This window comes from Daphnia pulex, chromosome 1, assembly GCF_021134715.1.
Source record: "Daphnia pulex isolate KAP4 chromosome 1, ASM2113471v1".
NCBI classification, from domain to species: Eukaryota; Metazoa; Arthropoda; class Branchiopoda; order Diplostraca; family Daphniidae; genus Daphnia; species Daphnia pulex.
In genome coordinates, this window is record NC_060017.1 from 1 (window position 1) to 64,131 (window position 64,131).

Genomic DNA, 64,131 nt, shown 5'->3' on the forward strand with positions numbered 1-64,131 from the left:
TTAAACTATTCATTGCTCACGCAACCCTCTTCTTGGGGGAAAGAATTTTTTCTTGCGAACTTTTCATTGCTTACGCAATTTAAGCAATATTCCTGATTGATTATCTCTCATTCATTCTCACGTTGCTCACGCACTTATACTCTTTGAGAACATGGCTTTATTAGACTCTCCTCATTTCTTACGCAATTGATTTACATCTAAAAAACAAAACCCTTAAATTTATAATTTATTTTTTAAAGAACGTTATTACTTGACTACCAATGTCTAGCTAAGATAACCCACATAATCAATTTTTTTTTTCTTTTTTAGGACTACGATGATGATGGAGAGGTCACAAATAAGACGGAGATAAGACAATGGAAAAGAAAGGACGTGTTAGCTCGCAGTTGCATTATGGCAACGATCACAAGGGAGATTAAACAAAACCTTTACACTCCTCCCTACTAACACGGCCCATCCACTTTATGTAAGATGTAGGTAAATATGGGATGAATAGATCCAGGTTGCAATTGGGGGGCGGTAGTATAGCGTAGGTATAAATTTATTCGGATCTAGGATGGGATCAAATAAAGAATATTCATCGTAGATCCACCAGCGTATATTCATTAATATACTGATTGTACGTCAAAGTAATATACCCGGGGTATGATTTTGTTGATATACCATTTGGTACATACACAGAATGTGCATCACAGTATAACAATATTAGGTACACAGTGGACGAAAAAGCTAAAAAATACCTCAATTTCCATTACTCCCAAACATTTGTTGTAGTAGTTTTAATCTGGGTTGAGACTTTTAGCTTTTATTTTCTAACAGAAATCATATCCAAAGATGGATGTTACTTAGGTATACTGTGTATACACAAACCGGTATATTCAAGGGACATACAAATGGTACGTAAGCATTCCATGGATATGCTGTTTGTATCTCCCTTATCCTTGGGAGTACGCTGCAGTCATATCCATGGTACATCGCTGTGTTAGTAGGGCTGGCTTGAATGCAGCCCAAATGTGGACGAAACTGAACTTACATTACCAACTACAAACAGAGGAGCACCTTCACCTCTTATGGCAAAATTACTACGACTTTGCATACACCAAAGGTACTTACACACATGTCTGTGCAGACACCATACAAGCACTAAAGCCAATTTTTTGTTCTTTAGGTGATGACATGCGTACCCACATACAAAAGCTATCTAACATCGCCGACAAACTGAGAGAACGAGATCAGCCCCTCAATGACATCCAGTTAGTGTCAAAAGCCTTGACCACATTGCCAGAAGCCTTCCGAATAGTACGATCAGTATGGGCTGCCGTGCCAGCAGCAGATCGAACACTCGATCACCTACTTCAACGTCTCCTATGCGAGGAAAGCGTCGTAAAATCCTACCAAAAGGCAAAGGCTCCAACTGAAGAAGCCTTTGCTGCAGGAGGTAGTGGAAGATCTGGATTCAGAGGTCGCGGTAGAGGAAGAGGAAACTTTCACGGAACACGTGGAGGTTACGTCGACAAGAAATCAAAGGGCCAATACGGAAGTAACACTGACTTACGTCCACGATGTGAAAGCTGCAGACTTCCTGGACATGAGATGAAAAACTGCTATAAGCTGCATGAATACCCTGACAAGAAAGGAAACAATCCACCGAATCAAGCACTCATCTCATCATCTACTTTTGATCCCCGAAGCGTATTAGAATTCTTTGCAGATTCTGGTGCTACAAAGCACATGTGCGATCAAAGAAGTTTCTTTACCAATTTCTTACCTATTGAACCAGGAAGTTGGACGGTCTCAGGTACAAACACTAGCCATACTTACTCTTTTATCTCCATGTTAATCTATGGTATTAATTGTCATTCAGGCATCGGAGACAAAAAGCTTGATGTACTAGGATCCGGCAGAGTCACAATCTCAGTTGATGTAAACCAAAAGGTGACTTTAAAAACACTACAGGAAGTACTCTACGTACCTGGCCTTGGAGTAAATCTCTTCTCCATTGGAGCCGCAACCGCCAGCGGATTAACAGCAGAATGTAAGGACGACAAAGTATTTTTCATTTCACAATTCATTAATAAAAACATCTACTGATCTCAATCTTATTGAACATTATCAAGGTTCTATTCACCAGAGATGGGGAATTAGTTCTCACTGGTGAACGAAAAGAGAACACCCTATACCAACTTAATTTCAAGCCCGAGATCCAGAAGACTCAAATTGAACTTGCTCGCATATCCATTGACATAGCATTCAATGCCGATCTTCGATCCTCCATCAACATCTGGCATCAACGCCTAGGCCACATTGGATATCACACACTGAAGAAAATGATCCAACAAGATTTGGTGATTGGCCTAAATGTCTCCGGGAATCTTGACATTCCTTCGACACTTTGCTCAGGATGCGAATTCGGAAAATCACCAGATCTCCATTAAGGACGACTTTAGTGGATACTTGACTGTATACTTTATGAAAAAGAAGTCTGAGGGCACTGCCTTTCTTCGCCTCTTTGCAGCGATGGTACTAAATGAAACCGGCAACTACATCCTCACTCTTCGATCCGACAATGGTAGAGCTGAATACATCAACAATGAAAACAAAGGTTAGTCAAACCAAATTAAATCATAGATTAAACAAAAAGTTTAACCTTTTTTTCTTTCTCAGCCTGGTTCGAGAAATGTGGAATCCGTCATGAGACAAGCGCTCCCTACACTCCCGAACAAAACGGTGTAGCCGAACGGACCAATCGAACAATACTAGATTCCGTTCGCTGTATGATCATCTCAAGTGGTCTTCCAGCAACTCTGTGGGCTGAGGCTGTCTCCTACACCACTTATGTTCGCAACAGAGTTCTCTCTCGGACATCCAATATTACTCCCTTCGAGCACTGGAACGGAAGGAAGCCGGACGTTTATCAGATTTACGTATTTTTGGAGCATGGGCCTTCGTACGAGTCCCTCGACCCCCCCCCCCCCCCCGACACAGCAAAACTGGATGCTAGAAGCAAAGAAGGCATATTCGTAGGGCGGTGCAACACTCAAAACGCATCAAGAGTATTCATCCCTGACAACAGAAAGATTGAAGTCAGCAAAGACGTTAAGGTTGATGAGGAAGCCCTCTACCGTGACATGAAGAATCTACCATCCTCAACGGTAACCCCAAGCATTAAACTTTTTTTTTCTTGCGTCATTACTTATATCTTTATCGATTACCATAGCATGAACTGAGAATCACTGACACGGCAGATGAAGAAATGAATGTAGACGAAGCTGAACCACTCGCTCATCCAAATGGTCCTCAATCAGACGAAGCTTCAACTCCGTTTACTGACGCGAATCTCATCGAAGACGTGCCTATCCATGACAATCCAATCGTCAACGAGGAGGAAACTCTTCCTGAAATCATGATTCACGAGGACAAGACTCCTTCCACTACTAAAACTTATCAAAGAGATTAAGACTCTCGTCCTCAACAGCGAGTGCGCCAGTCAACTCGTAAACCGAAGTACAGCGAGAGATTCCTCGAATGGCAACAATCCTTGGCCAAACAAGCAACTTTATCCAGCGTATCAGCCGAAACCCAAGTAGTCAACACTCCTTCTCTTTCACTGGAACTCGAGTTATCTGGAGGCCATCTCCTGTGCTGATTCCGAATACTGGATACCCGCCATCTTTGAAGAATATTGTCACCGGTGAGGAGGCTAACACGTTCGGTTTTGAGAGCGACCTGAAGCTGTTTGGTAAAAGAGAAACAAACAGACTGGAAGTCGCGACTCCACCACCGACACACACACCAACACAGAGAAAAGTCCAACACCGGAGAAACATGCTCACCCTTTTTGTATGTTTCTCGTCCTTGATAACTATTGTTGTCAAGCGTCAGGGAATCGTTAAGTTCTTAGGACTGGGATCGTATGGGAAACGTCGGTCCTGGGACTGCCAAATGTCTGTTCTGGGAACCAATCAATTGCTACGTTATTGAAACGTGACAATATGACTTGCTCCTACAAAACAGCACCTGGACACTCTGTCGACTTCCACCAAACCGGAAGGCGATTGAAGGCAAATGGTCGATGAAATTCAAGCCTGGATTCAAGTCAACATCCACAAGATATAAAGCCCGTTTTGTCATTAAAGGGTACTCGCAAGTATTCGGACTGGATTACACCGAAACCTACGCACTCGTAGCCAAAAATTACTCTTTCCGTCTTATCCTGGCCATAGCTGCTGCAAAAAATATCGAGATGATCCAGCTCGACGTGAAGACAGCCTTCTTATATGGAACGCTGGACGAAGAGATATTCATGAAACAGCCGAATGAACGTCATCCCTGGAAAGGAAGAAGAAGTCTGCCACCTTGTCAAAAGCATCTACGGCCTAAAACAAGCCTCCAGAGTATGGAACATCAAGTTCAATGAACTTATCATTAAGTTTGGCCTAACTAGAAGTCAAGCGGACCCATGCATCTACTACCGACACCTCCGTCTGGGGGAGGCTGTTGAAGAGCTAACCATCTTTATCCTATACGTCGATGACGGACTCATCCTGAGTAACATCAAGTCAATTCTCACAGACATGGTGGAATTCCTCGGTAAAGAATTTAAAGTTCGATCTCTTCCCGCAGATCGCTTCATAGGTTTCGACATTAATCGCAACCGACATCTAGGAACCATTCATCTCTCACAACCGGAATACGTCCAAAAAATTCTAGAGCGATTCAACATGAGCAACTGCAATCCTCTCGCGGTCCCAGCCGATCCATGTGTCAAGCTATCGCCACAAATGAGCCCACAAAACGAAGAAGACAGGAAAGAGATGACCAATTTTCCCTTCATGGAATGCATCGGGTCAGTAATGCACCTCACACATCTAACGCGGCCCGACATTGCATATGCAGTTGGACAAGTATCCAGATATTCGCAGAACCCCGGCAAGGAGCATTGGAAGGCTTTGAAACGTATTCTAGCCTATCTCAAAAAAACAATCAACTTTGGTCTTCTCTTTGGTGGTGGAAGGAGCGAAATATGTGGTTATTGTGATTCGGACTACGCCGGAGATCTGGAGAGCAGAAGATCCACGTCAGGAGCCGTCTTCACTCTGCACAATGGTGCCGTGTCATGGTTCAGTCGGTGTCAGACATTGGTAGCCCTCTCCACAACAGAGGCCGAGTTCATTTCAGCAGCGGAAGGTACAAAAGAAGGGATTTGGCTCAAACGCCTCCATCTCGAACTGGGAGCTACTGAATCGGCAACACCTCTTCGATGTGATAATCAAGGCGCTATTGCACTGATCCATGACCCTGTATTTCATCAGCGCACGAAGCACATGGATGTGCGCTTCTTCTTCATACGGGACGCTCAACAAGAGGGACGAATCAACGTCTCATACATTGAAACTGAATCTCAACTGGTGGACATCTTTACAAGCCCTCGCCGTCCCAAGATTCGAGAAACTACGCAAAGAACTCAACATTTGCGAACTTTCAGAGTAGAACTGTTTGAGGGACGATTATTGCATTTCAGCACTTGGACACTTGACTTGAGGGACGTGTTGTATTCTTTATTTTTCAACTCAAGCGTTCCCCCAACTATGTTGCTGAACCCAACTGTTGCAAAAACCTTTCTCTTCTACTTCTTCTTGTCAAAGTTCCCTTCGTCTGCTATACGACGTCTTTCACACTTCTTCTTCTACTTCAACCACGTTTCGACATATAAGTATTCTGTCTGAAATTGTCATCTGTAAAGTGTGTGTTCTCGTATAGTATACTTTGGTATTAAACTCTCTTTATTTCTATCAAGAGCATGCGTTCATCATTCTTAATTCTAACATATAAACTCTACAGATACGTACCGAAGGATTGGAAATGCGCAATTGTGGCACCTGCCCAAAAGCTAAACAAACGAGCAGAAAGCGCCGACTCATACAGACCAATTTCCCTCACTTCATGTCTCTGTAAAGCTATGGAGAAAATTATTAACAACAGACTGAAGTGGCATCTAGACCGTCTAAACTTACTCCCCAAGGTCCAGACTGGGTTCCGAAGAGGATGCACCACCACAGACAACCTGATCCGGATAGAGTCAGCAATCAAACGAGGCTTCAAAAACAGCCACTCCACCACAGCAATCTTCTTAGACATATCCGAAGCGTATGACAATGCCTGGATAACTGGACTCCTGTTTAAATTAACAAAAGCAGAATTTAAAGGACGCACCCTGTTATGGCTTAAGAACTTTCTCACCGGCAGAAGCATCAGAACCCGGGTAGATGACGACCTCTCTGATGAAAGAGAGATATTCAAAGGAGTACCCCAAGGAAGTGTCCTCAGCCCCCTACTTTTCAACATCATGCTCGCGAACTTTCCAATGCCGGACAACGGATGCGAAATATCCCTTTTCGCCGATTACATCGCGATCTACTACACCGCTAAGACGAAGAAAGATGCAGAGGGACCGCTCCAGGACCTACTAGATAAGATAGAAGAATGGGCCATCAGTTGGAACTTCCAATTCTCCGTGGATAAATGTGCTTCACTAACATTCACAAAGAAAAGGACAAATGAACCAGAACACCGATTTAAACTCAGTGGAGCCGACATAAGTGACGAAGTTCTCCAATACAAATTCCTAGGAATCACATTGGATCAAAAACTCTCATTGGAACCCCACACGATGACAATCATCAACAAGATACAGAAGAGAGCTAACTTAATCCGTACGTTGACATACGGAAAGAATACCTTGAAACTGCCACTCCTTATCCGTATCTTCAAAGCCATGATCCGGAGCGCCTACGACTACGGCTCGTTCGTCCTTGGATCCATGCGTAAAACAAGAAAAAAAAAGTTTAATCAAGCCCGAAATCAGATTCTCCGCATCATACTAGGCTGCTTTAAATCTACCCCAAGAGCTTTACTAAACATGGAAACCGGCATCCACCCAGTTGAGAGTATATGGGAACAACTAGCCTACAGATACCTCATCAGACTTAACGAAAAACCATGGAACCCAGCGTATGACACAGTCCAACAACTAATCAAAGCAACGGCGAAATGGAAACACAACAGCACCCCAGCAGCCATTATCCATCTGAGGAAACTAGACCAGACAACTAAAACCCTCTTCAAATTTCCCGTCTCCCGCCATGGAAACACATTCCCACCAAATACTTCCCTCTTAAGAAAAAAGAAGCACTCAACTCAACTCGAACAGCCCGAATCTTCCTGTCCCTTACTTCATTACAAGACCCCAACCACTTAGCAATCTACACTGATGGATCAGTGTGCGAGTCTTCCAAAACATCCACATGTGCATTCTACGTTCCCCTACATGGAGAAAAAAAGGCCTGGTTCCTTCAAAAACCCACCGACAGCTTTGTCGAAGAACTATATGCCATTAGGCAAGCCCTCTACTACCTGAACGAGCATGATATTCCGTCAGTCACCATCTACACTGACTCCAAATCAGCTGTTCAAGCAAGTTCAAATTTCAAATGGGAAGCAAGTACAGCTGTACCTGAAATAATAAATCAAATTATAAATCTTAATTCATCGGGGACCCAAGTCACATTAATGTGGATACCTTCACATGCTGGGATACCAAGAAACGAAATTGCTGACCCACTGGCCACCGAAATCCGAAAAAAACGAAAAAAGGACCTGGGAAAATACAATCCAAAATAAAATAGACATTAACCAAACTATTAACAAAGTCAAAACTAAATAAAACAACATCACCTTCAAGAAACTGAAAACACAATCAAACAACATGGCGGTGACGCAAAAAAACGAGACTGGAGTCTTACCTTGGCGCATTAACAAGAAACAAAATATCCAAACAGCAATGCTTCGGTTACGCAGCGGGCACAATAAACTAAATCACTTCATGGGCAGATTGGACTCCGAAATACCTGATGAATGTCCTCAGCCCAGAACAAGAAGACGCGTCACATGTGCTCCTCTACTGCAAAGAATATTCTGAAGCGAGGGACAACCTCGAAAGGAAACTCCTCCCCCTCAACATCCCGATCGACGTACCGACCCTACTAGGACTGAATGGCTCCATCCCTAAACACACGCAAACGAAAATAGTGGTTTCCGTCATAGCCTTCCTTCTCGAATCACATCTTATTGAAAGAATTTAATTTAACCGTCCAAATTCTTTGTTATTCCCCCTCTCTTTCTCGTGTCTATTTTTTTGCCTTCGTGCTATGTAACTACAACAAAAATTCAATAAATCGAAGCGAAGGTATCTAAGGGACGCCATGGCTTTGATTTGATTTGATTTTGATTTGATTTATTTATAACGCGCATTATCCAAATAAAGTTCTAATGACGCGGAAAGTACAGTCAGGGTAAGAGTCACAGAAAAAGCATAAGACACATCAATCGAAAAGGTGCTTGAATAAAAGAGAACGAAACTTGGGGAGTGTGGTGGCATTACGAACAGCAAGAGGGAGTCGGTTCCAGATGGCAGGAGCGACCTTTGCAAAAGATCGATCACCAAGATTAACATGGCGAGTGCGAGGAAAGCGAAGTAGAGCAGATGAAGATGAGCGTAGGCTGCGTGAGTTTTCAAGAGGAATGATTAGACGAGTCAGGTAAGGTGGTGCGGAGCCATTTAAACAGCGATAGGTCAGGGTGGCAATACGAAAAGTGATGGCGACCCGTAAACTGTCACCAGTGGCAACCAGCCATGGCCAGTAGCACCTACCGTATCAAATCAAAAATATCTTCCACTTTTGATCTCTTTGAGGTATGATGCAGACCGTAGGGAGATGTGACCACAGAATTAATTGTACGGGTATCTTCACTGTGTTATAAATTCGGGACAGCCTTAAGGCGATTTTTTAACTAATTTTAATAATTTGTTGGATTTCCACCAACGACTAAAAGTTTCTTAGCGCATGTATCTGATAGGGTCACTTAATCCACTGAGCCACCTGAAATATCCTTCAACAGATTTCATAACAAACTAAGTTGGAATTATCAATGAGGGAATGCAAGACCCTTTTACAAAATCATCAATTTAGACGTAATGAAAAAACTTTCAGCATGATCAACATTCCACCTCAAAATAAGTGTCGTCAAACTGCACGTAACTAAAAAAGAAGTTAGTAAATCCCAGATATTGACACTTCAACTAGGGCATCTTGTGTACATTATACTGTCCCGATTTTGTGTTATGGGTTTTATCACCAGCAAGCTTCACGATCGATTTTATGCAAATTTATTATTTATTCTTGCATTTCTATGAATGGAATCTAGAGATTCTGTCGAGCTCTTTATTTTAAGACTAAATTCAGCTCAAAATAACCCCTAAATAGTAAATACCTTAATATGGATGGATTTCAAACGTCCCAAATCTAGTTTTTTTCTAAGTCCTTTTTCATAATATATTTTTTGTCATATCTTTAAAATTTGTACAGCTACATTGACATGGTTGTATAAAACGTAGATCCGTTCATTTTCTTTAATTTCAGCAACTTTCCCTTTCAAAAATCGGGTTAGTTTTTCGTTTTTCTATTATACTGAAAAATGTTATTTCGTCCCAAATAAGAAATTTTCGGGCCTGTCCCGAATAAGATGGCCTTCTTTACCCTTTACGTTAGATTTTTTTTTCGCACACTAAATTTATTCATAATTGCACCAAATTGTTACAATTAGATAGCTAATGAAAGATTTACTACAATTTTATATTTTTTTAAATCTTTTATTTCCACCAGAACGTGTGTTTACACGGGTAAACAAATAAAAAACAACAAAATTCAAATAACTTTTTAACATGTTCTGCACGATATTATTCACGGGGATTTCGAACAGAACTATATTGTAATGGCATGAACAGTGCTCACCAACGAAATAACTATTAAAAATTTGTTTGGGGTGAAATGTCTTATTTGACTCTAAGGGTCGCGTCACCATACCATGATGACCATCATACCACGATGTATAATGAGAGGTGGGCAAACTCAGTAGGGCGCCCCCTCTTAAAACTGTGCCATCTTTCTGAAATTGTTTACACTTCTACCGCTAGGTTCTCAAGTGTTAGTGGCCCTGAGATTTGGCGCGAATTATCAGAAGTAAAGCGTCTGCCATTGTTCATTGTTGATAGTAGATTCCATTTCGTTGTTTCAATTCATAATTTCTTTCTTTAACTTGAAAAATGCAAAGAATGTATGGACACGTTAATCACAAAAGAAGATATCCCAAGTGATTCTGAATATCCAGACAACCTTGTAATTCTCAGAGATAAGGGTGGGCTAAAAAAAAGTTACTCAGAATTTTTTTTTTTATTTCTTGTGTTGAGAATTTGCTAATTAAACATTTCGATGGAAATGACAGCTATATCAGGGATTGTTTTGAGTCGGTTATTGAAAAGGTGTCAAAATTCACCCTCTAGGCCTACTCTGTTTGCTGTGAAACACATCAACGTGTGACAATTCCATTTCTAGTTTATGAATACATTGTCCTTCGTTTTCGCTTTCAAGCTAAGTGAAAAAAAAATGAGATGGACGTGGCCAAAAAGTCAAGTAAGCAACACAAGTCAAGAAAATTGTCCAAATTGTGAAAAATCGTAATTTTTATTGCATTTTGTTTGTTGTTACATTTCAAAAGCGAAAAAAACAATCAAGAATTAACAATTATAATGAAAAAAAATTACAAACTAGCATGGTCTTAATTTTATTGTTTCTAAACTAAAACACCCTTTAACCAAGATGCTTTATCCACAATGGTTAAACTTGGCGCCAGATTTCAGGGCCACTAACACTAGAGAACCTAGCGGCAGAAGTGAGAACAATTACCGAAAGTTGGCACAGTTCTTTCCTCTCGCGTTTGCCCACCTCTCATTATACATCGTGATCATACTCTCTATCACTCTCTGGCAGAGTGATAGAGGGAGATGGTGGCGTCGCCCTGTCGAAATTCTCCATAAGGCTAAGTCCGAGGTTTTTCAAGATTTTTTCAATTGTTTGGCGAGAGGCGGTTCAATTGTTTGGCGGATTACACCCTTAGCTTAAACGCAGCGCCGCCACGCGTAGCCTTCAGTCAACATAAGCAAAAATATCATTCTTCATTCCTTTCCACGATTTCCATTGGCTGGTATTATTCAAGGGAATGTCTCTTTCAAATCCGTTGAAATTAAAATCTTCAAGAAAAAGAAAAGGTATGATTTATATTTCAGAAGACAATTTTTGTTTGTTGACCCTATCATTTGTTAATTGCAGCTGTCAGATCAGAAGCCCCTTAAAAGTTGGAGCACTAGACAATCAAACCAGATTACATAGAAAAGTGTCTATAACGGCATCAATGACAAATATGTATGTGTATTGAATAGGAAACACATTTGCATGTGGAATGAAGAAGAATCATACCTCGAAGATGTCAAGAAGCATACAGTAAGTTTTCTATATACTTGTAGTTAACGGGCAAGCAATAATTCTTTTGCATTTAAAGTTTACAACAAATATTCACACTATCCACTCTTCCCCTGGGAAATCATCCAGTGAAAGTTTGGAAGTTGGCTTAACCAAACGGAAGGATGTCAAGCCCAACTTACTAGAACAGGGTGAAACTGTTTCCAAATCCTACCTTGAAAGAGTTAAAGATCAAACAGTTCTGATACTGTTTACATCTAAAAACAAGGTATATCTTTATCAATTTCTAAGAAGCTTAATGCTATTTATATTCTGCATATAATCTAGGTCTATTATGTCCGTCTGACCGGTGATGGCTCACCAGATGGGAATCTTAATTTCTCTTTGATCAAAGGTGCCAACTGCAAAAATGTAGGAATGGCTGTGGTTAATGAAAATGCCAACATTGTCACCATTCTTGTACTATGTATGTTTCTTGTACATGGTGTATATGGTAAAAGAACATGTGATTAAATTATTAAATTTCATTGTTTTACAACAGGGTCTGATGGAGAATTGGTCCAATATTCTGAACAGGGAGCCATCATGGTGGCTTATAACCTAAGTGGGATTTGTCTTACAAGTCCTGTAGCAATGGTCATGTTGGATACGGTGCGGATGTGAGTGAAGAAGGAGCCGTGTTATTGCTGTTTGATTTGAAGTTTGGCATGAGTGTGTCCAATAGAAAATTAAAATTTTTCTGTGATCCACCTCACCTGTATTGCCTACCATTTATTGCTATGAGGAAGTCATGTCAGAGTTATGTAAACTAAATGTTTTGAATGTTTGCTGTGATAAACACGAAGATTCCTTGCCCTATTTAATAATGCAATATGTACATATTCGTTTTCACACAGAGTCTAAGCGATTTCGAAACATACATCTGTCTAGTGATCGAACGCAAATGAAAACTAACAAAAAATTGTCAAGAATACCAAAAAGTGCTGAAATTCAATGTGAAAAAGTCAAAGAAAAAGTAACAGCAAATACAACGAATAAAACTTAAAGTTTGATATTTATTTCATTTCATGAAAAAAGGAAAAATATTTATAAATCATCAACTATTTGCATTATGGTATAATTTGTAGTATAATTTAAGTGTAACTTTACATTTGAGTTTTGTTGCTTTACAGACAGCATGTTGTAATCTTATTTCACGGACTCGCGGGGAAATTTCAGTTTAGTTCTTGGAAAAATCCGCAAGGTGTCACCCTTTTTAAAGGCGGCGGCTCGGACATAGCCTTATGGAGAATTTCCACAGCGCGACGTCACCATCTACCTCTATCACTCTGTCTCTGGTGACGCCAGTTGCCAACTCGCCTTCACGGCTTCACCCCTCCACCCCTCCATCACTTTGCTAGAACTCTGGCCGGGGCAACAGCCCAATTTCCCGGCCATGTGTTTACAGCAGCCCTCACCATTACATTACAGGACACACAGCGTGCACACAGTACCATCGTACCTATCGAAGAATAAAGTGTCATGGCTGCCTAAATTAAAAAAAACCTTAATAATTCTTTCTTCTGCAACGTGTTGTTTCTAGGTAAATTACAAAATCAAAGTTTAAAATAATTTCTAAGAGTGATTAAACTGGATTTGCTATTCACGAATTCGAAGAATTTTGAAACTACAGTGTCGTTAATAAAATTAATGAACGTGCGTCTCAGCCAATCCCCCCCCACACACACACACACTCTCTAAAATGACGTGTCGAGCTGTCGGCTAGAATGATTCAATATCCTTAAACTTATTTCTAGGATATTCCGCTGTTATGATGATCCCTGACCAAGGAGCTGATTCAAGGCAAAGTCCTAATCTATTAATGCAGTTCTTTAAGAGGCTGGGACAAGTAATAAATTGTTTTACATTCTTATACTTTTTATTTTGGGTTGGTATTTAAATTACAAATAACTTTCAATTATTGCATTGAAGGCACTGTCTAGTTAACACAAGATGTAGATAAAAGGTTATGTAATATGAAAAATTGTAATTTTTAGTCCTATCAGTCTCTTTTGGATAAGTCGACTCCTCATCCAATGTCAAGATGGATCTTCACTTTTCTATTGATAACACTATTTTTGGCAAGAGTTTTTTTCAGCAAGGTAAGTGAGAAAACCCTTCTTTGAACCCTTCTTTAAATCCATAACTGATGAATTTTCTCTTTTGTGTATAGGGATGGTATATAGTCACCTATGCATTGGGCATTTACCATTTGAATCTATTCATTGCATTTCTCTCTCCTAAAATTGATCCTGCTATGTCTGATTTTGAAGGTAATTTGTTTTCCTAAAAGAAAAATATCATTTTTATTGAACTTGTTTGTTTAGAGTCAGAAGATGGTCCTGAATTGCCAACAAAAGTTAATGAAGAATTTCGGCCATTTATCAGACGACTACCAGAATTTAAGTTTTGGTATTCAGTCTCAAAATCAACTGTTATTGCTGTGTTTTGCACTTTCTTTGAAGTGTTTAATGTCCCTGTATTTTGGCCTATACTTGTGATGTACTTCATCACACTTTTCTGCCTCACTATGAAACGCCAGATAAAGGTGATTTCTCATACATAATTATAGAATATGTCAACTAATATCATCTCTTTTTCAGCATATGATTAAATACCGTTACATACCATTCACCCACGGAAAACCCAAGTATCAGGTAGATAACAACAAAGGGTTTTCGGGAAATATCCCTAAAAAATAGAAGAACCTGCTATCATCTAAATTGATGAGTGAATGTTTGTCAAAAATTCTGTACTGAAAATAGAGTAATATTGTTTTTCTTTGTTTTTTTTTTGTTATGGATTTCCAAAATCTTATGATAAAATCGAGCAGAATTCTTGTTTCGTGTTGCATCTTGTTTTTTTTTTTGTTTTTTCTTTGTTTGTTTGTTTTTCAACAATTGAGATCTGGCTGTTAGCTTTCTGCTGAGAGAGGCTGTTTTCATTCTGCTGAACTTCTTAGGGTGTGGACGAAAACTAAACTTGCTTCAAATTCTACTTGCTTTAAGGAAAGTTAATACGTGTTTGGAATTGAAATGTCTTCTTCTGCAAGAAAAACGGCTCAGATAGGTTTATTTCTTCCTTTCTTTTCCAGTAAACGTCCACCCGATATGCCTTAAACAGACAAAATATATGAGTTTCATAAGAAGAATATGAAATAAACAAAGGTCAAATGTTTTATCTGCATAACGAAGGTAGGGAGTTAACCACAATTTTTTCCCCATTTTAAAAATGATTGCATATCATCAAATAATTATTTAAATTCAACTGACTAGTATTAAGTATTAATCAGAGCTATAGAGTATAAACTGGTATAGCCATAGCCCTGGTATTAACTATTCAAATTCAATAGTTCACTTGAGGCTCCATTTTCGGCAACCCTGCCACCAGAGTTAAAAATGATAGATTCGTCCTCGGATTCTTTTTTTTAAGCGGAAAGTAAAGAATAAGTAAATTTTAAAATGCTGCCGCCACCAGAAATAGGCAAAAAGCCTATTTTACAAACTAGCAGGTAATTCGTAAGTGTGCTATTTGTGGTATATGCCCAATGGAGTAGTTGGACATCCTGCGTTGCGCATTCTCCGCAAATTCGAAAATCTCATTTGTGTCCAACTTGATCTGTGTCGCCTACAGCGTCTTATGGAAAAACCAACTTCTTCCCGTTAAAAAAGTTGTTTTCTTACCTATAACTTTGATTTCCCCCCTTTTCTTCCTAACAGTGAATACTTCATTCATTTCTCTATTATATAATTTTTATTTCTATCCCCAATTCCATCTGGTTAATTTTTAATCAATTTTTGTTTGTGACTGGTTTTTTTGTTGTGTCCTGTAGCAGAAGAATTTCGCTCGTAGCGTGGTCGATTCTGTCTAGAAACGTCTAGAAACGTCTGCTACAGGAGACGAACAAAAAAACCAGTCACAAACAAAAATTGATTAAAAATTAACCAGATTGAATTGGGGATAGAAATAAAAATTAGATAATAGAGAAATGAATAAAGTATTAACTGTTAGGAAGAAAAGGGGGGAAAATCAGAGTCATAGATAAGAAAACAAATTTATTACCGAGGAGAAGTTGGTTTTCCCATAAGACGCTGTAGGCGACACAGACCGAGTTGGACACAAATGAGATTTTCGCATTTGCGGAGAATACACAACGCAGGATGTCCAACTACTCCATTGCCCATTAAGAAGACATCAGAAAAGTTGGCCCAACCCAATTCAAAACAAGGGAAAAAGAAAACAAATTTTTATCTATTTGATTTTCGCTTTATTTTCCGCGCTTAAATCAACGATAAATGTTGTTCTTGACTTTGACGCAGAAATTAAAGAACAAAGTACAAAATCGTGCACCTCCGAACAATTGCAACAACTACGGTAAGGCGTCTGGTTAATAAGAAACGACCCCTGAGAAATCATCTCGCCACTTCTGGACCTTCTCTGGTGTCTGGTGGTCAAAGACCAACAATTACTACATGTTTAAATGTTTATAGATTTTTACAAGTCCTTTTCCTCATTTAAATAAAAATCAAAAACCAGAATTTTGATGCCCTTTATTGGGAGATAGCTAAATAAATAAATTAAGTTCTTAGTTTCTTACGTTAATACTTCTTTAAAAAGGTTTCTAAAACGCAAAGTACGAGACGCATTAAAAAAAAAATACGCGAGCATTTTCAAAGAAATACAAAAGAAAGCTCCACTGCTCCAGTGTAGCTGGACTTAAGTCAGCTTGAAATTTGAGTTGAAATCAGAAGAGGCTAGAAATCTAGATTGAATCAAATACTATAAACGTGTAGGCCTATTTGTGCATTAGCCTACTGCTGGAATTATCCGTGACCAAAGCTGCGCACGCTCCCACTGAATCCGTCACCATATCCTTAGTGCATTATCGATTTCTGGAAGAGTCGGACACTGCGCGTGAGTGCCCCAAGATATGTGAATTCGTCTCTTTGACAACCTAGCCCTGAACGCATGCGTTCAAAAGTAGCCTAGTCTTCTGCCATGTCACCCCCTGCAAAGACAGCGTTTGCACCCCTGCTATACACGAGTTGAATTATTGCAGTGCTTCGCCTTTCAAGTTCTCGGATGATGTGAAACGTTTCTCGTTTTCCTCATCCAAAACAGTAAGTTGGCTCTTTTTATTTTCATTTCTGGATCGTTTTTGTTTTGTTTTTTTTTCCTTTTCAAGCAACGAATGAACGAATCATTGTTCGAAATTTAGAGAAAAGCACGCGAAAGCACGAGTCGGAACATTTTCGGGTTGTTCGTTCGATATTCTCGTGCAAAGGAGAAAAGAGGGCTACGATCGATATGCGCGAGCTTCTCTTTGCTCCGACATCAGTAATGATTTGATAGCTACGTTCTCAACATTTGCAGAATCATTCAGCCGCTAAAAATTGTGAAGGTTCCTTGTAGAAGATCATGGGAACGGTCATGAGTTTTAATCCTCGTGAAACCCGATCGTCGGTCGGCACGACGTCAGACACTCAAAATCATCTTCGTCACAGCAAAGACGCCATTTTGCAATCAACCACCAGTCAAATGGATCACGCCATCAATAAATCTCTTGTCGCAATCATCCGCGATGAAAACGACATTCGAGACGGGCAGCTCGAACGCAATTTTCGTAAGTCGTCCATGTTTATCAATTCGCTCAGTTGGAAGCGACTTTCCAACCCGGCTTCTCAGAAAAAAAAGATGGAGGTTCACAACGCCACAATCTCGAATCGTGTCTCCGTTTTGCGAACACCATTAGACAACGTCCACTCCATGCTAGATAACAATAAAAACATTCAAAAATCGTATTACACGTTGAAAGCTAACGACTACTTTGAACCGACATTTCAAACGAAAACAACTATTCGTCCACCCTTGACGCTGTCGGTAACGCCATTCGAGTCGAAGAGTTCGTGCAATCACAACCGGAAAACAGACAAAAATTACGTGACTCAAGATCAACTGGAGCAAAAAACACAAAAATCCACCAACGCTAACGCCAACAGGAATAATAATAACCGAGCGGTCGCTCACAGCAAGCCCAGCGTCAACAAGACTAAGAAAACGGTGGTTCAAGCATCGACTTCCGAACTTCTTCGCTGTTTTGGAGTTTTTCTGTTCCGTCGGTGTCACCGACTGAAAGATTTTCAAGCCGCAGATGCCGTGATGTGGCTCAGAATGGTGGATCGCAGTCTCTTGTTGCAAGGCTGGCAGGTAAAAATAAAAATTTAGAGAGATTTTTCACAGATTCAAGGACAGAATAACAGTTTACAAATTACACATTTTCAGGATATTGGCTTTGTTAACCCTTCGAACGTCGTGTTCGTCTACCTGATTGTTAAACAAATAGTGACCGAGAATGTCGAATCGGAGCAGGAACTGCAGTCTATCGTCCTCACGTGTTTGTACTTGTCCTACTCGTACATGGGCAATGAAATTTCGTATCCCCTGAAACCGTTTCTTGTCGATTCTGATCGGAGCCGCTTCTGGAGCCGTTGCCTCTTCATTATAGATCGACTTTCAAGTGACATGTTGCGACTCAACTCAGAACCAGCATTTTTTACCGAAGTCTTTAGCGAGCTGAAATCTTATGGCACTACTCCATTCCAGTCCTAAACACGGGATATCCATTACTCTTATTGATCTCACCTGTGAGTTTGTGATGTTTTCATTTGGACGTCGGGATCCACTTTCGTGTCCGTGTCCACTGTCGACTGTTTCATTGTAATCATCATCACATCATGATTACCCGCTTGTTTGTAAATGGAAAGATGACTCTGTCTGAACGTGTGATTCGCTGCAGTTAATTTGTTTCATACTAGGTTAATATTTACTTCAATATTGTTCTTTCCATGTTCATATTTGCAGTACACAATAACTAAATAGCTGCAGATAAATTGACAGCTATAGCTAGGATCAGTTTGATTGCTGGATTGTGAATATTCTACAACTCTATACGATTCTAGAGAACAATTATGTAACATTGCGTATCAAACTGATTTTAGCGTCTAATTTAAGTTCCCATTGGTTTATAAACAGGAATCCTTTTGACCGATGCGTCGCAATCTCTTTGATCTCTATACTTGGCGATATAGTCTAACAAACAACTTGTTTCTTTACATTATTGCAACTGTTTATTGTTTTCAACAAACTGTGTAATGGTTACTGGTCGCCAAGTTTAAAAATTTGTATAATAGTTTGATTGGTTGAAGGACTTTGTTCTTGAAGCATCTCCTTTATGCATAATTAATTGTCATACAGTATAAACGTGTAACCATTGAACGTGTAGACTTAACGCAAGACATTTAATTTAACTTGAATTTAACCTTTGATGATTCTACAAAATATTCGAATCAATTCACCCAATGAACATTCGACCCGTCAGAATTTTCGCAATGGTTTTTCTTGTAATACAGACAACTATGTACTACATTTCCGCAAAAAATACATCTTACTTTAAGTTCGACGCACCTGAAACCACTTAATTTCACAATCCTCCCGCTGACAAACTCCATAAACTGAGAATCACTGTTTTTTGTTTTTTTTCAAATAAGTTTAATGTATCAACAAGTTAATTTCGTTTTTCTATTTAGAATGTTCATTGCATTTTCATGTCACAAGCCGTACAATAGCAATACCACTAGTTTTTAATTGGTTAAAACATGCTTGCAAGGTTAAACAAAAGAAAATGGTACTCTCTTCTTCTACAGACAATCAGCAACTAAGATCTGCTTCAACCGATTCAATTAAGCAACACACTCTCTAGCACACGGTAAATGACGTAAAGAGCACTGGCGAATTAAATTAAATGCGTCGACATGGGATAATTCGACAATACAGATTTCCTCGCACACAATCAATATGGGGAAGCGTAGCCCCGAGCAACGGCGTTGTTTTAATTCCATCTCCAGCGGAAATAAATAACGAGTATAAGGCTAGGTAATAAGATGTAGAAAAAATGAATTTAAATTTCTTTCAAAAGAGCTGATTTTGCGGTTTTCAGTTTATCTAGTCGTCGCTGTAAATGGTTGTGTGATGTTTCAAGTTCTTCCATTTTGGTCTGAGTTTCTCTTAACTGAAAAATAGATTTAAAAAAATATATTATTCAATTTAGTATTATATAGATTGCACGTTGGTACGATTTCCTATAACATTCAGTTGATTGGGTCAGCAAACAGCATTCTCTTTCCCTTTATCAATCAACCATACACTAAAATTTGCAATAGGACATAAAATTGGATCCATACCGGTCTACTAATAGTTAAAAACTACTAATGTCCAGTATTCAAACAAGTGCGATGCAACCTCCAACTTGGTGCTGAATGCAGCGTTAAAAGTTAGTGCAATGTTTTCTTTCATTGTGGTACTAGTTCGGTAATAGTGATAGGTTAAGTCTCAAAATACGTTCATTCCCATGCGAGCGTCCCCCTTCATCAGATCCCACCTTGAACGTAATCCTACATCGTGACAGTCCATATTTTCTTAAAATGGGCAATGAAACTATTCACGGTTGAGCGAAAGTAGGTTTATCGCCCATGTTTCAGCTTATCATACTGGCGCTGCAGCGTACGACGCGCCGTATCCGTTTCATCAAGGAGCTGTTTGACCTCTCGTAGCTAAGATCAGCGATGCAGGCTGAGGTAATCGGCCACAAAAAACAGGGAAAATATTAATGATACACCTTACCTCTCTTTGAAGTTTACGTTTTTCCACTTTTAGTTCATCTTCAGATTTTTCTAACGTTTCAGCGGTCACTCTAAAGCGAGTAACTTGTGTCTCCAGCCGAGCAACCTTTGAATTTACCAAGAATTTACCAAGAATCATAAATAGAAAAGGGAAATGAATCAATAGAGAACATACCGTTGCTTGAAGAGTTGCGATTTCTTGATCTGCTTTCTGAAGCTTTATTTTGTAGTCATTAACCTGTTTGGCAACTGCTTCCTCTGTGTACATAGAACAATAAAAACAAAACATTTAATGTAATCTCACGTTACAGTTAGGTTAATTGAAAATTCTAGCAAACAATTAACTCACTCTGCCATTCTGAAAGATCGCCGATTGGACCGTTAGGTAATCCAGGAGCGCTAGAAATCGGCCTATCTCGATACATGGATTTTGTGCGTTCCTCTTCTAAATCCAGTTTAACACGCCTCAGCTGATCACATAACTCGTTTTTCTCTTCAGTCAATCTCCGTATCCGTACATCTAAACAAACATTAATTCACATGTTTAATTATATAACCAAGTATACCTATATCGATAAACCATAATGTGTGCACGTTTTTCAGATTAATAAAGTATTTTATGCTTTTATTTTGTTATTTGAAGTTTAGGATAGATAACATTGTGTGCAGCACAAGTCTTCCTGGAAACAACAGCTATCTTTCTTTATATATACATATTTTATATTTTAATTATATATTTTAATTATATACATAAATAAAATTAAAAGAAATAATAATAATAATAATCATAATAATAAGAACAATTACCGAGTGATCCATCACCCGCCTTTTCCAATAAAGAAGCTACATCAGTGGAAACTAAGACTTTCTTTGGAGTCTTTCGTACAGCAGTGGTCGTATTTTCATCACTATCCTCATCTTCACCGACAATGACTAATCCATGTTCCTAAAAACACAACCAGAATCAAACTAAAATACTTTAAGCACACATTTTGGTAGGACAAACCTGAATCATTTTATCACGTTCCTCAAGAATATAGCGGTTGTAATTAAGCTCTTGCTGAATTCTCATCATTTCCCTCTTCGAATCTTCACATTCGCGATGCTTGTCTTTGTGTTCTTTCTACACATCACAATAAGGATATTATTAACTGTGGTAATAATAACGTATAAGTATGTAAACAGCAATAATAATATTACCTGAAGGAGTGCATAAGCTTCATCCATATCTTCTATTTTGTCTTTGAATAGCTCCACCTGATACATCAATGAAGCTTTTTCATTATCAGATTGGGCATTCTGAACCATTGCTTTTCGGAACTTTTCTTCCAATTCCTTGAGTTCTTGCTATAATTTAAAAAATATACAAATTATAAACTTGGTATTAGGTATAGAGAAATTGGTTGTCTTTCATAAGAAACTAGTAGAAGGTACCCTAAGATCTCGTAATGTCATTGACTGGCCAGGATTTTCATCAGTTGAGTCTTCTGAACCACGGCGACTGGATTGAAAGCTACCAGTACTTCCAAGTATTGGTCTGTTATTCCCTGCTAGAGGTACACCAGTGCTAACAGTTCTACTAACTGGTATCTTTGGGTTTATATCTAATTAATGAAATGGTATATGATGTTCAAACTTCAAGGGAAACAAGTTAACCAAAAGTCATACCCATGCTACTGTCTGCAGTAAACTGGCGATCAGCATTTTCTTCCATTTCTTTCTGCTGCTTTTCAAGTTCTCTCATACGAATGTCACGTGCTTCAGCTCTGGCCAGTCGTCTTGCAACAAGCCTAGACTCTGCCTATAAGATTTCAATTTAGATTGTTTCACCTTTATAATGTTTTAATTAGTTATGTAAAAACCTCTTTAGCAATCTGATCCAGAGCCTGTTCTTCTGCAGAATAATGATTTCCTGCCACACGTTTTCTACTACCAATATTACCAACACTATCCATTTTGATTTTGAATGTTTACAGACAGATAGAATTTAGTTGAACTTATTGTTTAGAAATAGGCAACCAGGTGAGCATTGCTATATTTCCAAGACCTGTAAATGTAATCAAAAGAATATTATAAGCAACAGATGATAAATCACAAAAATTGTAATCAAACAGTTAATAATCTGTTTCTATTTTAATAGAAATGTAAAAGATGTTTATACTATTAACTGGTTTCAGAATAAATTGTTTGCAGCTAAAGTACTTTGCTTTACAATGTTGTTAATAGTTATCTATCTTGGTCTATCTTCTAATAACTTTTCCAAATGTGCAGTATGCCACTGTTGTATCAGTTGTATCATGCTTGAGATTTGATTCATTATAATGTGCATTACAGATTTTCATGAATTAATGAGAAATTCGATAGTTACCCGAATAAATGTTTATAAAGTGCCGTCAATATTTTGTTCTCAATTTTGTTCTCAATAATAATATTTGACAAGAGTCACAAACGGAATTGGGCGTTGATATGATGATATTACTACTAAGGCTATTCACATACACAGCGACATGGTAGATGGAGCCATCTCACATTCTCACCCTCCCTAAACGGAGAATGCTGCTGAGAGCGCCTACTTTTAACTGGTTGCAGGTTGCTTCATGAAGTTGGCCATATGTTCACCTGGTAAATGTTTCAGCTTTTCAGCTCCTCAAAGAACGACGTAAAAGAGATAATGTAAAAATTTCAATCCCAATTATCTACGTCTTTAAAAATGAAACAAAAAACAAAAAAACAGAAAGTTCTTAGAGGTAAAAATGCGATGTGATTATTATGTCCATATTACACAGTTGAAGAATATGAGCGCATCGAGCGAAAGTTAATCATTAGCGGCCTGCGCTGTTGGTAGCGCTTGTGCTATTGCGAAATATTTAACCTAATTATTTTCGCGTAGATAGCCAGTAGATAGCCGCCTGTATCGGCGGACGATGGGCGGCGTTCAGCGATAAAAAAGCGGACGGACCCGCCGTAAGAGCTAAAATAACGGATCGCTACTCGTCCAACTAGTCGCCGCAATCGTTTTTCTTATGTCGCTAAAAAGTGGTACTAACGGATTGCCATAGGATTAGGCCATTTGGGGTATGACATGGCCAAAAAATAATTATGTCGGAAAAAGTCCGATTTTTCGGCGAAATTTAACCATTTTAACCATTTTAAAAATTAACGGTTAACCGTGGTTAACCCCCAAAAAATAAATCTTAAATGGTTTAACCGGTTAAGAACGGTTAAACGCACACCTCTGGTTTGATAACTCTGCTTATGATAACTATTAGCTATTAGTTAAAAAAAGAGAAGAAGGCAATAATAGTAAGCTAAAACGGAATCAGGACACCATAAGTTTTTTTTTTTTTCTATTAACATTTAAAAACAGGTTGGTCCTAGTTAGAAAGTAGAAACTGCGGTAAATTCCCGCGGGTTAAATCAGGACAAGAGAAATCATACGTTTTAAACTGGTATAATAGATACGTTGTATATTTGCACAAAATAAAGGTTGTACCTGTTTTTGTTTTTTTTTTTAAGTAAGGATATAATACTTTCACAGCTCTGGCAGAGTCATCAAACAAGTTAGATGACTCTGGCTCTGCTGGGGAAAGTTTTAACTATTAACTTGGCATCAGCAAACTCCTTCCGAAACACGGGCGTCCCTAAACTGCGAAAGCGAAACGCGAAACGCGAAACGCCTAAAATGCGGAAAAGCTGTGCGAAACGGACCAAAATTTTGGGACCGTTTCGCGGGACCAAATGCCGGAGGGCATACTAAAGAGCGAAACATCTTGCGAAACAAAAAGTTTTCCTTTTCTCCACAGAGGTCCAAATTGACGGAGATTACCGCCATTTTTCATTGTCTCCTGCTATGATGAGGCATTAAAGGAGGAAGGGGGGCAATCAAATTCGATTTCTTCGCCACTACCCCTGTATGTTTTCATGCGCATTTTACGATTATTAAACTAATGAAAGACATAGAGCAGCACGTTATGGTGATATTTTTAAATAATAAAATATTAGGTAATGGCCCAGGGATTATACATTACATTAAATAATTTAAATCAACCAGTAGGTACGTGCACAAAGAAAGAATCGGCCATAACAGTATGAGTGCCTTATATCAAGCTAAAAATCAAAGCTACCATGTTCCAAATCAAGCTAAAATTTAATCAGCTAAAACTTTCCTTAAAATTAAGAATGTTAATCTGATTGATACTGATACATGGAAACGAGAAGTTCCATTAATTTTTTTTATACCAATCTTCTAATTAAAAACACCTATTGCATATTGCATTCAAGGTATTTCGTATTCATGGTCAACACACAAATAGACCAGCGGAGAGCGGACCAGCCATAAGGTGCGCGAAACTCGAAGTCTCGAAAATTTGAAACTCTTAACAAATTGTTTGTTGACGGCGTCCATTGTCGTCTGCTACCAAGACGTTTACGCTGCGACGTTTCGCACACACCGATTTCGCAGTTTAGTACGGACCCAAAGACTAAAATGCGAAACAGGGTCCCAAAATTTTGGTCCGTTTCGCACAGCTGTTTCGCATTTTAGGCGTTTCGCGTTTCGCTTTCGCAGTTTAGGGACGCCCCCGAAACACCCGACAGATGCATACTTACTTTCCTACTGTTTATTAACATCCAAACTCTTCCCTCCTGAAAGTCTTCTGCTTTGATTTTGGTGTTCAAAGTTTGTTTTTGTTATTTTTGAACATATTTCGTACCCGTACACGTAAAATGTGGAGTAGGACGACAAAAAATATCAAGAACGTTGTAAGTTATTTCAGAACTGTAAATTTCTCATCTCAAGTAGTCTGTCATCAAAAAGTATGCATTGTTGGAAGTGGACCTGCAGGATTTTACACTGCTCAACATCTTCTTAAGGTCTTGATTCATTTATTTTTGCTAACCATAGCAAGTGGTTACATTGGTAATTACAGTTTTTCTTATATAGAATTGCCCAACCCTTGAAATAGATATGTTTGAAAAGCTACCTGTGCCTTTTGGATTGGTCAGGTAAAATTTGATAGTTTTTTTATTCATCAACTCGAAATTGTATATTTTTATTATTTTATTGATTTTTTGTTTGTTTTTTTAGATATGGGGTAGCCCCAGATCATCCTGATGTGAAAAACGTGATAAATACATTCACAGCTATTGCCAAGTCTGGTAGGCTACAGTTTGTTGGAAATGTTACAGTTGGAAAAGATGTTACCCTAAATGATTTGAGAAATGCTTATGATGTAGTGGTTTTGGTAATAATGTTAAAAATCAACAAAGCAGATTTATTTTTATAATAAGAACTAATAACTCAATCCACATAGGCTTATGGTGCTGCACAAGACAGGTGGTTAGGCATTTCTGGAGAAAATTTATGTAATGTTGTGTCTGCAAGAAAATTTGTGGGGTGGTATAATGGGTTACCTGAAGAAAGCCATCTTAAGTTTGATTTGGATGCTGAAACAGCTGTTATAATAGGACAAGGAAATGTTGCATTGGATATTGCCAGAATACTTCTCACTCCAATAGATATGTTAAAGGTAATGTATTATTGAAACATTTTAAACTATCTGAAAAATTAACATTATGTTTTATTTTTCCCAGAAAACTGATATTGCTCAACATGCTTTAGAAGCTCTTAGCCAAAGTAAAATCAAAAATGTTAAAATTGTCGGAAGACGAGGACCTTTGCAGGTGAACTTTTGTCTTGTACAATAAATGTAAATCGCATTTTTTTGTAATTAGTCTCATTTTAGGTCGCTTTTACCATCAAGGAATTGAGAGAAATGATTAAACTTCCAGGAAATTCCTATCGGATTCATCTTGAAAATCCGGAATTTATCGATGCATGTCTTCCTAGTATAAAACAAAAATAATTTGTCACAACAGAATATTTAATTAGTATGTCTTGTTAATAATTTCAGAAACCTCTAGGCCTAGAAAAAGACTCACAGAATTGATGCTGCAATCTTCCAGTATAAAGCGATCAGAAGAGGACTCGTCAAAGCAATGGGAGTTAATTTTTCATCGAACTCCGATAAAAATAGTCGGAGACTCAAACGCGAATAAAGTTAACGGATTAGTGGTAGGCATCAATCACTTGACGGGAGATGACTGGGAGAATCCTCAAGTAGAAGATACAGGTCTTAGAGAAACTATACCTTGTGGAATGATTTTAAAAAGCATCGGATATAAGAGCCTTCCCTTGTCCGATGAACTACCTTTTGACCATGCCAAAGGGATTATTCGCCAAACAGAAGGAAGAGTAGAAGGAATGCAAGGTGAAAAACTGAGACCGATATGTGCAAACAAAAACTAATGATTTTATTTGCGACTTTTTTCAGGGGTATTCTGCAGTGGATGGGTGGCAAGCGGACCTGTTGGAGTGATAGCATCAACTATGCAAAGTGGTCATGATGTCGGAAAGAGAATTATTGAAGATTTAAAAAATGGAATTGTTGGAACTGGGACAAGGAAACCAGGCCGTGATGCTATTTTATCCCAACTTGAAGCAAGAAATGTTGAACCTGTAACATTTGTAGAATGGGAAGCCTTGGATAACGAAGAGCGTGAACGTGGTAAATATCAGAAAAAACCACGCGAAAAGATAGTTGACGTTAGAGAAATGATAGATATTGCCAAAAAGGGACAATCATAAGTACTGCCTTTATTTAATGAAGCGTAATTTGGACAAATGGCTTGACTATAATTCATTCTTGACTTTTGTTTCACCCTTTTCATCGAGGCATTTTTGTTGGCTTTTGGGCAAAACATGCTGTCGACACAAATAGTTCTGTAAATCCATATTATCTTGTTGGTGGTTGTACCACTCTTCTATTCTTTCTTCATAATCTTCTATTAAAGATTCACACTACAGGAAAAAAATTGTAAAGGTGAATTAATATACATTTACTCTAGACATTATGCTTGCCTGAGTTTTCAGATGGGTAACTTCTGCTGGTGGTTTGTCCCACATCTCATGAGGAATTCCTAAATCAACTTTAACACCTTTTGCACTATTAAAACAATAATTAAATTGTAAAACAAACCCTCTCATGTACTGAATGCAAATACTTACACCAAACCATGGAGTGTTTTAAAAGTTTGGCTCATTTCTTTTGAAAATCTAGATGTATCTGTCCTTTCTTTATGCATTCGGTAATCAAGAATTCTTTCACAAAGTCCTTCAAGAGATTCAACTAATCTAAGCTCCCTGCAAAAGCAACAACATTTATACATTTGTTTTTAAATTTCAGCAGGAGATTATTTCTTACGATTTGATATATTTCTTTTTTGCCTTTTTAGCTTCAATGCTGTAGCCTGTTTCGATGTTTTCGTGGCTTTTACCAGTTTCCTTGAGTCTGTCTTCAAGTTCACCGGCAACTATTTTACAAACTTCACATGGAGTGGCATACTTAACGTCTTCACCAATGGCAAAACTAATAAGAATATAAAAACTGACCAACCAAGAATATCTCAAAAAGAAATACATGAGTAAAACAAATTTCCTGGACCTGTCAAATCAAACTAATTAACGAACGAAGATGTCGTCTGCTCAGTACTCAAACAGAAGGCATTATCGCGGGAAACTGGATTACTTCAGAACTGTAGGATGGTGGCGCTGATTTTTATAACAAGCGCAAAACAATATTTTCCCGAATCCTAAACCTACATCTTATATTAAAACATGTAATAAATCATTTAAAAAATTTAATGTGTACATTGTTCATTGATATGATATCCAATAAAAAAAATTTCTCATTTTCATTCTCATTGCAATTTGCTTAGATTCTCATTCTCATTGCAATTTGCTTAGATTCTCACCAGATGACGTCTTCGAGTCAATAAACAAAAGGTTCAGTGCACGTGTACTGAGATTAGAAACGTTAAGAGATTTCTTGATGGACACAAGCAAATAATTTACTCGATAGTCGCCTAGTGAAGGCTAAAGTAATGTATCGGAGACGTGCGTCGTCTCCTATCTAATTTTGCCTTGGACTGACACGTCAACAGACTCAACAGCGTTCATTCCGTTCCACAAAAATGTCCAACATACTACAAGATGACATTTTTTATTACTGCGAGGAAAAGAATTTCAGGGGAATCGAGTGCAGAGTTAGTTTGTCACAGTTCAACCTCACGATCACGGAAACTGGAAGCGGGAACAAAAAACGCACAATCAATGTAGATGATGTAATTGGATGCCTTTGCATGAGGAACCAAGATCCAAATGAGGGTTCAAGAAATCCTGAGCAGGACACAGTCAGTGTGTTTCTTTGTGTCTATTTCTACAGCCTTTCAAAAACAGATTTCAAGAAAAGTCTATATAGAAAAAGAGAAACAGCTTTGCTGAGATGTCACAAGTATCCTGCATTTGTAGAAAATTGTGATCATGTTGCGAAGTATATGGAAAAAAGAAAACTTAAAAATTAATTCAAAATCTATAATAACCAATTTTCTTGTTAGATGGCAATCATTGTTATATTCACTGATTCAGAGCAATCAAATATATCCTCACATGTCTGTTACAACCCCCAACATAGCCGAATCACGAAGACTGCTTGTATTTGTAAACCCAAATAGTGGACCAGGAGTAGCCTTGAAAACATTCAACACAAGAATCCGGTCTTTCCTAGGAGAAGCCAATATTTCATATGATTTAATTGTCACAACACATGTGGGGCATTGCCAACAAATAATTCAAGATTCCAAAGATTTATCAAAATATACAGGAATAGTTGCAGTTTCTGGAGATGGGCTGCTATATGAGGTATCTTTACATTATATCATTGATCATATTATGATTAAAAATAAACAACCCATTTATGTTTTGTTTAAATAGATTTTCAATGGATTGTTTGCCAGAGAAGATTGGGACACCATGTGTGAAATTCCCGTTGGTGCAATTCCCCAGGGATCAGGCAACGGGCTGGCTCGTTCTCTAGCACATTTCAATAAGTAACTATTAGAGAAAATTTTGAGAAATATGTCGGAACTATTACAAAAATTCTAATTATTATTTTTCAGTGAACCTTATCTACATGATCCTCTGGTGGTTAGTGTACTCAACGTTGTAAAATTAAAAAGCAGAGAAATGGATCTTTGCCTGATTAACACAACTAATTTCCCTGTAGGATTCTCTAATAAATCTTTATATAAAACAATTTCTAATAGAATTCTTCGCAGCAGAAACTAATCAGCTTTCTTAGTGTTGGATGGGGTCTGATGGCAGATATTGATATTGAATCTGAACGCCTTAGAATGATTGGAGAGGCCCGTTTTACTGTGGGAGCATTGGCTAGAGTAATGCGTAAGTAGACTACAGAATTTTGCCTGCTGCAATGTAATCTGAGCGCTTGTATCCTACTAGGACTCCGTACATATAAAGCCACCATATTTTATTTACCAGTCAATGAGGATACCCCTTCAGAAGAAATGCCACCCTTACCTCCACTTGATGAACCATTACCGGATCAGCGCTGGGTCACTATGAGCGGAGAATTCGTTTGTGTCTATTCTTCGATGGTTCCCTTCATTGGAACCGACCTATTTTTTGCACCAAAATCTGTACTAAATGATGGGATAATTTGGTTAATGATTGTCAAAGGTAGGAACAAAAAATATAGCTGTTTTGCAGGACCTTTAAGAATCAACATAATTTATCTATTTACACAGCGCCCATTTCGAAATTTCAAGTTACCCAATTACTGCTAAGGTAAATACTTAATGGGTTGGTACGAATACAGACGACCTGATTCTTTTTATATTAGCATGGATAAAGGAACACATATTCAGCTACCTTGGGTGACGTTTGTTCCAGTCACAGCTTTTCGCCTAATTCCGGACAAAAGTGTTGGCCCTCAATCGTATCTAGTAATTGATGGTGAGAAACTGGATACTCAGGCAATGCAAGCACAAATAATACCGCGCAAAGGGCGCATTTTTATGCGTTAAGATTTCGCCCCAAAATTCTCCTCAACCAGAATTCCTATACACACCGTCGATTTCTACAAGTTAAGTTTCTCAATTTACCAGGGTTTGTAATGCCTTTTAAAGATTCGTCTTGCAGCCTATATGAATTTATATCTAATAGTCCTCTACCAACATTCCACTATATGTACACCATTGATTAGTAATAAATCTACCTTGCGTTTTACTAGTTAAATTAAGTAATACCAACATTTTGTTAAAACAAAATATTTGTACCATTTAATTTAACTAATATAAAATCAAGTGCGTAGTTTTTGTATTACCTGAAGATATATTCGTTTCCAAAATCCCAGTTATTTTCCAGTAAATTAACCATGAAACCGAAATGTTGTAGGCTAAACGGCTTGATTACGTGCAGGTCGGTAAACCGGTCGTGTTGTAAAAGAAAAATAAGTCAAAGTAAAAAAAGTTTTTTTTTTTTTTTTTTTCATGGGAAATCTATTTTATAACCCAACATTCCTAATAACTGATTAATGATAGAAGATAGAAACAGTATCTTAGCTATTTTGATTGAGATGGAATCAACTGCGAATAAACTGTGAAAACCGTATCAAAAAGGCTTCGTCGTTTTGGTCCCGCTTGAGAAATGAAGTGTTTCTAGTGGTTACTAAAGTTTCATTGCATTTTCACAATTGGTCAGCATGACGCTTGATGATATCGAGTACGTCTTGAACATCGTCCTTTGAGCCCAAAATAACTGGACAGCGTTCGTGAATTTTTTCTGGTTGAATATCTAGAATTGGGATAGATCCTGTGGTTGCTGCGCCGCCTGCCTGCTCCATGATGAAGGCCATTGGGATGCTTTCGTACAACAGACGGAGCTAAAATGGAAGAAATAAATGTTCTTTTTTCCTCAATCGTTACAATCAGGAAAGTTGTTTACTTTTCCTCGTGGAGCATCTGTGGTGGCAGGGTACATGAATATTCCGCCATACTTGAGGGTGCGGTGAACATCGGCGACCATCGAACCGACATAACGAGCTCCATAAGGCTTTGGTCCCTACACATTTGGTTTACCCCCACAAAATACAATTAAACCAAATGTTTAAATTTCTACAAGTCGTCCACTCCTTTCACCTCTTTCTTTGATGCAACATATTCTTGAATAGCTTTGTCCCAGTTATTTGTATAACCCTCATTGATTGAGTAGATCTTGCCTCTAGGTTTCACTTTCATATCAGGGTCAGTGAGCACAAATTCTCCAATTGCCTTGTCAAAACACCCACTTTATAATAAACCTAACTTTGAAGAATATATAAATGAATCACTCACTGGGTCCAGAAGGAATCCATTAACCCCATTACCAGTTGATAAGACCATCATTGTGGCACTACCATACAGAGAATAGCCAGCAGCTACACACTGCCTTCCAGGTTGCAAAGCATCTTTAACTGATGGAACACCTTCTGTGGTTTTCCTACAATTTGAAGAAAAATATATGTATTCATAAGATTAAACACATAGGTTTGTATAAAATTACTTGAAAATTGAAAAAATGGATCCAATAGAAACAAGGCAATCTATGTTTGAAGATCCATCCAAAGGATCAAAGCAGACTATATACTTTCCTTGTTTCTCTGTTTCTACCTAATTAAAAACAAATATGGCCATAAAAACCTTTACTACTAAATTCACTGTTAGAATGATAATTCTATTAGACTGCCATTACTGTACCTCAATAACAGTTTCATCTTCTTCAGAAACAAGTAAACATGTGGTAAAAGAACTTCTCAATAAGTTGATGAACAATTCATTTGCTAGAACATCAAGTTTCTTTACTTCTTCTCCTTGAACATTGACTTGGCCTGCAATACCATACCTAGAAAGTTGTTAGGGCATGGTTATAGTATGAGTGTTCTGAAATAACACAGAATTACTCACAAATTAGCAATTCCTGCTCTGCGAACTGCAGAACTAACAGCTTTAATGGCAGATTGCAATGAATTAAGCAACTGTGATAAATCTCCTGATGCACCTGGGATACGTCTCTGTTCAGCAAGAACAAATCTAGTCAGAGTCATACAATTTGTATCAATTGGTGAGTTGGACATCCTTGAAGGCACTGTATAATAGAAAATCTAAAATATCATCAATATTATAGAATTGTAGTTAACCTAATGCAACTCAAATGAATAGTATAATTTATAATGGATATGCAGTTATGCACCAGCACCACACCCTAATTTTACCAGAGTCTTGGGTATAGGAATGAAGATAGTCAATCCGCCAACGGAGACCTAGAAATGGAGGACTAGAGTCACTCAACTCTTGTTTACTTCTGAGAGTTTCTTGTGTAACTCGGTTCGTACTAACCCAAGGTATTGTTTGACTTGTTGAATTTTTTTATCAACACTAGATGGCATTCAATCGTGGCCTTACGTGTTGCTAGGCACGTAAGCAAAACAGATACTTTCAAGGATATTAAACATTCGTGTGATGAATATTGTATTTTTTAAATTTCATTCGTATTAAATTTTCACGCAGTACAGTTTTGCAATACTTTATGTCTTATAGGTTTCAAAACACTTATGTAAAGTGTCGTATTGTACCGCTAAAAAGAATGGCGTGAAGAAGGAGAAAAAAGAGGCCTTCAGTCAATTTGAGCACTTCTCTTATTATTAGAGACTAGAGCACGATATTTTTTTGTTTTTTTGTTTTTTGTTTATGACCTTCAGCGCTTTGGTTGGGTGGATATAATTATTATTTTAAAAATACAGAAGAGAAATGGAGGATTATAGAATTTTTCTCAGGTTCTCATAACAACTTTGTTTATCTAAACTCGCCCTTGAGAGAACTTTCAGTGATGGTAAACATAAACAATGAATAATAATTTACAAGCGAAAGATATATTCGGTTTTTTAATCTGAAAAGGCTATGAAAACTGAACGAAAACTTAATACCGATTTTCTTTTTCATTATTAAGGGGAGGACTGAAAGCCTGACAATGATTTTTTTACAAGAAAAGTCAAGAAATTTCGATTTTTTTGCTTACATATACGTCACAAATACGGTTACGTCTTTTTCCCTGCTTTTTCCAATTAACAGATCATCTGTCATTCTGTCTTCAACCATCAACAAATGCACATTGTCTATTTGGCCTTCTGTCCGGCACCGTCAACAGAGTCAGTACTCAGTACAAAATCAGGGAGAAAATTCTTGGCATGTGCAACCTATTTACAACTGCTAAGTGTAAAAGTTAAATAACTAAAGAATTAAAAAATTAAATGCAATAAAAAAGTGTTGAAATAACCCAATAATATTTTTATGTAATTTTTATAATGTCCTATTTCGACGGTTTGGCAATCAAGAAATTTCACATCCGGTTCGAGACAGCCAATCAGATGGCCCCTCGAAATATCAAGGTCGTAAGGAAACCCGTAGGACAAACGATATTTTATTCGGCCTTGAGACGCACGTGAGGAAGGTTGTCTTAGGTCGTCGTTGATAATTGTATTGTTTTTGTTATCAATTTAATTTGCGATTTCGGTTTTGATCGTTTATTCTACCATGTCGTTAGCCATATTTGTTTCTCCTAAACTAGTCCGTATTCTTGATCCCAACTCTAATCCCATCGATGTATGGGTGGTTGAATTTCCATTTTGGTTGGCTAAATATCTCTGTGAACAAAAGGCGCAAAATGAAAGTGACCAGCAAGTAAATGAAGATTGCCCTTCTGAATATCATTCCTCAGGTTTGTTCAGACATTCATTCCTTTAATCTATATTAATAAGTGTTCAAACAGTGATTTCTTAAAACACAATTCCTATCTTGAGATTTAACCTGATTATTCATTGATTGTGTTTTACACATTATTGAAAATTAATGAAAACAGGAAGGAAAGTTTTTGAGTTGAGAAGCCCTTTAAATTAATTAGTCAGTTAGTACGGTTTGAGTTATTTTATTTTCTGCATGTGGTCTCATGTTCTGTTCACTTTTGTTTTACAGCAGATTATATTTCAGATGCGAATGAGGAAAACTTTGAATATCAGTCCGTTCCTGATGTTGTGCAGCATGAACCACTTCAAAATTGTCATTTTGAATTAGAAAAAGACACCCTTGCCATGAGCCCTGTGAACTACGTCTACAATCTGAATGCTGGGTATGTCATGCAGTCTCCTCACATGGCTTTGTTTCAACAAGATACTGCAATGTGTGTGCATGCAAACTTGGCACCATCAAACAGCTACTGCACAAAGAGCTTGCCATTTCATCCCCAGACAACACACCTTAATGAACACCAACATTGGCCAGTACCACAAATCCCCGAAACAAGCTATGAAATCTACCCTGAAAGTTTGCCCTTTAACCAACCGGAAAGCTATGATCCTCATTCATATTTTCCTGATACACCATTTCTTCCAGTTGGCATTCATGGAGGAGATGAATTTCAAGGTTTACCTCTGCATTCCGATAATGACTCTATGCCTGAAAATTTCATGATGTACACCGCAGAAAACGGCTCATTTTTAATTGAAAATAAGCTTTCGGAAATCTCTGCATTTGCTTACAAAAACTTGCCGGATTGGGGATTCTCGCACCCTTTAGGGCATGTGCTAAAGAACAAACGAGGATTGTTCGGATGTTTCACTCTTCACTCTGGAAACGCTTGGTAAGTTGGTATGAAGTATAATTTACTGTTTCTTAATAATTTCAAGTCTTTACTTTTCAAGTTATGTAAAATTTACGCCCTACTCAATCAAATTCTCGAGCAATCAACGTGGAGTCGCATATGTGATTGACGAAGCTGGTGTCCGTACTTGTTGGGAATCCTTCAAGTCATTCGAGGAACTGATCTCGGAAAGAGATGATAAGTGGGAAAAGATTGATCAGCCTCAAGTAATCCTGCAGAGACCTTGCGGCTGTGGGGCTTCGTCGTGCTTCCATCACATGTCATCCAAAGAAATGTGGAATTCCAAGTCTGAAGAAGGAGAAAACATCCGGTAAATTTTCGAATACATTCAAAATAATCGTACATGGCTCTTTATCGATGACATGTCCCTTTCTAATAATTATGCAGCATCGAGAGAAACGGCCTGAGATTCTATTCTGAAACAAGCGAGTTAAAGAGTCTGAATCTCGATTTGGAAACATATCACCTGAGTTCAACCCTCCGACACGTCGGCGAGCAAGATGGTCATATCTACGTCAAAAGCTGGCATTATCGATTCAACCAGAGCGTCCTTTTCAACGGTAAATCACTTCAAGTGAAGTTTCATACACAGACGGCTCGTTTAGATAGTAATGGAAAATTGTCACTGAGCGACCATTAAGTCGAGGGAAGGAGGGGGTTGACGTTTGCATTACTCGAAGTAGACTGATAGCAAAATTCTCTTGTTAAAACTCTTTTTGGATTGATTTTCTAAAGATTCCCACTCCCCACTGTATAAATCACTATTTATTCCCCCGTCGTACCTAAGCGTTCCTTATTCCTCTTGGTGATTCATTGAGGCTGCATTTTCTGCAATATTCTGCCAGGCAGTTTATGAATCCCCATTCGAAAGCGTGATATATTGAAGATTTTCAGTTTGATGATCTAGTTAAAATGTTTGACCTTGCACGTATTCAACGTTGCTCAAAATTAATTCTCTGTGATAATAACATGTTATCGACTTTCAATATATAAACGACAATTCAAAAATAAATTGTTGTTTTTGTTTTGTTTTTTTATTTTATTTTGAAGCCGCGGTATTTTTCTAAATTATAAGAAAATGAAAATCATACCTTGTGACGTATATAATAAGATATTACAGGTCGCCGATCAAATTCATTGTGATCACATTTGCTAAAGTCTCGTTTGTGTTATTACTGCCATATTGCTAAGCATATTTTATAGATTGTAAACGTGCAGCAATCCAATTTCTACTACTTCTCGTTTAGATTAGCACCTTTTATTGAGTCTCCAATTCTTTTACGCATACACTGTTCGATTCTATGAAAATTAGACGGGTGCACGACAAACATAATGAATTCTCTCCGCACTACGATTTAAAAAATTCGGAAATAAGGCTAGCGATGCGTTCCGGATGGGTCAGATGAGTGTGATGTTTCCCTTCTATTTCAACGTACCGAACACTTTTAGAGTTTTTCTTAAGGGCTTCTATGTGCTCTATTTGATCCTCGATACTTTCGAAATAAGGACCTTCAATGAATTTTATAATTAATACATCAGCGGTTACTTTTTCTGCGAGAATCACTTGATCTTGTTTTGGGCAGAACGACAAGGGGGCGGCATGCAAGCGCCGGTCTCTACTAAACACATAGCCTCCGTTCACTTTCTTGAGACCGCGTTTCAACATAACTTCACAAGCTTTCCTGTTAAGGGATCCAAATGAACCATTGATGCTCTTCTCTATTGCTGTCTCGTACGTAATAGGTTTTTCAGGGCCTTGCATGATTGCATTTTCGTATTTCAAAAGCTTGCCGACGGTTTTTCTTAATCTCAAATTCATTGTTTCCGCCCTAGTAGTTGTAACTCTCACAATATCAACATTGACCAGTTTAACTACCTTCTCAGGAAAGACGCCGGCGTATAACATAGCCATGCAGCCTCCCAAGCTATGTCCAATGAATGAAAATGTGTCCCATTTCAATTGTTGTGATATTCTCTCAATAGCTAAAAGGCAATCCATGAAGTGATACATAATATCTCTTGGAAAATGATCACTAAGTCCATGACCCGGGATATCAACAGCGACTACTCTCAAATTGTCTGGAAGCATTGGAATCAAATTATCAAAAGTGCCGGCATTATCCAACCATCCGTGTAATGCGAAAACGGGTTTCCCATTAGATGGACCCCAGATTTTAGCTGCGTGCGAATAAGAAACAATGTCATTGAAGATCTTTGATTGATTCTATCAATATTATACCTGCTACATTTCCATAGGTCATAGGAAATGTCACTTCTTCAAAGGTTTTGGTTGGAACATCAGACTTATTAGTGGACTCGACGTGGTTATTAGCTGGTCCTTGTAGAGGGATGATATTGTTATTGGTTATTTTCGGAGCAGCAGACGACAATCCGTGCGGAATTAAATGCTGCAATCGGAAAACAAGTTTGTCGCAACTATCCATGATTTTATTTCTACCTTGGAATCAACACGAAGAATAGTGGAAATTAAAAGAGATAAATGTATGGATGACAACACTGTCTAGTACCTTTACTGAGTGAAGTCTTACTTGTAAATCACATCCAGATTGATTAGATTGCTCGTAATGTCTGTTACCATGCACTTCTTTTTTATTCCGCGTTGCTCTGAACTTTCTTGTTGACTGAAAGGCTAAAAAAGAATCCATCTAATTTTGGATGTCTGCCTGCTCATTTGTGTTGTGTAACCGAGATCTATTTTTGAAAACCGCCATTAAGAGAAGTTGAAATCTTATCGGTAGGTGTCTCCATCTCTACAAAATCTACGAAATTCAAAATCACCTACCGTCACCTATCTTCATGCTAGCGGCAAATGATGATAGTGATGAGCAGCTAGCATGATGATAATGGTCAATGATCATGCAATCAACAAACTATGCTGCGGCCCGAAACTGATAAATGGGGAAATCTGATGAAACTTCTGGCCACATTTTTAAACGCTAAAAACACCGGCAGCCGTTTATTTAACGTTCGCTAATTATTTTAACAAATAAAATTGGAATTGGATTAATGGAAGCAGACGATGAAGGGGTCCAAGAAAAAGTGAAAAAATTATAGTAATTAATTGACACAAATGATAATTTGTAAACTAATTCACCAACTGTCTTTGATTAGCCTAGTTGATGGGTTGCGAAGAAAATTTTTTTTAAACCAACGGGCCAACTATCGGAAAGAAGCAATCAGATAAAAAGGAAAAGCGCGGAAGAAGATCCTATGAGTGATGAATAATTGAATATATAGTGCGCAATATCCCTCTCCAGTCTCCACACACTAAAATTTATATCTATTTCTATCTAGGAATGAATATCCATTCTTCCTTCCAACTCACGTATAATATTCGAAAAATATACATATATATTTTATATTTTTATTTCTATTAAGCAATTGGATAGCTATCAAATATATAGACATGTAGTCTTCCATACATGTCATCTTATCTATTTTAAATAAACCTAACTATAGAAAATATACATATATAGTATGATTCAAAGTACGGCAGTCATCTTTCTGTTTATCAAACAGTCATTCTTTGGCTCATTGCTTTCCTTAGGCCTCAGTTTCCGTTTTCTCGTAATGTAATGCCCCATCTTTTCAGAAATTTTCTAAATAGCTTGACAATGAGTTTGATCAAGCACTTTCACAAGCTTTCGTCATCGTTCACAAAATAGCGGTGGAACTACTGATTAACTCACCGGAACTGGCGATAGCAATAAAGTCTGCGCAACACACCATCGTTCTTAGCAAATTTAGAGGCTTGCACTTTATCTTAGAGAAATTACCATAAGTTTCTTTTTGTCCAATCTCTCTTTATTGGTTTGCTCGGTCGTGGGAGGAGCTCGAGGTCTACAACTGGTAGATCAGTAGTCTGCAGGCTATGGACAGACACGTAGCCCTGATGCTGGTAGTGCTTGTAATCTGAGTCAAGAGAGCTGCGGAGATAGCGAGAGCCACGCCGGACGTATCTCGCTGATAACAAACCAAGGGTTTATTTTTCTTTTCCTTTCTGTTTAACTCCGTGGACGTGTGAACACACGACTCATACTTGAAACGTATGCGCTGGCGGTGAGTCGATCCCTGTGAATAGTGAGTGCCAATAAGTCTACAGACCAAAAATCAACTGATATTAACTATTATTGCACTGACTTTTTAAAATGAAAACAAAAAGGTGAGTGAAGTCAGTTTTCTATTTTGTGCAAGTCAATTCATTTTGACGTTTAGTAGAAATCGTAATTAATTGTAATCAGCAAGCCAGACTACGACTAGATATACTAACTGGTACTTAAAAAATTCAGTGAAAAACATGTGGGCGTTATCTTTTGATACAAGACGTTGATGACGGGTTTCTGATCACGCGTGTTTGTTGTTGTCGTCTCGGCTCAGCTGCTACTGTGGGATACATTTCATAGTTTATGTTGATTCAGTCCTAGTGGGTGGGCCATTTAAATAACAACCAACTCGGGAAGTCGTGAACGAAAGAGATTATCCTGGAACTTTGATGCTCTCGCCTGACCTCTTTCCCCCTCCGGTTCGTCAACACCGTGCAAACAAGAAAACTTTGCCCTTATTCTCACCCGATCGTTATATTTTCTATTGCCAAGGCGTTGATCCACTGTTGTATTGGCTCATTGGGCTATTCTGATGATTCATCACCATCATCCACCCGGGCCTGTTTAACCTTTGTACTCAACTGGGAGGCTGTTTTGTGCGCCACGCAATATCGTCGAGGTTTCTCGTACGTATTAGAAGATGACATTCAATTCAATAGCCAGTCTCCAAGCAACTTCCGTCCCGATACATTTATGTCAGGAGAAATAAAAACAACCCTTTGATGCTTAAAAACACACAAAACGAGTTATGACGGGCAGTTGCTATTACTCGTCATGAAAAATATCATCTACTTACTTTGAAAGCGGGACAAGCAATATTATTACACAGCCAACAGCCCGAACCGCGGAGCCACCCTCTTTCATCATCGTCGCAGCTATCCGGCAGTATAACGGCTAGCGCATTCCATTTGATCTCCTCCGCTGTATATAACAGATCGTGCCGTCACCTACTGCATCCAATGAAAGGCCTTTTTTTTTTACATCGCCTAGAGTCATTTCGTTAGCAAACAGAGCGATCGTATAATCGGGTGGGCTGTGTGTAATGTCAGCAAACAAGTTCCAGTTTCCCCCCACCCCTATTCCGGGGCAAGGCGGATGATGATGATGATGAAGCTAGTAACTCAAGATTTGCATCTTTATCCCAACAATGGACTTTATAACAATAGGATCTGAAAGATTTCTATATCTAGATAAGAAAAAGGTTCGTTCCGTTTGTTCAACTTGTTTGCTAAACTTCACTTACGCAGTTGACATGTTGGAATATTTTATTTGCCAACTGTTCCGGACGGTATAATCCTCCTGGAAGAGTTAAGAACTTGCGTATAGATAACTCTTGGTTTTCGCTTTTGGTTTTCTTGATTGTTTTTGAAACTATGCCGTCCAAGAAGGGAAGGTGCTGTAATTTGGCCACGGCTCGCGGAGAAGAAGCGTCTGTGCTCTGGATGTCTAATTTGAGACTGGCGAGGCGATCAGGCAGTAAACTTTGCATCCGGCTGGTTGCTGGTTGGTGAAAGAGAACATATCGGCGGGATTTAAGATAACAAATCGCTAGAGAAATCCTCCTCCGGACAGCAGATAGTGAAGGAGCCACTAGCTATTCTCGCCCGTCATTGAAAACAACAAGATATTGCTGTGAACGGTTGAGGACGAATCCTACCGAGGTACGGTAGTACATTCCTCCCAGAAAAAAAAAATGTCCGCGCCAACTTAGGAACTATAAAACAAAACAAAACAAAAAGAAAAGTTTGAATAACAATTAACAGCAGTTGAATGGTTTCCAGCTGGTCAGAAACGGAACGCAGGCGCGGACTGACAATATGAAGCTGATGACGCGCGTGGGTGAGAGGCCAAGAACCTTTGCAATGTGTTATAAATTCACGGAGCGGAACAAGTTCCGCGAGGAGTCGGATCCCGACAAGCCAACAGACAGTTCAAGCTTTGAATTTTGTTTACCTTTCAGAATGTTCGTGATCAACTAGCTAAAATTGTACCGCACTGCAAAACCAATTGCTATCCAACGCAGAAAAATGGTCTCAACTCACATTCACAAGTGGGCAGTCCGTTTGGTACTTGCAACGCTGGTGGTCTACCCATTCTCCAACGCCAGCATCCAACCGCTGGACTGGACGGAATTGGCCAACGAGATTGACAACCAGCAATGGTGCGGCAAGAGTGATTATTGCCACTCTCTCTATGAGACAGATGACGAATCAACAACGGAATTATTCTCCATCAAACACGGAAGGACCACAATGAACCCGAGCGAAATGGAAGAAAAACGGTCAGTATATCTTGTCCATTTATAGAATTTGACGATGCTAGAATTCAAGGGCAATAAAGACCCTGACTCTACCACCAAACGAAATTTAGCTTTTTGGAAAGGCCATGCCGTTGCGATGAGGAATGCCATAGATATGGCGACTGTTGTTACGACGCTCCGGCTGCCGACGTCGGCACCAGCATCAGCAACAATAACATCAAAGGCGTGGAGTTCAGCAGAAATTCGTTGGCGTGTTTACCTCTTCGCTTCAAAGATAACGATCACACTCCAGACCAAAAGGTAACACTGCCCAAACACTTACTCACGAGCTATCACGCGAGCTGGCTTGAAAATGTACACAACTTCTGCGACATCATGTCTTGCGCAGCCGGTCTTTCAACAATGTTTTCCTCCCCCCTCGTCATTTATTTATTTTAACTTCAATTTTGAAACCTCTTGTATTCTTTCATCTGACGTTTATTTTTGTATTGTCAACCTTTTCTTTTAAATCTCATCGTATCAAATTTGACTTTAATCTTGTGAAATTTTCTTGTATTTGGTATTAAGTACTACATTTACATGGTCGATAAATGTCCGTCTACTTGGTTCGTCGACGGCGACGACGAATCTCTACCGGCCTTGTGTCAGAAAAAACCAAACCAGTCGGACTATACCCATTTGATGGACATCCCCGTATTGTCGCTTGACACCAACCAGACTTACGCCAATGTTTTCTGTGCTCGATGTCACTCGGATGCTGCCCGGCTGGCTCGTTGGAATGTTTCCATCGAATGCAACGAAGATTTCGATCAGTACGCATACAACTAGTACACGCTGATTAAAATAATTCTATTATTAATATAGGAAGATGTAGAGTGTGAACTATTTACTAATGACTTGAATTATTTTCAATTCAGGCTTAATATCAGCCGAGCACAAATATTTAGTCAATCCAATTATCAGCCAGGTTTGCGGCAATGGGTTCTTTATAACCCTTCTATTGATACCATTGGCAGCATTCGATGTCACATAGTTATCGATGAATTCCGGATGTTTTCAGATTATCTCAAAGTAGGATCAAATATTCCACTTATCCATAATTTTTATCTCAACGCCAGCATTTCTTTTTTATTGGACAACAATAGACGACAGGCAGCAGGAGATGCTTACCGAGAATAGAAAGTTGTGCTACCAATTGGACAAGTGAGTCCGACAAAATCAAATGTCATGCCTACACTTTTCTTGTTCAAACGGAACCCCCTCTGGGATTCAGCAGACGGGTAATTTAATCATGCAACAACTATTGCGTTAATTTTGGAAATTTACTGGAATTCTTTGAACGTGTAGCACTTACAGCAGAACGTGTACAAGAATGCCCACTGCGCCAAGTGCAACCATGTCCAGCCTAATGAAACTCTTTGCTATTTTCCGAGGAGTACGGACTTGTTCAGATTAAGAGCTCCTCTTCCAGGCGGCCGAAGACAATATTCGTTTTCAATGTTAATTGATTTTGACTTTGGCGGAAGTGGAGCAGGAGGCGGAAGAAATGAAATTGTGTGTGGGCCCAAGGAAATATTTGACTACTTCCACGATCGATGTCATGCAGTTATTTGCGGCGCAATGTTTGTCAACGAAGGAGGAACTTGCGTACCGAAATCTGAGCTGAAAGTAGATGGACCAACATCCAGAATTTGGCTCAATTCATCTTGCCAGCGATTGGTTTTAACGGAGAATCTGGATTATATCCAGCTGGAAAACGGTTCGCTAATTCTAAACTCTACTGGCGAAATGCTTCATCCGGAAGATTACGAACCGATTGAAGTCGGACAGAACGTCAGCATTTGCTCGATCCAACCGGACAGCTACTTCAAATACGCCTCAACTGGGCAGCATTACATGTCCGATATTTGTTTAGCTATTAGCGTCGTCTGCCTTGCCTTCCACATAATCGTTCACATGATCCTACCGAAATTACGAAATTTACCCGGCAAGAATTTGCTTTCGCTCTCTTGCGCCCTCTTCATGGCCCAGCTGCTCTTTTTGACGGGCATCGGTCTTCGAGACACCGTCGGCTACCGCCTCTGTGCCACTCTGGGAGTGTTGACTCATTGGTTTTACTTGGCAGCTTTCTTCTGGATGAACGTCATGGGCTTCGACATTTGCCGGACATTCACCGGGTCACTGATCAGACACCGCGGCATGCAAGGCCGTGGCCAGCGCTGCACTTTCATTTTTTATTCTTTGTACGCCTGGGGTTTTCCAACTTTGGTCGTTTCCCTGGGAATCATGTTGGATTTAACCCACTTGATGGACGACTACGCACCCGAATACGGCACCCGCCTTTGCTGGATCTCAAACAAGACTGGACTGGGTTTCCTTTTCATGGTGCCAGTAGCCGTTCTGCTGTTGGAGAACATGATCCTCTTCAGTCTGACCGTATTCTCCATTTTGAAACAGAGGAGAGCCGCTCGGTTCGCAGTCGACAAGAAACAGTCCTACCGAAAGGCCGGCGAGAGCAAGTCGGTGACGGAAAGGCTCCAACTTCCGCCCGGTCCGACGGCCCCAACGGCCCCCATGCGTCACAGTAGCACCGCCAACAGCAAGCAAAAGATTCGCTTCATCCTTTACATCAAACTGGGTCTGATTATGGGAATGGGCTGGATCTTCGGCTTCATAGCGGCTCTAGCCAAAATTCCAGCTCTCTGGTACCCGTTTATCTTCTTCAACGCTTTGCAAGGCGCCTTCATCTTCGTGGCTTTTTGCTGCAAGCGAAAAATCTATTTTATGCTGTACCAATGGGCCACCAATCGACCGCACCCATCTGACTCGTCGTCAAGCAGCCGAACGACGGCTAGTTCCAACAAGCCTAGCACCAGCACTCAGAGGGCCAGCGTTGCCGTTGAACTACCCAGTAATTTGGCAGTCGAATTCGAAAGTCATCCAACCAATCGGTTCGTTCCCATCGTCCAAGACAGCACACAACCGGTCCGTCAACAGTCCCTTTCTAAGCATCGTCAATACTAAAAAAAAAATTCAAAACAAATCAACAAAATTAACCATTGCAAAACGATCCTCCTCTGATGTAACCAACGATCTTATTTGGCTGACGATCTTCTCTCTCTCTCTGCAAACTCTTTTTTTATCTCTATCCTTTCGCTCTCTTGAATGGCGCTGCATGACGATGGACTCCGATGGGGTTCCAAGATGTGAGCATACCTGTCATTCGACCCATCTCAGCATAAAGTCGGAGATGGTATTGGGATATGCAGAATAATGATTTGATAAAATGTTGTATTCTTAATTTGTTCAGCAGCAGCCTTCCTTAGCGGCCGAACGTCTGCTCCCGCAGGTGGCCGCGGTCGAGATTGCTCGCAATTGGATCAGTTCCGCCTCGCCGGTCAGCCGGGCCAAACGAAATCTGCCTCGAGTTGTCGTCACCAAACATTTCGTCAACGATGACGAATTTCATCCGGATCCGTTCGCCAACGGGCAAAACTCCGCGTGCCATCTCTACGTTCAAAATAACAATCACTCATCGTTGTCCAAGTCCTGACTATAGATACTTATTCCGTGTCCATTTCACCTATATATATCGCGCCGCTACATAACCCTCTGTTGTTTTAATTTTAAAAAACAATTTCTACATTTCCCTTTTTTTTTACGTAATTTAGGTTTGAGGTGTTTGATGTCTGCTATAGGTGGAAATATATCAGCCCCTGAAATGATGGCGTCCATTGCGATAGCGATCGTTAATTGACATTTGAGAATGCTTTTCAGCATAAATCCAAGAGAAAGAGCCTTTTTTATAATATGTGCTGCGTTATGTTATAATTAAGTTATCATATCATGTACGCAAACTCTGTTTCATAATCTTTTAGTGTATACAAATGTAATCAAAAGACTAATGGCCATTTGATTATTGTACAGCATAAATCAAGAATGTTTGCCAGCAGTGTGGTCGATTTTTGTTTGGAACTACAATAGGCAAGTGCGTAAACAAAAGATGCAACACACGGTGGCCTTCAAAACAATTTCAAGGGAGAAGTGTGTGGTCTATCATGGGGACCATCGGTAGCTCGTCTAAGAGGATCCATGCAGTAGCCACTTGTGTAAGCGATAACAAATTGTATTGTATACACAAAAACTTGTATAAAATAACAAAAACCTAGATCTTTATTTATAGATTTCAAAGTGAGACAAAGGGAAACTTAAATCCATTTCGGTAGTAATTGAACAAGAAGAATTAAAACACAAAAATCAACTTTTCTACGACATTTACGATTATTATGCACGCTGCAAGGAACAACTATTGACTGAAATTTGATTATATATCCATTAAAATTAGCCTAATAATTATACGAAGGTGTATTGAAGATCAGAAATAAGATTGCAACGTACAGCACTTCTTGGAAGATCTTACGCTTTGCTAAATAAAAAATTATTCGAAGAAATGAAATCTGTCGATGGAACAGAATATGTGATCCAGCTAGTGATTTTTTTTGTAACAATATTGCCAATGTTGCAGCGTGTGTTAGATAAATTGTCGTTGTAACACTGAGCTAATTTTATTATTCGTAGCGGTAAACTGGAGACACGCAGGAAAATTCTTTGAGAATTTCCGACAAAAATAGTAACTGAGACACGGAAATACGAAATCATAAAAGGGTCTCAGTGACTTCGCCAGGCAGGCAGACCAACAGGCAGTCGCCGGTCGCAACTCCATGCCAGTCTGAATTGCTGTTGGTATTATACGATTCTGAAATTTATTTAGTACATTTGTATGCCAAGTTGAAAGATTCATTAACGTCCTTATCACGCGATCAGTCTACACATCAGTGTGTCCTGATTTTACAACTACAAGTACTTGAAGTTGTTGAAGGATTTAATCAAGATAAGGTAAAAACCTAAGCGATTGTTAAATTATCCGTTTATTTTTGATTATTCCGAATTTCTAGATTCCCGCTACTTTCGAAAAACTGAACACCAACCCTCAACAGCATTCCCGACTTCTTGTAATCGTAAAACAAGCTAATTGCTTAAGACGTCCTAGTGCCGCCATTAGATAAGATTTATATTTTTGCCGTAAGCAATTGTTTAAAGAAGTGGTAAGAGGAAAATAATTTAAACCGTTATCTTCGTTTTCCAAGTAAGTGTCATTGGAAACGAGGGAGTCTTACTGAAGTCTTATGAACAAAATGCTTAATTATGCGATGATCAATAAAAAAAAAACACGCATCGTCTTCTTAGTAGAAACGACACCCAAAGATGAGTAAGCGATACGTGGAACATGATAGCTGTTCTGGCTCCCAATGCACACACTAAACTCACTGTTACAAAGCACGTAAGTTAGTAGCCGTGTACCGTATTAGCGCGTATTAGTGACAAGCGATTGACAAGTTGCTAATAACTAGTAAACTCAGTCAGTGCCTGGTCAGTGCACGCCACGCAAAAAAAATCTATTTATCCAAACTATTCAGTTTTTGTACCATTTATTTAGATAATATAAAAAGATGAGTGAAGATGATACTCCGAAAGTTAATTGTAAAGACCACATGAGAAAATAGGTCCCAACGAGACTCGAACTCGTGATCTCCTGCTTACTAGGCAGGCGCTTTGCCATCTAAGCCATGAGACCTTGCGTTAAGATTTTAAAACTATCAATGATTATAAGCTGCACGAAGACGATGAAGTTGGGAACATTTTCATTGCTACCTAAACTTAAAGTGAGCTTCGTTTAAGAATAAGAACTATAAGAAAAAGATTTTTTTAATGAATTTTATTCACTATAAATATATGTAGGCTACTGATGGGCAGTAAATTTGCTATGATGGCAAGTTAATTAACTTTTAAATAAAAATCAAATATTTATTCCGTTGTTTTTACTATTCCACCCATTCTCGTAAAAATGACAGAGAAAATCTAAATTGACGCGCTTCCCGATCCATGCACTGTCGCACGGAAACATGCAATTCAAGCTCTCTGTTTTACTGAAATAAATGTTTCACTAGCCAATAATTAGTAATTGTAGCCTATTGCCAGTCAGTCTTAACAACATCACAAGTTCTTTACGCTAAAGGTCATCAACCTAGCTTCAACAAAAACAAAAAAAAGATTAATTTAATTTACAGTTCAATAATAATGTATTTATAAAGCCTAAAAGAACAAAAATTTAATTAGGGAACGTGGAGCGAAGAGAAAACAACATTATAGTCAACAATACTTCTGTTGCCTGCATCGAAAATTATGCCAGCAACGGATAATTAGATTACTGACTTGCATCGCAGTGCGGACTGTGCTGTTGCTGGAGTGAGTGTGCTAGAAATAAGGTCGGTGAAAGACGTTGTTTTGCTAAAGGGTAGAGACTGAGCTAGAGACTTAACCCAAACGCTATCATGTGTTTCTAGAGGAACGAAAGAAACCAGACCCCAGCCCTCGTATTTGCTGTAGCTTTTTTTTACAGCAGAGAGGTTAACAGATTGCTTCGTCTTTATCGGCCTTCTTTTTTCGATAATCAACGTCTGAGCTCATTCCAGACTGACAACGTGATAATGCAAGTAAGTGTAGAACGGCACACAGGCACAAAGGCCGTAGATTTCAGCAGTAGCGCAGATCTAAAACAGGCTCCCCTCGTCCAGTGCGATCTACGCAAGTCTGACTTTTGTCTAGAAATACCAAGGCCCGTTGGCAGTGTTTCGCCAGCCTTCGCCACAGAATGGCAGAGGTGACGATTCGTCAGTTTGTGTGGACTATGCTGTCGCTCTTCACGCTCTCTTTCTGGATTAACCTGTCCATCCTGATCGAATGGTCAATAACGCTGGTCGAGAACAATGACGCTGAAAATGTCAACAGGTGCAACCATCAGCAAAAGAACCTCTGTCGATATCGGTATCCCATTATCCGAGGACCGAGAGATTTCTCCATCACTGCAGGACCCGACTGGAACACAACGGCCGTTGGGGATGATGCCGACTCGTCAGTATATCTCGTTCATGTTATTTCTCTGGCAACATAAAAATCGCTCATTTCTTTCACCTCACAGATTTGGAAGATGCCGTTGTGACGTCGAATGCGGTCGCTACGGCGACTGCTGTGCGGATGCGGCGGACGTGTACGATATCGAGTCCAGAAGTAGCCTGACATCCCAGTGGACATGTTTACCCATGAGGACGGAGAGGGATCGCTACAGATCCGACCAGAATGTAAGTTTTTGCTACGTGCCGTTCACCAGCACCACTGCCCACCTATTTCGTTATTTATTTACTTTGGCGTCTTTTTTTTTGGGGGGGGGGGGGGAGGGAGGGGGAGTGGGAACGGGTAGATTTCATTCTTCCTTTCCCTTTCGGTTCTCTTATTCAGGCCGATGTAAACAAACTTTTCGTTGAAGCTTTTTGTGTAAACGTTCGTGAGGAATCCCGGCTTCCCACCATTTCAGATCCGGTGTCTGAATAGCCTCTCTATTGATCCACAAAGAATGTCAATTTTTCTCACCCCTGCGGTAGTCTAAATCCACGTACGTGGTCCGAGAGTTCGTAATTCAATTTTTTTTAAAGAGAATTTGTCGAAAGATTCTTAAAATGTGTTGAATAATCTGACGCGTATTTAACAGTTTCACATGTACATGATCGGAAGCTGTCCAATCAGTGATTTGTCCAGTAATGACAAATCCGTGGAAGCCTTGTGTCGCCGTCGAAAAGATCCTGAATCCTATCATGAGCACCAATATTCTTACTTGATCGACATTCCTGTATTGTCATTGGCAACCAACCGGACTTACGCCAACGTCTACTGCGCCCAGTGTCATTTTGATTCTCACCAATTGGCCCAGTGGAACATTTCCATCAAATGCGACGACGACATTGAAAAGTTGTTTTATCACTCTTTCTGAAAATGAAACAAACACAAACAACACATTTTTTCTTCAGGTACAATTTAACTCGAGACAGAATGTTTCGCCAAGAAAATTATCGTCCGGGTAAGAGGAGTTGGATTTATAATCAAGAACACCTGACCCTTAAATGCATCTTCATCATCGAACAGTTCAATAATCCCATCAATTACCTCAAGGTAATACAACATAATTACCGTAGCACAGTTTCCATTCAAAATTAATTATTTTTTTTTTCATCAATGGCATTTTTTTTTAAACGAACGAAAGTCAACGGCTGGTAGACATTGCGTTTCGGGCTCGCACAACTGCGCATCGGACTGGACGGGCACGGCAGAAGGCCATAACTGCGACATCTATACGCTTTTTGTTGAAACGTCTGCTGTGGAGGTAAAGCTACATCAATTCCACACATAATAAAATAAACATGGTCAATAATCTAATAAAAGAAAGAACTTTGAAAAAATAAGGTACCCAAGAACTCTCACTGCGTCGACAACACTCTTTACTCGTTTTCGATCGTCATGGATTTCAAATTTGGGGGAAACCAAGTCGGTAAAACATGTCAGTCCAACGAGATATTCGATCACTTGCAAAAAAGCTGTCACGCCGTTACCTGTGATTCACAAATGCTGAAACACGCCTCTGGAATTTGCGTTGGGCGTCAGCAGCTGGCGGAAAGTGTCAACAATGTTTCTTTGGGTTCCCGCTGCTCTAGATTGACGCTGTTCAAGCATGTCGATTACTACTCATTGGATAACGGGTCTCTGGTGTTGAACAAAACGGGCGAAATACTCCAGCCCAACGACTACGAGTCAAGCCGAAACGGCACAGTCCAGATTTGCGAGAGCGAATCGTTTCCAAGATTCCTCAACGAACTCAAAAACTACCTGAAAGATTCTTACGCGCAACGTTGCCTGTCGAACGTGTGTTTAACCATCAGCGTCATTTGCCTAGCATTTCACATTGCCATCCATATCGCCCTTCCGAAGCTACGCAACGTGCCCGCCAAGAACTTGCTGGCACTTTCCTGTACCCTTTTCCTTGGCCAGTTTCTCTTCTTGACTGGCGTCGGAGCGCGAAACTCGATCGGTTACGGGCCCTGTGCTTTTATTGCAGTCCTGATTCACTGGTCCCTCATGGCCGCCTTCTTCTGGATGAACATCATGGGCTTCGACATGTGCCGAACCTTTGCTGGCTCGCAAATCAAACCCCGCCTGCAGCACGCTTCCGTCACAAGACGTCGGACAACTTTCCGCTCTTATTCTCTTTACGGATGGAGCTGTCCGTCTTTAATCGTGGTCGTCGCTCTCATCGTGGATTTCTGTGGTGTGACGGACAGTGGATGGGCGCCCCACTACGGGACTCATCAGTGTTGGATTTGCAACAAAAACGGGCTGGGACTTTTCTTCGTTCTGCCGATGGCTGTTTTGTTAACAGTAAATTTTGTTTTCTTTATTCTTACAGCTTGGTCCATCGTGAAGCAGTGGAGGGAGACCCATTTTGCAATTCGACAAAGTCGAACGTTCAAGCAAAAAAAAGGGATCGCTAATTTCTCCGATAGTCTTAAAATGTCCGACATGATTTATCAGCGTAACAGGAAATCCTACATTGTCCGTTTGCGCACTCGGTTCTTTCTCTACGTCAAACTGGGGACGATTATGGGACTCGGATGGGTCTCGGGTTTCATCGCTGCACTGGCTGATGTGCCTGGCCTCTGGTATCCCTTCATTCTTTTCAACACTCTGCAAGGGGCGTTCATTTTTCTGGCATTTGATTGCAAACGTAAAGTCTATTATATGGTCTACGAAGTCATTACTAAGCGACCGCATCCGTCGAATTTGTCATCCAGCCAAAGGGTTTCCACAACGCCGACAACGGCATCCACGAAGTTACAAGCAACGCGCAAGATATCGTTACTTACGCCACCAGTAGTTTCTAATAACCAAATGTAGCATAGTAGTCTCGGAATCATTCGTAGACGCATTTTAAAAACAAATGCGATCACGAATAATCTTTATGTTTCTTTCTTCATTTTTAAATCTTTTTTATGTCAATTTTATTAAATTGAATGTCAATTCACTCACTGTTATTCACTCACTGTTATTAAATACCACCCTTACAAAAAAACCATCAGGTATTTTCTAAGCTATTAGAATGGCATAGTTCATTTAATTTCATCTCCTGTCATTATAGTCCGAATCCTTTTTCTGTAATCTGTTCTAACTTTGAAGAAGGATGACCATGTATGTAACTGCGGCACCTGTCAACTTCAGATATATGTTATAATACATGTGATACTTGAGAATTTAAAAAAATAAAAATAGGCTTACCCCAGGAATCAGAAACATTCCAACATTGAACAACCCTGCAGCAGATAAACGGACGCGATCTTCATCAATTTGAATCAGTGTTGCCATAATCTAAATTTTAAAGACGTAGCAGTTTAATCTGAACTCTCTAAATGTTCTTGACAAAATGAAGGAATTGAGACCGAAATTTTTGTAGCTACTGCTTGGACCTCTTCGGAGCAGGACTCTGCGATAACGTGTTCGCGAAAAACACGAACCTAGAATTAGAAAAATATAAAGGGAATATAAATTTGATTCTCAAGTAGTAAATATTGAGTCTTTCTCAAGTAGTAAGTAATATTGATTTTTATTTTTATGTGACTAGCCTATTTTAGAAATGGCTGTTGTCCACAACCTGATTAACGGGCAAGTCAGCGGCGGAGAGAAGGATCAATATTCGAATCCAATCGACGAAGAACAAAAAAGGTAAAGCGAGGACGTAGTTCTCTATCACTTCGTGGGTATGACTGAAAGTGTATATGTAGGCAAAGGCGAAGCTAATAACCGCGAGGAATTTCGTTAACAAAATAAACAAGGCAGGCATCGAGAATATATAATTGATTTCTGACGATGCCCGGCAAAGATATTTAAATATCAGGGTACTTCGACTCAACATATTCTCCATCCTGTATTTGTTCATCCGAATTATAACGTTTAAGATAAAAACTCCAAAAAAGAGGACTAAATTATTCTTCGTACCCTCTGGAAGAAGTTGGTATCTGGTCTTTATCGACAACTCCAAAGGACGAGTACGGTAACAAGAGTTCCGTGTAATGGGCGATAATGTAGTAACAAATGTGGGCCAAGAGAAATGTGCTATCAAACATCACGAAGATTAGAAATACAAATGAGAGTATTGCTGTTTTGATTGGTAAGGCGTCCATAGCTGCCGGCAAGACTGACTGAAATATTGGTGTGAACACTGATATCGTACCTGTTGCCTACCTTAATAAAATGCGGTTTTGCAACCGAAAAAAAGATTAGTATTCATACAGAATAATGAAAATAAAAATAATGAGTATCCCTCTAACTTAATAAGTGACAAAGGTTGACACGGGTTGACAATGAAAGGTCTGTGGATGATGATCAAGTTTTTAAGTACTAAGGTGCACTAACCGTCGTAACAACGAGAATAAAGCCAATGATAAACCGTGTCATTACAGAGCTCTTGTGCTGCCTAATAAATGGATCTCCAAATAGTCTCTCGACTTCTTGAATGGCCTCAACTGCTCTTCGTAGTTGACGGTAATGAGACACTATCCAACGAGATATTAAGAACTGAGAGGAAATCGACACCCAATTAACGCCAAACACAACAGCCATCATAATTGGCAGATCTGGATCAATTGATAAACTTATTGTTTGACTCATTGATGAATAAATTAATCCGACAGAAACTGTTAACTGCAAAACTAATAATAAAATGAACCACCAGGTAGTGAGATGTCTAAGAGAGAAGGTGAATCTGACAAATTTCTTCGAAATTAAATCTTGCTCTACAGTAAAAGGTATCATGCCACACGCTTGGCATAGACTGACAAACGGACGAAGCTGTTCAAAGACAGACATGACGATCTACACAGTTTTAGCGAGAATGACGAAAACTTGCGAAATGCTGGGTCCTTTTTATTCGATCTTGAAAGTGCTGCCTTCAAATTGGTTTCCGTTGCCACGACATCATGAGTGCATGTTTACCCCAACAAAAGGCAAAGTTACGAGTTAGCAATTTTCATAAATGAGCGTAAAGTTATAATGGGTGCCACACCTTGTCGTTTAATTCGTTATTGATTGGATGGATGTAAACCATTTTTATAACTGTATAACCAGGAGAAAAAACTTGAAAAAAAAACAAAAAAAAAAAAAACACACAGCAATGTAGTTTCTCGAGCGTAAAACACGTTACCTGATGTAAAGTCCGAACTGTAGTCAAGTAAGTGATGGGGAGTATGATGCGCCCATCACAAACACAAATAAAGAAGAATACATTAAATTTGGCATCAATAAAGATGAATTAAAAGCAAACGCAAGTGCAAGCGCTATCAAAGAATTTTGAAAGCAAAAATGAAGACTGTTAAGACGAATGAAAAAATTACCGGTACTAAATTTCCCCCCAAATTTTTTTTTAAATTTCGGAGCTGTTGTTTTTATTAATAATCCAACACAAAATTGCAGCTCCCATTTTGATTGCTCAAAAGTCAAAACCACCACCAATGGTGTTTGGGGATATTTGAAGGGGTGTTGCTGGTCAACACTAATAGGCCTACCATATGCACGGTCAACAATAATATAATACCATCAAATTGTTCTAAATCGTTACATTCATTAAGGAAATCGCCACATTTAAAATTTTTTAGATTTTGATCTCATAATGTAAAAAAATATATCAGAAAAATCATCCACGAGAAACTGAATTCCGGATCTAAATTTGCAGAGGTAGTGGAATTCTGTACCCATTAGACAATCGAAATCTAATAAGCTTCTAGAGATGAAGATGCCGCTGAATCCAACGTCTGTTTCTAATCAAAGATCTTATGGTAGCATCTATTCTACATTGCTGGGGTAGTTCTTAACGCAATCGTCCGTTTCTTTCAATTTCAGACCAAATTAAAAAAAAACAGATAAAAGAGATTTTCTAAAAGGGGTTTCTGTTCTTTCCATTCTCCAAATCTGTCGGCCTTTGTGTCCAAAGAAATAGGGGACGATAAAAGTATGGGGTACCGTTTTCGCTTTCTATCAGCAAAGCGGATCAAACGAAATCAAACAGGGATCCGCGGTTGCTGTCGACTCAACGAGCGTCAAATCGGTGGCCGACTTCTTGACGCAGTCCTTATCCTTTCCGTTCTGATGAAATCCGTGCCGAACGTTTCGGCCCGTTTTGGCAGTATAGAGGCATCGAGAACGTGTCGCACTGTGTCTGTGTGTCTCTCGCCCACTGAGCTGACGCTGCGGGACAGGTTCCAGTTTGCCGTGTTGCTGGACACGAAAATATGTGCAGTACATATGATAGTATATGTTAGTATATATGAGCATTAGTACCCAATAGACGGTGGAGCTCCTTCATGCTGGCCTGGGATAAAGTTTTCTTGGCCTGATCCCTGCTCCACTAGATGACTTTATTTGGGCGGGGTGCTGTCGAAGTCGATCGGAGCCCAGGAGGAGCAGGAGAGCTGATGCTGTCCTCGGTGCTGGCCAAAAGCTCAACCAGTTTGCTGAAAGGACATCATATCTTCTAACCAACTGCCAAGTTGTCGAGATCCTTTTCCGCAGAATGACGATCAAATAGCAGGTTTTTATATCCTGGGCCTCTCGGATCTTGTGCTGCTCCGTGCCTTCACTTACGTTCGCTTTCTCATCTTCCGCTTCCGGACAACGTTCCACGGACGCTCTGATCGTATCAATCTGATCAAAAAATATTATGAGTTTCCTGAACGCGCCGGCTTTTTCAGGGACCTTCTGCAGCGAAATGACTCCGGCCTGGAAAGAATTTAAACTTTTAGACTAATTGAAATGACAAATTGATGTTGGACGATACTTTGTTGTCGTGGCGAAATCAAATTTTTGATAATTCGACTCCTGAAGGAAGAAATCCGTTCGAAAGGACGACGAGTCGACGACTGTCACTAGCTGGACTCAGAAGGGACTTTACTAGTGATGTTTCGTTAGTGCTTTTTCTAAACGTTAGCGTTATCCGTTAAGTTAACGATGTCTCATTTTTTCACGTTCGTTAACGCCGTTAATTAACGCCGTTAAAAATGTCTCCGTTAACGAAAATTCGACGTTATTTTTACCGTTATTTAATAAAAAAATTGCACTATCAAATCACTGAAATCAGTCACGGTCTTGATTACTTATATTTAAATTGCTGCTGGCGTTGAACAATGTCACAATGAAGCAATGATCAACTAAAAAAAACAGAAACTGCGGATTAAATAAACGCACAGACAAAAGAAAAAAAACAAGTTCCAACTAAAAAAGTAAAGGCCTCAATAAATCCTTATTGCAAGTGAGGAAGACTTTTGCGGCCAAAACTTCTTCCGCCGTCCTATTTTTGTGTCCTAGACAGTGCCATCCGGCAATGGAAAATTCGCGTTCAGATGATGCCGAAGAAACTGGTATAACCAGTAAATTATAGGCCATTTTGGATAATTAGGGGAAACGACCAGACAAATCCTTCCAGTAAGAGATCACATCTTGAACTGGCGGATCCTTAGAAGGATCAAATTCATGACTTGCAAAGTGGAAGTAGTCTAAAAGTTCAGTTTCAATGCAGTCGAGGGAAGTGGCTAGAAGGTAGGAGCAGTCGAAATCAGGATCTCTTTAATCTGTCATGAAATTAAATCTTCTTTCGAGATCTTCTAACATCGCAGATGCCACGCTTATTCACCGTCAACAGGAGCATCAGAGTCTGAATCTGACATTAAAGATTTACACTCTGATTCTAGTTGTTTCCCTACTCTACTTATACAGTTTCGTTTGCCACGTTTTGAAAGCAAAAAAAAACCTCAGAGAAGCTAAGAAGACTACTGCTCACTGTCACTGGCTATTTAAATTCGTTTTCATAGTCAACCTACTACAGTAAAATGTTGGAAGCGCGCAAAAAATACAAATTTCATTTTGAAAAATCCAAAAATTTCATATTTGGCAGCGCTGTTAAAAACAAAAATAACGTCTGAAAATAACGTCTGAAAAATGCCAAACGTTAGCGTTATCCGTTAAGTTAACGAACCCCAAAAAAGGTCCGTTAACGGACTTTTCACGTTATCCGTTATCGTTAACGAAACATCACTAGACTTTACCCCTTGTGTCATTCAGCCTCACCCTCCAACATGAGTCGTCTATGTCTATTGCGGAAAAGGAGGTTGACTTTTTTTAACTTTTTATTCCTAATATAGGAGCGTATGAGTCGCGACTTGCTGCGCTCCTTCTCGGCCACTTGGGTGTTGACTCCAATCAGAATGTCCTGTAGAATCAACAAGAATATCAATAAACATTTAGTTCATTGGATATTTCCTGGTTTATTCCTGCGTAAAAATTAAGGAAATGAACCTTGACAAAGCCGAGGACTTATTGGTGGAGTTTGAGATATTCTTCCTGCAGCTCCTTCGACTTGATGAGCGGATCGACGAGAAGCGGGTACTAGGTATAGCGGAGCATGACAAATAAAATGCATTCAAAATTTCCGCGCCTGTATTCAAATGAGAAAATTTCAAATGAGTCACTGCCTTATAGCCTTGTACTCGCAGTGCCCATCGGTGCCCTGCCCATACGCCAATCCTGTCCATGTCGGGATCAACACATTTTTCGAAATACTTCTTATTCAATAGAATCCTAAATTATAATTTGATTTATAATGAAGTCCTATTTGAAGCATAGGTTTAAAAAACTTTAATAACTATATCTAGCTATAATCTATTCCGCAAAATGTTTATTATTTTCAAAAGATCAGCAGTGTAGGCTACTATAGCATATTCGCAACATTTCTGATTTAGAAGACTATCAAAACTCACACGATATTCCGCCAATTAATTTTTTCCTTGACGTTTTTCCATGCGTGGAACATTTTAATAACTGTATTGCATTATAATTAAATTTAGGCCTAGTTTTGTTGTTGCCTATAAATAAAACGATATAATCTTCCTAGATATAAAATTTTTATTATATATAATTGATATAGTCTATACAGTATATAAAAAAAAATTGACTCTAATTAATAATTTAACACGTCCAGTATTTATTTATTTTGATTATGTAAAAAATTTACATAAGAAGTAGTTAATTTCTTCAAAATAAAGGTGCAATAACGTTGAAATAACATAGAGTACACGACAATGCGTACACGATTAAGACAATTTCTGTTATCGTCTGCTGGCTCTAAATCATTTAGGCTAGCGAGGTCCATAAGCCTCTCCCCCTACGGGGAGAAGTTGAGCAAATACACGGTAGATGACACGATATAGGGCTGTTCGACATCTTTTCTAACATTTTTTGCCATCGCGGCAACGCAGCATTTGAGTCAAGATGATGTATGCTACAATTGTCCGCCCCGCCTTGTCTGACCAATTGACGTAGGTCACATAATGTCAGATTTGGTCTGACGTCATCTGACCTTCGTTAGTATGACATGTAAGGGATGGTTGTGAACTAGGATAGCTATCGCCTGACGACATAGGTGTGATGGAATGGCACAGATAAATAGACAATTGGAGAACTTGGCGATATTTTAAGATAGAATCGACACAGCGTGGAAATATAAAAAGCGATGTAAAGAGAAAAGGTGAATTATAGAATGCGATAGACATTGATGCCAAAATCGTATGGTTAAGAGAGACAAGGGGGGGAGAACTGGCGAGTGTTGCATACGGGATACAATCCTTTAGTGTCTAACGATCGAATATGGCTTTCCTCCGGATGCGATCGCTAAGGCGAACTGGGGGCGGATGTGGGCTCGTCCGGGTCCTACTTCCGTCGCTCTGCTTCGGGATGTCGCTGTGAAGTGGTGGTGTTTTGCCGTTCCCTGGTTCGGACACGTCGCTGCTACCGCCAATGAGAGTATCGCCATCAGAGAAACCTGCACTACTGTTGGCGACGGTATCGAGATTAATCTCGCCGTCCTCCTTGCTAAAGATGGGCCGGAGAAATCGACGATTTCTCCATAGAACGCTCCCGCTAGCGAATTTAATGCGGTAGTCGCGATAACGGCCAAGTCACACTACTACGCCTACAAGGCTCCATTTTTTTAGATTTCGGGTCCTGTATGCGTACCTGGGCCCCAAGCGGGAGCCGTGATAAGGGTTTGGTGCTAGCGTTGTAGCGGGTTTTTACAGCGGCGTCGATTTCGGCTTGTCGATCACGGGCGTCCATTACGGCTTTCCATTTGTCGGCAAATGCCGTTTGATGGGCCGGGATAATCGACCAAGTTCGATGGCCAAAAACCATCTAGGCCGGTGATACTCCGTTTGCTCGTGGGGTGTTACGAAATTCAAGCACACCTTGAAGAAACTCCTCGGAAGATAGGTCGCCCGATGGGGAGATTTTTCCACCAATTCCTTTATTGCGCTGACCGCGGCCTCCGCATGGCCGTTGCTTTGTGGGTAATATGGGGTGGAATTACTCCACACAACGCCCCATCTTTTGAGCGTGGATTGGAAAGCTCCTAAGTCAAATTGCGGTCCGCCGTCGGATTGGAGCCGAACAGAGACGCCCAGATCCACGAAATTTTCGACGATGGTCTGAACGATCTCGCGTGCTGACGGATCATGTCTCCCGCGGTGTATGACTAGCCAGCCCGACAATCGTTCCGCATACACTAAAACGTGGAGCTGGCCCGATTGAAATAAATCCGTGGACACGTCTTCAAACACTCGTATTGGGAGGGGGTCTCTCATCAGGAGTTCTTGCGGCTGGCTAGATAGACGTTCTTGGCACGTTTGGCAGCTCTCAATGAAGGTCACGATCTCGTTCGTGATTCCGGGCCAGAACACGGTTTGTTGGGCGCGTGGCTTCGTGTGGGCTATGTCCTGATGGGCGGTGTGTAGCTTTTGCAAGATCAAGCGTCGTGCTGCTCGAGGTATAAGAATCCGGCAGCCGAAGAATATGATGCCCTGGTCCACAGATAGATTTTGGCGAATATTCCAAAATTGAAGAATGTGGGCCGGGGTACATTCCCGGCTTTTTGGGAAACCAGAATCGATGGCCTTGATCAGGTCCGCGTATTCGGCGTCGGCTGCTGCCGCTTCGCGTATTTCTTCTAGTGTCAGGTCTCGTAGGTGGTCCAGCGGTGTGTCGTCGAATCAGGTGGTGGTGGGCGGATGATACCAAATCTCCGGCGAACGCATCGCCGTCCGATACGGGGTCCGCCACCAATGATTGTTCCATAGAAAAGGAATGTTTAATTTGAATAAATGTATATTCATGTTTCCCCATGTTAGTTAAGTCTAAAGTATCGGTTAATTTAGTAGGCCCCGGCTGGGCCACTAGTCGGTGCAGTTGAGAACAGCTGATGTTGTAATTAAGTATCTGGGCAGAAACAGAAGGTAGCCATTATTTATTTTAGGGCTTGTATAGCCATTGATAACTCGTTTTTACTGTGAATTGGTGTGAATTTTCACCTTTGTGATTCCCTGTTCCTCATCTGAGCCTTTGAGGTAATTTTGTTTATATATTTTATGTGCTTGATGGGCTAACATTATTCTCGTGTACATAGATTAGGTCCTAGAATTGATTTGTGTCTATGATTGCCTTATTGACCGGCTCCAAATTGTGGATGGTAGGTGAGAGCTAGTTTTTATTTCAATTGAAGTCTGTGTGTGTTAATTCTGTATTAACTTAGGCAATTTGTGCTGTGTTCGGTTCCATTGCTTGCATGTGCTTGCAAATTTACCAATAAATCCGTGCCTTGATTAGAAGCAATCGATCGGCCTACTCCCCCCCCCCCACTCGACTATTTCATTCTCTCGCTAGAACAGTGATCGGGAAAGCGCGTCCGGAATCGCGTGCTCCTTGCCTTTCTCCACACAGTTTTGAAGATGTAGGGAGATGGAGCTCCTTCAATCTTTGAAGTTTTGGATTTTCAATGGCATCCAGCGTATGATTGTCGAGTATGGACACGAGCGCCTGGTGATCGATTATAAGGGTGAACGACGGCAAACCTTAAAGATATAGTTTGCTTTTGCGGATGGCCCACTCTGCCGCAGCCAGCTCCAGCTCTACGAAAGCGTAGCGTGATTCCGTGGGGGTGCACCACCTCGAGTTAGCGTCGATCAGCTTCCAATGATCGTCGTGTTTTTGCAGTAAGGCGTATCCCATACCTTTTGTTCGGGACGCGTCGACTTTAATGACGGTCTCACGGCCAGGATCAAAATGGGCCAACACGGGGGGTGACAAAAACGCTGTTTTCACCACCTCGAACGAACGTTCCTGGTCTTCTGTCCATTCGTACGCGTTTCGGGTGCTCAAAAGAGGGCGGAGGGGTCCTTTTGCAGCCGCAACTTCCGTTGAAAAATCCGAAAGCTGCTCCACCAACTCTAAAATGGACCGGTGCTCCGTAATACTGGTGGGTCGGGGGAATTTGGCGATGGCCTGTAATTTGCTGGGGTCTACTGTTACCCCACCATGCTGAATTTCATAGCCAGCCCACACCAGCTTCTTTTGAGCGATCTTAAACTTGTCCACGTTGAGAGTGATTTTCGCTGCACGCGCGGCCTGTAAAATCGCGCACACGCCCTCGACATGCAACGGGAATGACCGGTTGAAACGTAGGATGTCATCCACCACTCTGACCATGTTTTGAAGTGTGCCAAAGGCGCAGCGTCTGCCCGCCGATTATATTCATCGCCCGACGAACAGAGGCCCATTGAGGCACACAGGAACTTATAACGTCCCCAGGGCGTCATAAACGTGGTGGACATAAAGATGCTGGCTCGCTGCGTGAAGGGGGATCTGAAAATATCCATTAGTGGCATCGAAGCTGCTGTAGAACTTTGCTTCAGTGTCGATTTCCGCCACCGCGTCCCTCGGCCTGCGGGTCGATGGGGGTGGGACGGAGAACATGACTATTGAAAGACTCCCGTTTCCCGACCTGTTGCCCGAAAGGCTTGACCGCGTGATCAATACTTTCGGCCGACAGGTATAAGGTCTGGGTACGAAGTCCTCATGCGGTTTTAGCTATTATGGCCGTTACAATCGTTCTGGGACTTACTGTGTGATAGGATGTGATGGGGGGTAGGTGCGTCTGCATATATCCGGCGTAGCTGGATTTAGTAGACATCTTGTCTTCTAATTGAAGACCCTCAGTTCTGGTTTGCGAATGTATCTTTCGATTTGTTTCTTTGGTGGTTAATTTAATTTTGTTTTGTAGGTGGGAGAAAAGGGAATGGTTTTTAGTTTTTTCTGGAGTTTTAATTTGTTGTCTAGCAATGCTTGAGGGGGTGCTTGCTGGTGGGAGGGATGGGAGTGGATCAGCGATTGAAAATTCTTTCGTTGGTCAGTCGCGTGGTCGCCCTCGTAAAGAGAGGCGACTCACGTATATTGCTGCGTCGTTTGTTGTTGTGGTTCCGTTATTTCTTCGGTAAAGTGATTGCCTGGCTGGATTTCCAACTTGGATTATTTCTAGTGGTCGCTCGTATTTTTTTGTGCAAGTAATTGATTCTTGTGTTGTCGAGATTCTTCCTTGTGACTGTTTGTCCAGCTGTCGTTGGATTTCTGACTTGGATTTAGTTGTGGACGCTGACAACCTTGTTGATTAACGTGGAGTGTCGATTCTTGGAGTTTAGTGCGTAGGGCTGATACTGGAGCTGGTTGATTGATGATGGGCCTTCTTTTTGAGTTTGGGTTTTTTTAATTCTTCTGATTTGAGGAATTTGGCGGGTTTCGATTGCCCGCTGATTTGCCATGGAAGAGGCACGATAGAATTTTGTTTTGGTCCCCGATGGCTTTGATTGTTTGTTTGGGTAATTTACTCGGTACTTTTCAAATTTTTTAAAGCAAAAAGTGAGTGTATGGAATTCCAGCCGGTGTAGTTGGAGTCTGTTGCCACACCACGCAAGTTACGGAACGGAAAATACAAAAAACACAGCAAGTTTTTCGAGCCAATGTATTCCGGGACGTGCTGCCAGTTGCCAGCCAACGGCAATGAACACGATGACAAAAACACGGGATGAATCGTCGGGGGCACAAAATGTCCTCCGGACCACGCGACTGACGGAAAGAGTTGGAAAGTATCCAGCAAAGACGTACGGTAAAGCCGGACTTAATGACGGTCTCACGGCCAGGATCAAAATGGGCCAACACGGGGGGTGACAAAAGCGCTGTTTTCACCACCTCGAACGAACGTTCCTGGTCTTCTGTCCATTCGTACGCGTTTCGGGTGCTCAAAAGAGGGCGGAGGGGTCCTTTTGCAGCCGCAACTTCCGTTGAAAAATCCGAAAGCTGCTCCACCAACTCTAAAATGGACCGGTGCTCCGTAATACTGGTGGGTCGGGGGAATTTGGCGATGGCCTGTAATTTGCTGGGGTCTACTGTTACCCCACCATGCTGAATTTCATAGCCAGCCCACACCAGCTTCTTTTGAGCGATCTTAAACTTGTCCACGTTGAGAGTGATTTTCGCTGCACGCGCGGCCTGTAAAATCGCGCACACGCCCTCGACATGCAACGGGAATGACCGGTTGAAACGTAGGATGTCATCCACCACTCTGACCATGTTTTGAAGTGTGCCAAAGGCGCAGCGTCTGCCCGCCGATTATATTCATCGCCCGACGAACAGAGGCCCATTGAGGCACACAGGAACTTATAACGTCCCCAGGGCGTCATAAACGTGGTGGACATAAAGATGCTGGCTCGCTGCGTGAAGGGGGATCTGAAAATATCCATTAGTGGCATCGAAGCTGCTGTAGAACTTTGCTTCAGTGTCGATTTCCGCCACCGCGTCCCTCGGCCTGCGGGTCGATGGGGGTGGGACGGAGAACATGACTATTGAAAGACTCCCGTTTCCCGACCTGTTGCCCGAAAGGCTTGACCGCGTGATCAATACTTTCGGCCGACAGGTATAAGGTCTGGGTACGAAGTCCTCATGCGGTTTTAGCTATTATGGCCGTTACAATCGTTCTGGGACTTACTGTGTGATAGGATGTGATGGGGGGTAGGTGCGTCTGCATATATCCGGCGTAGCTGGATTTAGTAGACATCTTGTCTTCTAATTGAAGACCCTCAGTTCTGGTTTGCGAATGTATCTTTCGATTTGTTTCTTTGGTGGTTAATTTAATTTTGTTTTGTAGGTGGGAGAAAAGGGAATGGTTTTTAGTTTTTTCTGGAGTTTTAATTTGTTGTCTAGCAATGCTTGAGGGGGTGCTTGCTGGTGGGAGGGATGGGAGTGGATCAGCGATTGAAAATTCTTTCGTTGGTCAGTCGCGTGGTCGCCCTCGTAAAGAGAGGCGACTCACGTATATTGCTGCGTCGTTTGTTGTTGTGGTTCCGTTATTTCTTCGGTAAAGTGATTGCCTGGCTGGATTTCCAACTTGGATTATTTCTAGTGGTCGCTCGTATTTTTTTGTGCAAGTAATTGATTCTTGTGTTGTCGAGATTCTTCCTTGTGACTGTTTGTCCAGCTGTCGTTGGATTTCTGACTTGGATTTAGTTGTGGACGCTGACAACCTTGTTGATTAACGTGGAGTGTCGATTCTTGGAGTTTAGTGCGTAGGGCTGATACTGGAGCTGGTTGATTGATGATGGGCCTTCTTTTTGAGTTTGGGTTTTTTTAATTCTTCTGATTTGAGGAATTTGGCGGGTTTCGATTGCCCGCTGATTTGCCATGGAAGAGGCACGATAGAATTTTGTTTTGGTCCCCGATGGCTTTGATTGTTTGTTTGGGTAATTTACTCGGTACTTTTCAAATTTTTTAAAGCAAAAAGTGAGTGTATGGAATTCCAGCCGGTGTAGTTGGAGTCTGTTGCCACACCACGCAAGTTACGGAACGGAAAATACAAAAAACACAGCAAGTTTTTCGAGCCAATGTATTCCGGGACGTGCTGCCAGTTGCCAGCCAACGGCAATGAACACGATGACAAAAACACGGGATGAATCGTCGGGGGCACAAAATGTCCTCCGGACCACGCGACTGACGGAAAGAGTTGGAAAGTATCCAGCAAAGACGTACGGTAAAGCCAGACGGAAGACAGTAAAGCCGTGACGGGCTTTACAAATTACGGGACACCCACATGAGATCAGAGTTGAAACTAGCTCACCGAAACGTGAGCTTAGCTCAAGCTCTCCGCTCATGGCCTAAAAGTGAGCGGAGCTCAAGCTCAAGCTCGCAC

General features: G+C 40.1%; 12 protein-coding genes, 1 long non-coding RNA gene and 1 other non-coding gene across 35 annotated transcripts; 9 read left to right on the plus strand and 5 right to left on the minus strand.

Moving 5' to 3' along the window:
- The first annotated feature begins 10,895 nt into the window (after positions 1–10,895).
- Positions 10,896–12,422, plus strand: LOC124194901. The gene is made up of 5 exons (XM_046589659.1): positions 10,896–11,164; positions 11,226–11,396; positions 11,455–11,643; positions 11,703–11,841; positions 11,917–12,422. The coding sequence occupies exons 2-5, from the start codon at positions 11,349–11,351 to the stop codon at positions 12,036–12,038; spliced, it is 498 nt and encodes a 165-aa protein (XP_046445615.1). The 5' UTR covers positions 10,896–11,164; positions 11,226–11,348; the 3' UTR covers positions 12,039–12,422.
- A 274-nt stretch (positions 12,423–12,696) lies between these two features.
- LOC124206286 (protein RER1-like) lies at positions 12,697–14,254 on the plus strand. Of its 2 annotated transcripts, XM_046604052.1 has the most exons (6): positions 12,697–12,957; positions 13,172–13,263; positions 13,412–13,516; positions 13,588–13,687; positions 13,742–13,962; positions 14,018–14,254. In XM_046604052.1, exons 2-6 carry the CDS (start codon positions 13,186–13,188, stop codon positions 14,114–14,116), a joined length of 603 nt encoding a protein of 200 aa, XP_046460008.1. In that variant the 5' UTR covers positions 12,697–12,957; positions 13,172–13,185; the 3' UTR covers positions 14,117–14,254. The 2 variants fall into 2 exon arrangements, with proteins under 2 accessions (XP_046460008.1, XP_046460096.1); XM_046604140.1 differs by lacking the exon at positions 12,697–12,957 and having other exon boundaries at positions 13,166–13,217.
- Positions 14,255–16,215: 1,961 nt separating this feature from the next.
- Positions 16,216–18,873, plus strand: LOC124190556 (cyclin-dependent kinase 5 activator 1-like). 2 transcript variants are annotated; one of them, XM_046583332.1, is made up of 3 exons: positions 16,216–16,534; positions 16,633–17,621; positions 17,697–18,873. In XM_046583332.1, exons 2-3 carry the CDS (start codon positions 16,833–16,835, stop codon positions 18,021–18,023), a joined length of 1,116 nt encoding a protein of 371 aa, XP_046439288.1. In that variant the 5' UTR covers positions 16,216–16,534; positions 16,633–16,832; the 3' UTR covers positions 18,024–18,873. The 2 variants fall into 2 exon arrangements, with proteins under 2 accessions (XP_046439288.1, XP_046439370.1); XM_046583414.1 differs by having other exon boundaries at positions 16,788–17,621.
- A 105-nt stretch (positions 18,874–18,978) lies between these two features.
- On the minus strand, positions 18,979–22,668 carry LOC124190357 (leucine-rich repeat flightless-interacting protein 2-like). 4 transcript variants are annotated; one of them, XR_006872994.1, is made up of 12 exons: positions 22,461–22,644; positions 21,955–22,139; positions 21,761–21,893; positions 21,527–21,696; positions 21,293–21,439; positions 21,099–21,215; positions 20,900–21,038; positions 20,442–20,612; positions 20,268–20,350; positions 20,094–20,198; positions 19,852–20,023; positions 18,979–19,482 (listed from the first exon to the last, which is right to left on the minus strand). XR_006872994.1 is itself a non-coding variant. In XM_046583081.1 (12 exons), the coding sequence occupies exons 3-12, from the start codon at positions 22,045–22,047 to the stop codon at positions 19,372–19,374; spliced, it is 1,269 nt and encodes a 422-aa protein (XP_046439037.1). In that variant the 5' UTR covers positions 22,048–22,139; positions 22,254–22,392; positions 22,461–22,642; the 3' UTR covers positions 18,979–19,371. The 4 variants fall into 4 exon arrangements, 3 of the variants coding, with proteins under 3 accessions (XP_046439037.1, XP_046438977.1, XP_046439122.1); XM_046583081.1 differs by lacking the exon at positions 19,852–20,023 and adding an exon at positions 22,254–22,392 and having other exon boundaries at positions 22,461–22,642; XM_046583021.1 differs by lacking the exon at positions 19,852–20,023 and having other exon boundaries at positions 22,461–22,668.
- A 599-nt stretch (positions 22,669–23,267) lies between these two features.
- Positions 23,268–23,706, plus strand: LOC124199357. The gene is made up of 2 exons (XR_006876821.1): positions 23,268–23,541; positions 23,609–23,706. It is a non-coding gene; the product is annotated as an uncharacterized LOC124199357 (long non-coding RNA).
- Positions 23,707–24,672: 966 nt separating this feature from the next.
- On the plus strand, positions 24,673–27,584 carry LOC124198912 (NADPH:adrenodoxin oxidoreductase, mitochondrial-like). Of its 4 annotated transcripts, none has more exons than XM_046594972.1 (9): positions 24,673–24,964; positions 25,035–25,096; positions 25,179–25,335; positions 25,405–25,620; positions 25,685–25,774; positions 25,837–25,939; positions 26,005–26,361; positions 26,425–26,658; positions 27,386–27,584. In XM_046594972.1, exons 1-9 carry the CDS (start codon positions 24,818–24,820, stop codon positions 27,397–27,399), a joined length of 1,380 nt encoding a protein of 459 aa, XP_046450928.1. In that variant the 5' UTR covers positions 24,673–24,817; the 3' UTR covers positions 27,400–27,584. The 4 variants fall into 4 exon arrangements, 3 of the variants coding, with proteins under 3 accessions (XP_046450928.1, XP_046450916.1, XP_046450935.1); XR_006876755.1 differs by having other exon boundaries at positions 24,679–24,964; positions 26,425–26,973; XM_046594960.1 differs by having other exon boundaries at positions 26,425–27,584.
- Positions 26,733–27,572, minus strand: LOC124199275 (protein canopy homolog 3-like). The gene is made up of 4 exons (XM_046595094.1): positions 27,355–27,572; positions 27,159–27,293; positions 27,012–27,096; positions 26,733–26,951 (listed from the first exon to the last, which is right to left on the minus strand). Exons 1-4 carry the CDS (start codon positions 27,570–27,572, stop codon positions 26,784–26,786), a joined length of 606 nt encoding a protein of 201 aa, XP_046451050.1. The 3' UTR covers positions 26,733–26,783.
- A 330-nt stretch (positions 27,585–27,914) lies between the features above and the next one.
- LOC124196332 (sphingosine kinase 2-like) lies at positions 27,915–30,338 on the plus strand. Of its 2 annotated transcripts, none has more exons than XM_046591333.1 (8): positions 27,915–28,482; positions 28,547–28,850; positions 28,923–29,038; positions 29,108–29,210; positions 29,267–29,390; positions 29,451–29,687; positions 29,756–29,795; positions 29,851–30,338. In XM_046591333.1, the coding sequence occupies exons 1-8, from the start codon at positions 28,124–28,126 to the stop codon at positions 30,032–30,034; spliced, it is 1,467 nt and encodes a 488-aa protein (XP_046447289.1). In that variant the 5' UTR covers positions 27,915–28,123; the 3' UTR covers positions 30,035–30,338. The 2 variants fall into 2 exon arrangements, with proteins under 2 accessions (XP_046447289.1, XP_046447298.1); XM_046591342.1 differs by having other exon boundaries at positions 27,934–28,482; positions 29,270–29,390.
- A 132-nt stretch (positions 30,339–30,470) lies between these two features.
- LOC124196369 (fructose-1,6-bisphosphatase 1-like) lies at positions 30,471–32,419 on the minus strand. 2 transcript variants are annotated; one of them, XM_046591418.1, is made up of 8 exons: positions 32,260–32,419; positions 31,952–32,148; positions 31,745–31,889; positions 31,551–31,657; positions 31,343–31,487; positions 31,148–31,279; positions 30,954–31,070; positions 30,471–30,891 (listed from the first exon to the last, which is right to left on the minus strand). In XM_046591418.1, the coding sequence occupies exons 2-8, from the start codon at positions 32,119–32,121 to the stop codon at positions 30,697–30,699; spliced, it is 1,011 nt and encodes a 336-aa protein (XP_046447374.1). In that variant the 5' UTR covers positions 32,122–32,148; positions 32,260–32,419; the 3' UTR covers positions 30,471–30,696. The 2 variants fall into 2 exon arrangements, with proteins under 2 accessions (XP_046447374.1, XP_046447383.1); XM_046591427.1 differs by having other exon boundaries at positions 31,952–32,132; positions 32,260–32,416.
- A 1,024-nt stretch (positions 32,420–33,443) lies between these two features.
- On the plus strand, positions 33,444–35,712 carry LOC124196342. 2 transcript variants are annotated; one of them, XM_046591362.1, is made up of 4 exons: positions 33,444–33,761; positions 34,019–34,679; positions 34,741–35,010; positions 35,088–35,712. In XM_046591362.1, exons 1-4 carry the CDS (start codon positions 33,578–33,580, stop codon positions 35,338–35,340), a joined length of 1,368 nt encoding a protein of 455 aa, XP_046447318.1. In that variant the 5' UTR covers positions 33,444–33,577; the 3' UTR covers positions 35,341–35,712. The 2 variants fall into 2 exon arrangements, with proteins under 2 accessions (XP_046447318.1, XP_046447311.1); XM_046591355.1 differs by having other exon boundaries at positions 33,448–33,761; positions 34,016–34,679.
- A 230-nt stretch (positions 35,713–35,942) lies between these two features.
- On the minus strand, positions 35,943–37,619 carry LOC124196355 (serine hydrolase-like protein). Of its 4 annotated transcripts, XM_046591374.1 has the most exons (4): positions 37,504–37,619; positions 37,229–37,412; positions 36,940–37,108; positions 35,943–36,878 (listed from the first exon to the last, which is right to left on the minus strand). In XM_046591374.1, the coding sequence occupies exons 2-4, from the start codon at positions 37,364–37,366 to the stop codon at positions 36,049–36,051; spliced, it is 1,137 nt and encodes a 378-aa protein (XP_046447330.1). In that variant the 5' UTR covers positions 37,367–37,412; positions 37,504–37,619; the 3' UTR covers positions 35,943–36,048. The 4 variants fall into 4 exon arrangements, with proteins under 4 accessions (XP_046447330.1, XP_046447358.1, XP_046447349.1 ...); XM_046591402.1 differs by lacking the exon at positions 37,504–37,619 and having other exon boundaries at positions 36,940–37,158; positions 37,250–37,455; XM_046591393.1 differs by lacking the exon at positions 37,504–37,619 and having other exon boundaries at positions 36,940–37,154; positions 37,229–37,454.
- A 963-nt stretch (positions 37,620–38,582) lies between these two features.
- LOC124196320 lies at positions 38,583–44,985 on the plus strand. Of its 8 annotated transcripts, none has more exons than XR_006875660.1 (8): positions 38,583–38,883; positions 40,785–41,105; positions 41,195–41,384; positions 41,652–41,896; positions 42,002–42,155; positions 42,230–42,364; positions 42,432–44,337; positions 44,398–44,539. XR_006875660.1 is itself a non-coding variant. In XM_046591295.1 (8 exons), exons 2-8 carry the CDS (start codon positions 40,852–40,854, stop codon positions 44,635–44,637), a joined length of 2,850 nt encoding a protein of 949 aa, XP_046447251.1. In that variant the 5' UTR covers positions 38,586–38,883; positions 40,785–40,851; the 3' UTR covers positions 44,638–44,710. The 8 variants fall into 8 exon arrangements, 3 of the variants coding, with proteins under 3 accessions (XP_046447251.1, XP_046447230.1, XP_046447241.1); XR_006875664.1 differs by having other exon boundaries at positions 42,432–44,327; positions 44,398–44,536; XR_006875662.1 differs by having other exon boundaries at positions 42,432–44,290; positions 44,398–44,534.
- A 1,661-nt stretch (positions 44,986–46,646) lies between these two features.
- On the minus strand, positions 46,647–46,719 carry Trnat-agu. Its single transcript has one exon. It is a non-coding gene; the product is annotated as a tRNA-Thr (tRNA).
- Positions 46,720–47,283: 564 nt separating this feature from the next.
- On the plus strand, positions 47,284–51,327 carry LOC124188307. The gene is made up of 6 exons (XM_046580857.1): positions 47,284–48,056; positions 48,124–48,283; positions 48,691–48,947; positions 49,007–49,148; positions 49,240–49,359; positions 49,440–51,327. The coding sequence occupies exons 1-6, from the start codon at positions 47,797–47,799 to the stop codon at positions 50,922–50,924; spliced, it is 2,424 nt and encodes an 807-aa protein (XP_046436813.1). The 5' UTR covers positions 47,284–47,796; the 3' UTR covers positions 50,925–51,327.
- The last annotated feature ends 12,804 nt before the right edge of the window (positions 51,328–64,131 follow it).

What these genes read in the sequence shown, in the direction of transcription:
- LOC124194901 (XM_046589659.1), top strand. Translation starts at nt 11,349, where the DNA reads ATGTGGAATGAAGAAGAATCATACCTCGAAGATGTCAAGAAGCATACA. An exon ending in TGTTTACATCTAAAAACAAG is followed by an intron (nt 11,644 to 11,702) that starts GTATATCTTTAT and finishes CATATAATCTAG; the next exon opens with GTCTATTATGTCCGTCTGAC. An exon ending in TGTCACCATTCTTGTACTAT is followed by an intron (nt 11,842 to 11,916) that starts GTATGTTTCTTG and finishes GTTTTACAACAG; the next exon opens with GGTCTGATGGAGAATTGGTC.
- LOC124206286 (XM_046604052.1), top strand. Translation starts at nt 13,186, where the DNA reads ATGATGATCCCTGACCAAGGAGCTGATTCAAGGCAAAGTCCTAATCTA. An exon ending in TCTTTAAGAGGCTGGGACAA is followed by an intron (nt 13,264 to 13,411) that starts GTAATAAATTGT and finishes TGTAATTTTTAG; the next exon opens with TCCTATCAGTCTCTTTTGGA. An exon ending in CTATGAAACGCCAGATAAAG is followed by an intron (nt 13,963 to 14,017) that starts GTGATTTCTCAT and finishes TCTCTTTTTCAG; the next exon opens with CATATGATTAAATACCGTTA.
- LOC124190556 (XM_046583332.1), top strand. Translation starts at nt 16,833, where the DNA reads ATGGGAACGGTCATGAGTTTTAATCCTCGTGAAACCCGATCGTCGGTC. An exon ending in TCTTGTTGCAAGGCTGGCAG is followed by an intron (nt 17,622 to 17,696) that starts GTAAAAATAAAA and finishes ACACATTTTCAG; the next exon opens with GATATTGGCTTTGTTAACCC.
- LOC124190357 (XM_046583021.1), bottom strand. Translation starts at nt 22,047, where the DNA reads ATGGATAGTGTTGGTAATATTGGTAGTAGAAAACGTGTGGCAGGAAAT. An exon ending in TGGATCAGATTGCTAAAGAG is followed by an intron (nt 21,894 to 21,954) that starts GTTTTTACATAA and finishes GAAATCTTATAG; the next exon opens with GCAGAGTCTAGGCTTGTTGC. An exon ending in GGCGGGTGATGGATCACTCG is followed by an intron (nt 20,613 to 20,899) that starts GTAATTGTTCTT and finishes ATGTTTGTTTAG; the next exon opens with ATGTACGGATACGGAGATTG.
- LOC124198912 (XM_046594960.1), top strand. Translation starts at nt 24,818, where the DNA reads ATGTGGAGTAGGACGACAAAAAATATCAAGAACGTTGTAAGTTATTTC. An exon ending in CTGCTCAACATCTTCTTAAG is followed by an intron (nt 24,965 to 25,034) that starts GTCTTGATTCAT and finishes TTTCTTATATAG; the next exon opens with AATTGCCCAACCCTTGAAAT. An exon ending in GTGCCTTTTGGATTGGTCAG is followed by an intron (nt 25,097 to 25,178) that starts GTAAAATTTGAT and finishes TTGTTTTTTTAG; the next exon opens with ATATGGGGTAGCCCCAGATC.
- LOC124199275 (XM_046595094.1), bottom strand. Translation starts at nt 27,572, where the DNA reads ATGTATTTCTTTTTGAGATATTCTTGGTTGGTCAGTTTTTATATTCTT. An exon ending in AAAAAGAAATATATCAAATC is followed by an intron (nt 27,294 to 27,354) that starts GTAAGAAATAAT and finishes TTGCTTTTGCAG; the next exon opens with GGAGCTTAGATTAGTTGAAT. An exon ending in TTACCCATCTGAAAACTCAG is followed by an intron (nt 26,952 to 27,011) that starts GCAAGCATAATG and finishes TTTTTCCTGTAG; the next exon opens with TGTGAATCTTTAATAGAAGA.
- LOC124196332 (XM_046591333.1), top strand. Translation starts at nt 28,124, where the DNA reads ATGTCCAACATACTACAAGATGACATTTTTTATTACTGCGAGGAAAAG. An exon ending in GAGATGGGCTGCTATATGAG is followed by an intron (nt 28,851 to 28,922) that starts GTATCTTTACAT and finishes TTGTTTAAATAG; the next exon opens with ATTTTCAATGGATTGTTTGC. An exon ending in TTAACACAACTAATTTCCCT is followed by an intron (nt 29,211 to 29,266) that starts GTAGGATTCTCT and finishes AATTCTTCGCAG; the next exon opens with CAGAAACTAATCAGCTTTCT.
- LOC124196369 (XM_046591418.1), bottom strand. Translation starts at nt 32,121, where the DNA reads ATGTCCAACTCACCAATTGATACAAATTGTATGACTCTGACTAGATTT. An exon ending in AAGATGAAACTGTTATTGAG is followed by an intron (nt 31,658 to 31,744) that starts GTACAGTAATGG and finishes GTTTTTAATTAG; the next exon opens with GTAGAAACAGAGAAACAAGG. An exon ending in ATGTTGCATCAAAGAAAGAG is followed by an intron (nt 31,071 to 31,147) that starts GTGAAAGGAGTG and finishes CCAAATGTGTAG; the next exon opens with GGACCAAAGCCTTATGGAGC.
- LOC124196342 (XM_046591355.1), top strand. Translation starts at nt 33,578, where the DNA reads ATGTCGTTAGCCATATTTGTTTCTCCTAAACTAGTCCGTATTCTTGAT. An exon ending in TTCTGAATATCATTCCTCAG is followed by an intron (nt 33,762 to 34,015) that starts GTTTGTTCAGAC and finishes TTTGTTTTACAG; the next exon opens with CAGATTATATTTCAGATGCG. An exon ending in CTTCACTCTGGAAACGCTTG is followed by an intron (nt 34,680 to 34,740) that starts GTAAGTTGGTAT and finishes TTACTTTTCAAG; the next exon opens with TTATGTAAAATTTACGCCCT.
- LOC124196355 (XM_046591374.1), bottom strand. Translation starts at nt 37,366, where the DNA reads ATGGATTCTTTTTTAGCCTTTCAGTCAACAAGAAAGTTCAGAGCAACG. An exon ending in TAAGACTTCACTCAGTAAAG is followed by an intron (nt 37,109 to 37,228) that starts GTACTAGACAGT and finishes TTCCGATTGCAG; the next exon opens with CATTTAATTCCGCACGGATT. An exon ending in GACCTATGGAAATGTAGCAG is followed by an intron (nt 36,879 to 36,939) that starts GTATAATATTGA and finishes ATTCGCACGCAG; the next exon opens with CTAAAATCTGGGGTCCATCT.
- LOC124196320 (XM_046591274.1), top strand. Translation starts at nt 40,852, where the DNA reads ATGGTCTCAACTCACATTCACAAGTGGGCAGTCCGTTTGGTACTTGCA. An exon ending in AGCGAAATGGAAGAAAAACG is followed by an intron (nt 41,106 to 41,194) that starts GTCAGTATATCT and finishes AACGAAATTTAG; the next exon opens with CTTTTTGGAAAGGCCATGCC. An exon ending in TGCAACGAAGATTTCGATCA is followed by an intron (nt 41,897 to 42,001) that starts GTACGCATACAA and finishes TTTTCAATTCAG; the next exon opens with GCTTAATATCAGCCGAGCAC.
- LOC124188307 (XM_046580857.1), top strand. Translation starts at nt 47,797, where the DNA reads ATGGCAGAGGTGACGATTCGTCAGTTTGTGTGGACTATGCTGTCGCTC. An exon ending in GCTACAGATCCGACCAGAAT is followed by an intron (nt 48,284 to 48,690) that starts GTAAGTTTTTGC and finishes CGTATTTAACAG; the next exon opens with TTTCACATGTACATGATCGG. An exon ending in TGCGACGACGACATTGAAAA is followed by an intron (nt 48,948 to 49,006) that starts GTTGTTTTATCA and finishes TTTTTTCTTCAG; the next exon opens with GTACAATTTAACTCGAGACA.